Source organism: Labrus mixtus, chromosome 21 (genome assembly GCF_963584025.1).
Source record: "Labrus mixtus chromosome 21, fLabMix1.1, whole genome shotgun sequence".
NCBI classification, from domain to species: Eukaryota; Metazoa; Chordata; class Actinopteri; order Labriformes; family Labridae; genus Labrus; species Labrus mixtus.
The window spans coordinates 23,935,930-24,007,036 of NC_083632.1; the positions used below are offsets into that span (position 1 = coordinate 23,935,930).

The window sequence follows — 71,107 nt, forward strand, 5'->3', positions numbered from 1 at the left end:
AGAGAGAGAGAGAGAGAAAGAGAGAGAGAGAGAGAGAGAAAGAGAGGGAGAGTCTGTGCATGCATGTTTAGTGACCTTTCAATGAACTGGTGTGTATTAACTGTTTTTCTGCAGCAAATTTTAAGTTGTGTGTGTGTGTAAGTGTGTGTGTGTGTGTGTGTGTGTGTAAGTGTGTGTGTGTGAGTGTGTGTGTGTGTGTGTGTGTGTGTGTGTGTGTGTGTGTGTGTGTGTGTGTGTGTGTGTGTCTGTGTAAGTGTGTGTCTGTGTCTGTGTGTGTGTGAGTGTGTGTGTGTGTGTGTGTGTGTGTGTGTGTGTGTGTGTGTGTGTGTGTGTTGTGTGTGTGTGTGTGTGTGTGCGTGAGTGTGTGTACAGTATGTGTCTGTGTCCTGGCCTCATGGTGAAACTCCTTTCTCCTCCTCTCAGACTCTTGAGGATGTGTGTGTGTGTGTGTTGTGTGTGTGTGTTGTTGTGCAGATCAGTGCAGGTGGACTCACTGACCCATTTGCAGGTGTATGGTAAGCCAACCTGTACCAGTTACAGTACCACACATGTTAGCATATAGGACAGGATGGGATAGAATACACGTTTTTGTCCCCTAAGAGGAATTTTTAAATTAACAAAAATGCACTAAGAAAGGACTTAAAAAGAGCATAGGACTCTTAAAGGCCTTAAGAATGAGCAGGTTGTTTGTTGAGCAGAGCTATGGATGTTGGGAGGAAGCGCTTGAAGTGGTTACTTATATGTGTTGGTGTATCAGTGTGTGTGTGTGTGTGTGTGTGTGTGTGTGTGTGTGTGTGTGTGTGTGTGTGTGTGTGTGTGTGTGTGTGTGTGTGTTTGTTGCATAAAGAGAGGGGATTGCTGTGCACTGTTGTGGGATAAATAGAAAGAATAAAGATGGGCAGAGAGAGATCTGCACAGTAGGTGAAAGTGATAAAGTATAAATACTCTGTATTTTGAGGCTTTTGAACTTTTTTTGACTTTATGCTTTAACCAACACATGTTAAACACTGGAGAGGGCCTGGTAGTGCTAAGGTGAATGCTTCTGACTTCTGACTTCCTGTTTTAGCTAAGCAAGTCATGGACTTATCCATTATCGTCATTTATCACCTTCTTCTCCAAAACAATAGCCTGCCCAACAAAGATACATGATGGCTGCCTGTAGTGACTTGGGTAATCATGATACCAGAATTTTTATTTTTTTATTTTTATAATTGATATTTTAGAATATTACATATTGATACAATTCTTCTAGAAATTAAACAATTTTGATAGCTGTTTCAATACAACAGCAACAAAAATACAAGTCCAAGTCCAGCCTGAAAATTGCCAATGTATTTGTCCAATTTAGACAGTGCTCCCACTCTTCTACGCTGCAGTTTTTGGTTAAAATATTACTGGAGATTTGTACTTTTTTAAGGCTTCGGTTAGCTTAGTTAGTTAAAATGGATGGATGGATGGATATATCGATACCTGTTTTGATACCAGGGTAAGAAAAGTGGAAGTCAACAAATTCCACAAACAGACTAAAAACTCTCTTAGCACTTTGTTTTTGTCTATTTGTAAATAAAGATGTTAAAACTAGTGTAGGGAAATTCAGTTTGTGTCCATTTTGGTACACCATCTGGACAAAGTGGTGCCTCTAATACCCTTTACAATATTTATCTATATGTGTAAGGAGTTTTTTTTTCTACAAAATAACACATCCTGATTTTTTTAACATCCAAATGTGTCATTGTACCATGAAAAATGTAAACAAAGACTGATTTGACATCTACCATGCAGCAGCTGTTTCAAGCTTTGATAATAACAACAACAACAATAATCAGTCTGGGCGCAGAGGAGACTCTCCACACAGGACCTTTAATCCTGAAAAACTATAGTCACAAATATTTACTTTTTTCACATGAAGGCGTAAACATCCTTTAACTGTTGGGTTGGCAGGATTTTCCAAATATGACTCATAGATTTGGTGCAATAGTGAGTATTTACATGTTTGTAGGATTGATTCTGGGTCAATTATAGTAATCAGTCTGATTATAATGAAACGACACGTCAACTGGTCCAATTGTCTCTTTTAATGACGTGTTTTTAATAGTTAAAGGATGACGATGGATGTTTGTGCCGCAGAGGAATAACAAGGGCTTTGGTTTATAGATACAAAATGTGATGCAGAATTTTACCAGACTTATCCTTTACGTTAAATTTGGATGCATGTCTGGATGATATTGTACGTTTTTTTGTAGTAAAAGGGGATTGCTTTTGCCTCTTGTTCTGAATGTAATGATTAGAACATTAATGTGACAAGCCACCCCTGTGAATACCTCCCTGTGTATTACATAGTACAACAGATCCTATCTCACACTTATCAAACATGATGTCAGCGCTGTATAGCTCGACATCTTCACACTCCCTAATCCCATTGTATCCCATAAAGCTGCTTTGATACTAACAGATACTTACATGTGTGTCGAGTCAGGGAAAACACTGCAGGCCCTGTAATTTTGGGTCCAAACCCACGGCGGATGACATAGCAAGTTATAATGAGTGTTTGTGGCCCTGGGCCCAGTGTGTAAGTGCGTGTCTGTGTGTTTACACACGTACGAGTACAATCTGTAAAGCCAGGTGGGTGCGTCTTAACCCAATTCTTTTGTCACACTGTTGCTGAAAAGCTGGAGTAGCCTTAAGATTATACAACTGTGGCTTTAAAGTGAAGCCATCCACACTGAAGGGACAAATGTGTGTTTTAAAGTTCAGATTCTGAGTCAAATATGTAGAGGGGGGGAGTGGGGGTGCCATGTCAGTGCACAGCGGGGGGAGCTGGCAGAGACACAGCAATGATTTGGGTGAAGTTGATTGGGACCAGAACTCCCTGGGGAGAGAGAGAGAGAGAGAGAGAGAGAGAGAGAGAGAGAGAGAGAGACACGAGGTCAGGTAGGAGGGCTATAAAAGCCCTCCTTCCTTTACTGCAACAAGCACTTAATGTCAATCTGGGCTGAACTGCAGGTTTGGGTATGCACTTGCAACTCTGAGGCAGAAGTATGTGCGAACAAGTGTGCTGAGGTAAGTGCATTTGTTTATTTACATTATTGCTATTTCTTTGCACATCTTTTTTGTTGCATGTTCTTTATTTCACAGAAAAAGATGATGAAACAGGTATATAATCCTTATTAGATTAAGAACACACATTTTGCAACCTTTTAGCCCAAAAAGTACAAGTTTTCATTCTATTCTACTCCTGACCTTTTCACCTCATGTATTTTGAAATGTCCTCAGGGGAGACAACAAGGAGAGCTCATGCACAGCAGTCTGCTTCTTCTTTCTGCAATTTGCGTGACTGAGAGGAAAAAATGTGTGAACTGTGCTGAGGTAAATGCATGTGTGCTTGTACATTATCTGCTAAAAACACCAGATGTACTGCATTGGATTGAATGTGCATATATATGGACTACAGTATTAAAGTGTTGTTTTGTCTGATAAAATGTACAATCATTTATTATTTTCTGCACATAAAGGACTTTGAAAAACTACATTTTTGTGTTCTTTTTTCTCACACACAAGCAGGAGAAGTCTGGAAGGACATAGAGCTGGACTTGCCAAAAGATGAGAACGTTCCAGGAAAGTTTGGTCTGTTTACTCCTCCTCTGTTGCATCTGCTTGACTGAGTGTCGAGTGCTGAAGTTCGTCGTTGCTGTAAGTGTGTCATGTTTTTTTTCTCCTTCCTGTGCACATATGACTTTTTGACCATGTAGCTGTTTTTCATGAAAGCGTTCTTCCGGCTGTGTAATCGCATGCTAAGATGTTTATACATCTGGAGTATATATAACGCTGGAGTGTGAGCTTCATCCTGAAGCCACTTCACATCTCTAAAGAGTGACATTACTGTGCATTGTTGCTGATTACACTGTATTTTTTCTGCTCACTGAGCATTACTATATTTACACATATTATGTCACAAAGGATTACTCTGAGCCCAAACTCCAACAATTTTGAGCATATCTCTCTCAGACACTGCAGCTTTGTTCATAAACCTCTTTGCATATCTGTCTTGCAGTGATGGAATGAAAAAGACAGTTTGAGGATTTTAGAGAAAAGCACAAATGTTATTTTTATCAAAGGACCATTTTGTATGAATATTTAACCTTTTATAAAAACGGTGACCTGAAACACGTTTAATACATGTAGTCTTTGATATAAATGTATGTCTTGCAGTATTGCAATAATAATCTGTCTGTTGTATTTTCAGTGTACAACAGTATAGTTAAGTTTACTTCTAGCTTACAAGTAGTCTTTGTCAACTGTTTAAACAGTTTCTTTGTAATCTCTGTTATTGCAAGGTCATTTATTTGGTTTTGCATTATTTTTTGATCTGTTTTTGTCAAGTTCAGTACTTAGAAGATTTGTGCTTTTGAGGACAGTTAGTTTTAAAAAAAGAAAAAAGGAAACATCTCTAAAAGCAAAACACATCTTTGTTGGCCTGACTTTGTAGGATCGTTTGGTTTTACAGGAGTGACTCACATGTCCATAATCCTGTGAAGTTTGCCTGTGTGACGTCACTCAGGTTAATAATACACCTGAATCAGTGTATAATGTCATCGTCTAAATGACTCTTCTGTGCCTCAAATCATCACTGCACTGTCCAAGATCACAGGTTTCTATTTCTGGTTCCTGTGTCAGACTGTATTTTCCCCCCTTAAAGTACACCGTGTAATGGCTGTCACTCACAGCAGCATGGCGTCCCAACTGAATCCATGTGATATAATGTGTTTTGACTTTTAAGGTGTTCCGACACGGAGATCGATCGCCGATTGAGTCATATCCCAAAGACCCTCATGGGGAGGAAGTGTGGGCTCAGGGTTTTGGACAGCTGACTGAGGTACAGGATGTTACTATGTGTGTTTGTGTGCCAGTTCATTATTACTTTATCAAGCAGGATTTGGCTGACAAAACAAGCACAAATTAAAGACTTGGGATTTTGGCATACATAAAATCATCCATCATATTACTATTTATATCAAGTTCAAAGGAAGTTCACCAAGCTTCAAGGCGAATTCAACCACAGACTGTAAATATTAAGAATTCAACATGTTTTCATGCAGGACAATTTTGTACTGTAACTCTGTTAAAATATTTTTTTGGGACTCTGACTTATTTTTCTATTCAACAGCATCACAGTTATAAAACAACTGAGAAAAAGAAGAAACTGGACTGAGAAACTCTGTGGGGACATCAGGTCTTATAGGAATATACATATTTGACTCATTAGCTATCGTTTGACAACAGCTAATCTTTACCACATTCTCGCTCACAATTTAAGTTTAAATGTGTTATGATATATGATAGGAGAGGCGCAAATCCCTTGTGATGCTAATTGAAGTTAGCTAGGAACAGTGATAGCTAATTCATTTCATGCTAATGCTATGTTTGGGGCTTAGCTATTTGAGCCTTTTATCATAACTTCAAAGAAAAGTAACTGTGAAAATCTAAAGAGACATCAGGCCTTTGACTGACTCAGTTAGCATTAAGCTATATTCAAGCTAACGCAAGTACTCAATGGTGTTACAAGCGATGACAGAAAATACATATATTCCTAGCTAACAGTAGCATTAGTTAAGGTTAATGTTACCTTTTCTGGCTTAGCTGTCTGTTATAAATATGTTGTTATACCTTAAAGGTCCCATATTCTTCTTTTTCTGGTTTTATATGCTCTTTAGTGTGTTTTCCAAGTGTCCTGTGCATGTTTAGGCACATCTATGTGCAAAAATTCAAAGTCCTCGGAAACGCGGCTTCTCCTATGTCCTCCTGTTAGCTGTAGCATTAGCCGCATGTAACGCTCGGTTCTAGCCCCCCTCGATAAAAATTTGTCAGTCCGACGTCATTGTCAGTGTGAGATCACTGATCTAAGCCCATTGGCTCGTTGTGGCAAGCCCAGCAGCTCATGTTGCACGCCCGTTAACTTCTGTAGCACGCCCACGATATGCCGTAGCCTGCATTAGCACAGTAGTGCTAAGGTGCTAATGTTTATGCTCCCCTCGGACAGAGCCAGTGGCTGCATTCCCAATATGGTAAAAGAGGCGTGACATTTCCGAGAACCGTGCTGAGCAACTGACCAATAACGACAGAGCGGATCGGCAGACCAATCAGAGCAGACTTGGCCCACGTGGGGCTCTGCAGTGTGGGCTCAGCAGAGTGTAGCTGACGGACTCAGAGCGGAGAGGGAGCAAGGAGGAGCAGTACATGAAAACAGACACTTTTGTCGGACTTTAGCTATTGTGAACGTACAAAAGTAGGTACATAGATTAAATATACGAACCCCAAAAAGGGCATAATATGAGCTCTTTAAAATATGGCGAGGCATAAAATTAACCAATAGCTGAATCTGAGTTCCTTCCCAGAGAAAATGGAGGCTGAGAGATGGGGCTACAGGAAATGCTAATAGCTATGCTCTTTGGGCCCAATTGATTGCAAAAGCTGAAATATTAAAATGAATAGATTTTTTTTTCTTTTTTTTGCTTCATGAACTTACCTTCAGGCGCTGAATCAAGTTCTTGTTCAAATGAATTGAGACTCAAATATCTGTTAAATGCTGTTCAGGGCTTGGGTATGGTGGCCCAGAGTTTCAAAACAGTATATTCTGTATATATTAACAAAATGTAGCTTAAAGAAATTAAATTGTTTTAGAAAAAACATCAAGACCAGACCAGTATACAGTATTTCACTTGTGATGTGTAAAGCATAAAAAACATTTAAAAAATCAATTTCCGTCTTGAGATGGAAGAAAAACTTAATGCAAACTTTGAATTAAACAATGTCCTATTGTGACATTGTTCTGCTCTAAAGCAGTTAGTCAATTTACAGTGAATATATTTATTAATCCTGGTTTTATGGGTCCTTGTAGACGGGCTATTTTCTGTAAAAAAAAAAAAAATGTTGAATCTGACCTTAAATCTAACAAATCTTTAACTAAAGGTCAGATTTGACAAAAATTAACGGTGCTGCAAATTTCCTTCCAGCTGGGCATGAAACAACAGTTTGAGCTGGGCAGCTTTCTGAGGAGGCGATATGGAAACTTTCTCAGTGAAGACTACAACAACAAAGAGGTTGGTGTATTTCTACATACATATGTCTGTTTATGTCAGAGCCACCAAATGTTGTCAAGTGTGCAACGTACAAAATGTGTTTCACGTGTGGCAAAACGTCCTTCAGAATAGCTGTAACAACATACATTAAGTTAATGAGCATGACTCCTATGGGTGATATCACTGTCATGGCCTGTTTAAGACTGTTACATGTGGGCTAATGCTGCCCCTGGGCTTCGTGTACAGTGCAGTTGGCAGCATGCATGTTGGTTCAGTGTGCCCTGGGGCTGCATGCTCAGCACAGTCATTATGAAGATATGATTTAGGCTTTTATTCCCTCACTTTTTTTCCCTTTCCCTCCCTTTGGACAGTCCTCTCCCTCCTCTCTTAAATAACACCATTACCCAAAAAGTAACAACTCTCTTCACTACTTGTCATGGTTGATTTGTCGCCCAACTCTCCATCAACTTGTCCCCTACCTTTCTCTGTGCTGCCATGTTTGTTTTAATTTGACAAAAGGGCTGCAAAAAAAAGGGAAAGGGAGAAAAAAAAAGCATTCTCGGCATCACAGGAACATCCAACCTTATCAGTGTGATTTACTGTGTGCAAAAACCTGACACCGGGTGACAGAGAGATATAGACGAGCGAAGGCTGATGTCAGAAGAGATCACAGTGAGAAGGGTCTTTTATTCCTCCCTCCCTCTCTCATCTATTTGGATCTTCTTCTGACTCCCCCTCCTCTTCATGTTAAGGGAATACCTCGGTTGACTTGAGAAAAATACAGACAGCTCATGATACACTACAGCGTGCCGGCTGCATTTATTTGCATCTTTATTACAATAAAAATAGAAACAGGAGAATGTACAAGGATTCAAATGCAATCCTTATGAGTTTGAGTGCATTTGAACTTTTTATTTAAAGCCTGAGAGTCCCATCTGATATCAAACACAATCAGTCTCATGTCGCATACCTGCAAACATTTTAAACTCATGTTATGTTTGTTCTTTCACCAGTTTTACGTCCAGAGCACCGACTACGATCGTACTCTAATGAGCGCCCAGGCCTGCCTCGCAGGGATGTTCCCGCCAACCAGACGCCCGCCTCCCATCATGCCCCAGTTACTTTGGCGGCCTATTCCAGTGCACACCATCCCCAGAGCCCAGGACAAGGTGTGCTGCAGAGCCACATAAATATTTCCTCTCTCACACACACATAACACAGCAGAATATAATTTCCTCCAAGTTTACTCGAGTTTCTCTCTGCAGCTCCATGTTTTTGTTTTTGTGTGTTCACCTCCACCTTGTACCTGGCGTGCCCTCCTGTTTTAAAGTGTGAAATGGACATATAATTGTGCGCAGAAGACTTGCAGTAGCTGAAGTAAACGTGTGCTGTTTCCACTCATGTTCTGCTGTTGCTTTTTTCTATTTTTGAAGCTGCTGAGGTCTCCGGGCAAAGACTGTCCGAGGTTCAGAGCTCTGATGTCAGAGACATTTGAGAGTCAGCCCTACCAGAGGTTCCTCAGGGCTCACCAGGTGAGAAACCACAGAGGAAGTCCTCTGAATAACTCATCCTAAATGACCTGAAGGCTCTAATCACAGTTTAGCATCACTTTGTAGTGATTCATGTACCTGAAAATCACAAAAAACCTGCTTTCTTGCTCTTGTTTTTCCCAGGACAGAATTATATAATCAAAATTGCGGTGATTAATTCTCTTTTTGTAAGCCTCAGCTGTTTCTCTTTGCTTATCCATGCCCTTATTTGTAAATTAACAAACACTGTGAAAAGCACATTTCTCAGCAGAGTGAAATATATACTTCACAGTTTATGGTGCCAATGTGATCAGCACCTCCAGTGGACGTGTTAGTGACGCCGTAGACATCGTGTCCTTGCAGTGATTTTTTTTTCTCAGGCACGGTGACTCCAGTGCCTCGAAAAAGCTGCACAGTGCAATTTCTCTCACATTCTCAGAGACGCTAATTAACGCTTAGACTGAATTAGATTAAGAATTACAATGAAAACGTTTTAATTAAACTGAGTCCCATGTGTTGCCTATTAAGGTGGAGTTTGAGATCAGCACAGGGCCTCCTGCATTGAATTTTAACTCCCTCTGCTGGAGGCACATCACCTGCAAGTCACACAGGAGAACTGAGGCCTTTTTCATCAAGGATGGATTTACAACAACAAACAACCCTCCTTATCCATAAAAAAAAAACCAAATATGTCTGCAACGTCTGTTCTAACAAGTCATTTTCTATCAGTGCTTTAAAAAATAATACCTAAACCCGAAGATTTCCATTTAAAAAGATATAATAAGCTAATAAACCAATAAACTAGAATGAAGATTTGAACGCAAACTAGAAGTTTCCATCTTGTGGAGCTCTTGACCTGGTACAAAAGGGCACTGTTTGGTTTTGGCCACTTGTCATGAATCACATATTTAAGAGTCCTAAGCTGTAAAATATTGATAAAAATATTTTTTGCACAATTTCCCTTTTCCGGACCTGTTAAATATCTTACAACCCTCAAGATTTAAATATTTATATTGTGATCCAGCTTGGGAACCTTTGGTGTACAGTGGAAAAGTCAGTCCAAAAAATAAATAATTAATAGAACTACTTTTTACTCTTGAATTCAAACTATGTTTGTGTGTTTGGTGCATTAACAATCGCATAAAAGGCAAGTACAATTATTTCTGTCGCGTAAAATTGTAAATGAGGGAAACCTCAGTGTCCTTTCGAGAATAAATAAATGTTTGAAAAAAAGGTATAAAAGTGCCAGCTTAAACGCAGAACTTCAACTTTTTTTTTCAACTTCAACTTAACTTATGTATCACTGATTGCACAGCTCTGGACAGCTCCCCATGTCACTACTGTCCATTTACAACTCTGTTTCTGCACAGTTACATCTACCTCCAGCTAAGAGTGTTGTATTTAATCGTTCTTATTTAAGACTAGTAATGCTTAGTTAAGTCTTGGTTGTATATATTCTCATTATTAGTTTTGATATTTTTAGTGCTTATTTACTTTGTATTTAATATTATATTGTGTTTATTTGCTAATATTGTGTGTTTGGATAACCTGCTGCTGTAACGCCACAATTTCCCAGTTTGGGATCAGTAAAGTAATTCTATTCTATTCTATTTTTATGGGATATTTTAAAGTTACTATCTGTATACTTAAACACAATTAGGGGATGAGCTATTTGTCATGTTATTATGTTCTTCCCCTCTCTGTGCAGTACTTTGTGGAAGGACTTGCCAATCATACTGGCTACCCGGTCTCCAAACTGGTCGGCAAAAAAATATGGAGGGTCTACGACACTCTCACCTGTCAGGTATTCCTGATATTTGAACCATATTCTGTATTTGTAATGCTTCAGTTACTGATACAAACACTGAGAGCAGAACAGTTATGTCGGAGTCGAACAGAAAAAGAGAATCAGCAGAGAAATGAGGAGGGGTGCTGAAGCACAGAGAAATCTTTTTTTATACACACAGTAAGACATTGAAATAGTAATTACAGCTTTATGATTTAGGTGGATTCTAGGCCAGGTTGAATGTGCTCATTCACACTTGCAAAATGAGCATCTGTTATCTTCAGACCAGCTCTAAAAATAGGACAGGGATAATAGACAGGATAATAGAAACGATGAAATACAGCCATTTAAAGCCCTATTGTTACCATTTATATTCTGTGTAATGTGATTATTAGTGTGTTGCAGTGTAATGGATGTTATGTCTTGGTGCAGAGGATCCATAACTTGACTCTCCCACGCTGGGCCACCCAAGATATTCTGGACACCCTGAAGCGAGTGGCATCGTTCGAGGTCATGTTCAGCATCCTCAGTCACAAGCGCAAAGAGAAGGCCCGGCTCTCGGGAGGTGAGGACTCACATTAGAGGCAATTAATTTAAAAGCAGTGTTGTGAGAGGAATATTAGAAAGAGCAGACTGTTTAATGCTGTGACTGCTGGCCGAGGCTTTGTTTATGCTGGGCCGGAGTTCCCAAAAGCACATTTGCACATATGAGCTAATGGGACTAAGATGATTACAGTGCTAAGACAAGACGCTCAATAAGGTCAAAGGGATTGTGTTGGTGTGGGGAAATTTCATTTGCACTGTTGACACTGATGTGTTAATTAACCAGGGGTGCTGCTGAACGCCATCCTGAGGAATTTCTCCAGAGCTATGGAGGAAGGGAGCCCTCTCAAATTCATTATGTACTCCGCTGTAAGTTCAAAACGGTTTAAATCCATCTCACAACAGCTGCACAACATCCGCTCGCCTCCCCGTTTGTTAGCGCTGTGATGTTTGTTTCTCATTGCAGCATGACTCTACACTCATCACCCTCCAGGCGGCTCTGGACGTCTACAACGGCCTCCTTACTCCGTACGCCGCCTGTCAACTCTTTGAGTTCTACCAGGAGTATGATGGGTAATGACGTCCTGCCATCTTCACATCATGTGCATCCTTATCTCTTCATATTTAATGACACGATCTAGGTCAGAGGGCCGAATCACAACACACTTTGAATATTGCAGTTCCCTGTTCAGCAAAACCAATTTTTTCGGGAGGACTTTTCTGGTACTTTTCAATTCTTTAAAAAAATATTACCAGGTCTGCAATGGCCAATTAATCTGTAATGAATAACAGGACAGAGTGCTGTTATGATTCGGTCATATATACACAACAACAGGCAACAGGGCTATGATATCAAAACCTTGCGTATACTCGGGATAACAGCATGGCCTCAAGTGTGATATTGTTTTTAGACATCAGTAAACAATTCTAGTAAAACAGCTTTTGTTGTTATTTAATGATTTATTTAGCTCCACCAACACAACTAGTTACACTACATGACTGACAACGCACAGTGTCTTCTATTGTTGCTACTTTTACCACAGATCAGCTACTATGTTCATTTTTCTGTATGTTTCTATTTACTGTATGACCAGTAAAATAATATACTATGGATGGTAATCTAGGAAAGACATGAAAACAGTATTCAGAGCATGTGAGGCTGAGTGATAGGCTTGTCCCTGTGCTGTTATACTCTTTATTGAATAACTGACATTAAAACATAACTTTTGTATTTTAAACCGTTAACATATCACTTACAACAACTAAGAATCATCTCATGTGTTAATCCCAATGTATACACAGCTCCTATTCGCTGGAGCTGCATTACCATAATGACTCCTGGCACGACCCCCACCCAAACCCGATCCCTGGATGCAACGGTTTGAACCCTTGTCCTTTGTCTCTGTTCGATGAGCTTGTGCAGGATGTGTTTGCAGACGACTGGGAAGCTGAGTGTGGGTTTAGGACAAGATGGTCTGGTGCAGGTGAAGTTGTTTATACATACACACATATGTGCATCGTCGTGGCTTCACGTCTCTGCATGTGTACCTGTGTACACTTTCTGAAAGGATGTTGTGGATCATGTGCACTGATTGTCTGATTTAAAAATAGGAAGGCTTTTGGAAATCTACCAAATGTTCCACACTCTCATGTACCTTAACAGGATTGTTGTCCCCCTGCAGGTGTTGTGCCTGCTCTGGCAGTGGCTGTGGGTCTCCTGGCAGTGGCGCTGTTGTTAAGCATAGGAGTGATTATCCGCAGGAGGAGAGCGAGTTACTCCAGGGAGGTGTAGTGCTGACTGCTGTCACATATGTGCCAAAATACAGAGGGGCTTCTCAGCTGTAAAAAATATCTAAATATTAAAATGTGTCTTGTGTTTTTTATATTTTTGATCCTGATTAACGGTGTAAGGAGGTGTTGGTGAGCTCTTGTTTTGAAAAAAAATATATGAAGAATGTACATGAAAACATAAATATTTTAACAGAGAAATAAAATGTGACCAAAATCCTTCAGTAGGCAAGACTAAATTTTATTGGATTCACTCTTGACAGTGCATGCTTTACATACTGACATTCAGTGTTTGGTTCATATCATTTCACATTCTTTGCTGTTCGGTTTTTCACTTCTTTTCAGGATCTGGAGCAACTGTGGGAGAACAGAGCAGACGATGTGTTGGCCAAAAAGTCATGATAGCTGTTATGTTAATGACATGTTGTAATGAGAATCAATGCATCCTTTCTTTTTATCCACATAGAAACAATTCAGTTTTGTGCATCAAGATGAGATTCTGAACTACAAAATCCAAACTGACCAACCACCTGTTGTCTTAATTTGACTCATTGACTGTATATAAAGATGGATGACGCGCCTGCGTTTTCTCTCACCAGTGTTCCTCTACTTTGCTAATCCGGTGAACACAGTGTTGCAGGTCCCTTTGGTCAACAGAGCTGTCAATCATTGTGTTACACCCCCTCTGCATATGGCATCAAATAACTCTTTAAAACTGCTTGTCTCAGAAAGGTGAGAAATCAGCATGACAAGAACTGGCTTTTAGTGACAGAAACCGGGCGCCTATTTTGATTTTATAGTTTGACCCATGTCCCATCTTGTTCACATGGAGGAGGGGCGGTTTATAACCTTTTCTGCAGCCATTCAATAGGGGGGCTCCAAATATTTTGGTATGATGTTTGGGTAGCTGCCATGTTGTCCATACAGTCTTTGATTCCACTCAACAAATTACAGGGGCTCCTCCTTTCCCCTTGTCCCTCCCCAAACGTCTGCCTCCCACCTTACAAGCCCCTCCTCTCCCTCTCTTCTCACCTCTAACATCCAGCTTGCACTCCACCTCATCCGCGCCCAGGTCGTTGACAGCCTTGCAAGTGTAATTGCCTCCATCAAAGGCGCTCGGCTTGCGAATATTGAGGGTGAGCACACCCTGATGGTTCTGCATCAAGTATTTAGGATCTTCACCGAGGACCCTCTTGTTCTTCATCCAGACAATCTTTGGCTATGAAAAGTAATTTAAAAGTAAAAGTACAATGAATCGATATCTTACATTAGATAAAATAATAGTTTTGTAGTAGTCTGTTTGGCCTTTCACTACTTTGCTGTACCATACTGATCTGCAGTATCAATCAGTTTTCCTCATAACCAGCGGCACTATAAGCGTCCTCCAATGAATCACACTCCACAGTCTGCTTTTACATGCATGTTTACCCTGGGGAAGCCCTTGACGGCGCAGCTGATGGCGGTGCTGTAACCAGCCACTACGGTTCTGTCAACCAGGGGCTGAGTAAACTTGGGCACACAGGACACGTCCTTCTCTATGTATGGGTTCCTTTTGATCTCAAGGCCTAAGGAAGAAGGAAAAAGTCAGTCTACATCAACATACATCACAGCAGAAAGAAGCTACCACACTGGTATAAGAGGCACAAGCAAACACGTGCACTGTACTGAACAGTCACACACTCTGTCACACCTGTCTTGGTGATGACGGCTGTGTTCTTGCTCATGCGCGCTTCCTCGCTCAGGCCGCAGAGATTCTCGCTGAAGATACGGAACATGTACTCGTTGCCCATGATCAGATCTGACGCTGTGCAGTTAGTCCGTCTGTTGTGATCATAAACAGTGAACCATTCCTGGAGGAAGGGTCAAACAGGTGACGTGATTAAATGAAAAAAACACAAAGTGTTGTTGAGCTGCAGGTTACTGTGAGGGAGATCTCTCACCTTGGTCTTCATGTCTGCCTTCTGGATCGTGTATCCAGTAATCTCACAGTTTCCATTATCCTTGGGGGGGTCCCACTCCAGAGCAGCGTTGAAGCCCCACACTTCTGTCACCTTCACGTTCTGAGGAGGTCCGGGCAAGTCTTAATGGATGAATATAATCGTCAGTATCAAGTGTGGGTAGTAACAAAGTGGAAACACATCTTTGTTGTCCTATGGTTAAGTTTTCAGGTTTTCTATGCAACTTGAAGCTGATACGATAACACTTAAGACATTAAGATCACATTATTCACCATTTACAAGCTGCTTATTAGCATGCTAATTATTAGCATACTGGCTGCTTATTAGTCAATATTAAGCGCTTGTTAGCATCCAACAACTTCTTAACTTAATATCAATATGCAGTTATTAGGAGGGTATTGAGGGCAAACCCTTAGTTAGAGAACTATTAGCTATAGAGTAATAGAGAGAAAGGTACCCATAAGCACTCAATAATTACTATTTAGCAGCCGGTACGCTACTTATTAGCATGCTAATAAACAACTAGTTAAAGGGCAATATTGTGACCCTAATTTAAAATTTTACCAGGAAAATGTTTGCTTGTAAAACATGACGGACAAATCACAAAAATAACGACCTTTGGTGCTCTTTAAAACAAAAAAGACAAGTATGTAAAAATTAGAATGGAGAAGAGAGGTCAAACGATTGAGAGATGGCAGTAGGTCTAAAAGTTTATAAATTCAGTGAGCTAAGGAATACAAAAAATGGCTGGTAGTTACCTTAAGAGTGTTATTTCTATTTGTATACTGTGAGTACATTAAGATTCTTTACTTTACATTTACTGCAGTATAGACGTAGAATCAGCACTTCTGCTTTTGCAAGACTCTTCATTTTTAACAAGTATCTGTTTTGAAAGACTCTGATCATGTCCATGTTTGACTGCAGGGATCCTAAAAAGCTCACCGATAATCCTGATCTCAATAGAGGCTCTGTCTTCCATATTCTCAATCTTCAGCACTAACTCATATTTTCCAGAGTGCTCCCTCTCTGCCGAGCGGATGAAGAGGATGCTGTCAACATTTGAGTTACGGACACTGACCATCTTCTCGTCGAGGGGTTTACCGTCCTTGAACCAGGTCGCGATCGGGCGAGGCTTACCCTGTGAGATTAAAAAATCATGCATTGGTCAAGAGAAGAACAAACTATTTGAAGGCATTGACCGTTGGGGAAACGTGAACCATGTGGTTGATGATTACTTCTAATGTGATGACTTCTAAAATACAGTACTTAACAAAACATTATGTATGTTAAAGGCCTCTGATTCTATACAGCTGCCAGAGGGTTTCTCACACACTTAAGTTGGATGATAAGAAGACCACTCCCACAGAAAATAATAATACAAATAAAAATACAATTTATATTTTCTCTTTTAGAAAATGCTCAACTGATTAAACACTCCTACATCTTTTTAAACTAATGATAGGCAGTCATAAGAAATATCAAAATCAATGCAGTAAAAACAGATTATCTAACCACAACAGTTTAAAATAATGATACATTCTGGTTCTCTTGCATGAGATGTAAAAGTTGCTGCCTGTGGACTGCCCCCTCCCCCCTTCCCCTCCCCCACCCTACAGTTTTCATACTGGTAGTTAATATTAAAGTATATATCTCTATCTATATCTATAGTACAGTTTAACACAGCAGTTCATAGAGAATACAGGACAGATTGTTTCTAACCTGGAAGGGGATGACCAGATTGATCTTTTCTCCTACTTTCCTGATGTACTTAGTTCTCAGGTCACGTGGGAGGCGGATCTTAGGATGTTCTGAAGCGGGAAAAGACAACTTAGTTAAATATATTGTACTCACAAGAATTAGACATATAAAAAGCAGCTGAAAACTTCCATGACAGTGTATGATATGGTACATAATCCCTGATACGTTTCCATGTACAGCTGTCTGCTCATGTCTGAGTCTGGGTGGGGGGGGGGGAGAGGGTGAGACTCACCGGTGATCTCACGGATGGTGACGGGCTGACCGAGCAACGCAGGAGGACTGCGTCCAGCCATGTTTACCGCCACCACCCTAAAGTCGATCTTCTCTCCAACAGGGAGGCCACGCACCACAAATCCCTGCCTCTCACACAGTTCCTGGTTTGCCACCACCCACTCAGTGTCTGCAATAAAAGACAATTACATGCTGTAAATCACAGCCAGTGGGATTTCAATTGCTTATGATGTTTCTAAACTTTCATTACACATATTCATTGCGATTGTAAATTATCTGTTTAATACACTTATTCTCTTATTAAGTTTATGAGTGAAGCAGACTTTTTTTTTAAGCGATTAACTCCAGCAGTTAAATAAATGTCCTTTAGTTATAATTAGAATTGAAACTGTTGTTAAATGGTCCATGAATGTTGGAATTATTCTTTTTCTTATCACCTCCTTCCTTGCAGTATTCAATGACGTAGCCGTCCAGGCCTCCGGCTCCGATCCTCTCCGGAGCGAGCCACTTCAGGGTGCATGTGCTGTCTGTCACATCATGCACTGACAAACGCGTTGGCTCGCTCGTTGGGGCTAAGGGTGACAGAAAGGGACACTCAGGAGAATTACTGGGTGACTCAAGATGGGTGATGCCCAAAGGGCGGAGAAGCAGAGAGAAAAAAGAGGGAATGAAGATGGACGTTTTACATACCAAGAGGCATGAAGGGCTTGGAGCTGAGACTCGGCGGAGACATGCCGATGCTGTTGATTGCAAACACCCTCATCTCGTACATGACGCCTTCAATCATCCTCTTAGCCTCATATGTGGTCGATTCGTACACATCAAAGTTGAGCTTAGTCCACCTGGAGGAGCCTTTCTTCTTCCTCTCCATGAGGTAACCTGAAGAGAAAATTAAAGTCACATCCCACATAGAGCGGACGTTACATATAAAAAAGGTTCAGTGTGTGTGTGTGTGTGCAGATGGGAGACATGGGTGGGTTGGGAATTACGGTTATAAGGGATGGGGTGGGTTTGGGTAGGGATATGGACCACAGAACTTTTTGCACTAACTTTGGTAATTGTTGCAACACTGTATATTCCTGTGCAAAAAACAATAAAAAAAGTTTGGATTGAAAAAGGTTCAGACCAAATCCATCCATCACCTTTAAGAGGAGCACCACCATCAAACTTGGGGGGCTCCCAGACGATGGAGGCGCAGTCCTCTCCCACTGATGTGCAATGCACGTTCTCAGGGGGGTCAGGCACATCTGAAAAGGATAACAACATACATTAGAGAAGTCTTTAGAACAGTTAAAGAAGATACCTGCTGACTTTATACTTCACTTACCCACAATCTTCACAAACAGCACAGCCTTGTCCTCTCCAGCAGGGTTGGTGACACAGATGGTGTAGTTGCCCTCATCCTCCCTCTCTGTCCCCTCAATGACGAAGCAGCTCAGGTCTTTCCTGGACTCGACCCTTACACGCCCCTCAGTTTCTGTAACTGGCTAAGGAAGAGGAAATGACAGCAATAAGCACCAAGAGGGGTTACTTTGTATTAGTCATTAAAATGACCAAACATATTCACATGGCTGCCATTTTTCTGCTGACCTCTGGCCCAGGGATTGAGAAGTGTCTGGTGAAATCTGGGTGAGAATGACTAAATGGGTCAGAAACCTTACTTTGGTAGAAGCACTGTGCTTTGAACAAATTGACAAATAGGCTGATCATTTTTGTAGCGTTCCAAAATAGGATAAAAAAAAAAAAAAGATTCAGCAGCTGGATTAAGGTTTTATATCCTCAATGTTGAAGATAAGACTAGCAGCGTCTGCCTGTACTGCTCAATAAACATCGTACTTCAAATCAAGCAGAAGGCGTGCCATACATATTGAATGAGCATCATGTGACTAGTGACTCTTACTTTATCTCCTTTTGACCAAACCACGGTGGGTGCTGGCTCTCCTGAGATCTCCACGTCCAGACGCAGCTTGTTGCCAGCCACCACAATGATGGTGTTTTGGGACACCATGTTTCCAGATGTGTCCAGGTGGATCTTGGGAGGATCTGGTTCATTTGAAAGGTTGTTTTTAAGTGAGTTTGACACGTAAAAATATGCACACGACTGATTTATTATGTATAACGTGAGGCGTTTTGAGGCCCCCTACCTTGTCTTGGCACGTAGTCGATCTTAATTTCTGTTTAAGGAGACAACAAAGATTTGAGAATGTTACACAGGCTCATGATTAATGGAAGAATGATGCCACCCTTGTAATCATTCTGTCTTTTCTCACCCAAGAAGTTGAGTTTGGCAGAAAGTGACAGAGCATATCCATCAGGAACAAACGTGTAGTCTCCGGCATCCTCAGGCTTCACATTATCAATAGTCAGCCGGTGAAACCTGAAACAAGCAGCGGAGGAGAGACAATGCAGGGGAAACATCTGCCTCATGAATTAAAGAATGATGATTTATATAATGTGTGTGTTTGATCCTCGGTAATAATAATATCCTAACAAATATCCTACAAAGGGTTCTAAAGATGTTCATGTGTCCGTGTACCTGCCGATGTGAGTCATCTTGATGCGCTCGCTCGGCAGGACCTCCACTCCATCTTTGTACCACTTTCCTGTGACCTTGTCATCGGACACCTCACACTTGAACATGGCCTGATCAGTAGCCCTGACTGTCAGGTCAGCAATGTCCTGCAGGACCTCCAGTTGTTTTTCTGAGGGAGACATCAGACACCACAGAAGAAGAGTTCACAATGTCAACATTCACTACCATGAGCTGTTAGTTTGTAAAGAGGTGTTACGAGCCAGTCATTAAGATTCATCGTCAGCATGGAGGGCAAACATTTCAATGACAGAAAAACATGGCTTTCATGTAAATACTCTTACAATTGGACTCCTCTGTTTAGAATTAGATTTTTAATAAATCAATGAGAATAAAAACGGTGAATGATTTATTGGTTTGTTTATTTCCTCTAATACTGCTAACACTTTAATCAAATCGATTTGAATATGATATCTGCCAGTAGTACCTTCCACTTCCAGCTCTCCTTTAGTATGCCCCCCGTTTGTCCAAGCATGGTACATTCCAATGTCATCCAGCATGGCCTCCTGGATGATCAGTGTGTGCTTCTTTCCGTCCTTCTTGAATCGATATTTTGAGTCTTTGTCTTTGTGAAGCTCTGTTTCCTCAAAATACCTTGTTAAAAAAAAAGAAAGGATATAAATGAAGCGTTCTTAGAAAAACGCATAACAACAAACTGCAGAACCTCCAACACTGAGAATACTTTGAAACATTTTAATCTACCTCACATTTAATCATGTGAAAATGTAAAAATGATATCACTGCTTCGTTCAACAGAAGAATAGAATTATTATTTATTACACTTGACATTGTTGCATAATCTCTCGGGGGTTTTCATCTCTCCTTTTGCAATGCATTCATTACTTTTAATACGGTGGCCCTGAGAGCTCAATGCAATGTTGTTTTATTTGAAGAACTATCATTATTAGAACTATGATATTAATAAAACATCTAAGCACCATTCAGAAGTAACCGTGTCAGATGTCTGGCCTTCATGTCAACATTATATTTTTTAGCTCTTAAGATCATTGTCAATACAGTTGGGAACTATAATACTAGTGAGCTAGTATTTCTGGTTTTACTTTTCATCTAATAGATATTAAATCAACCTTATTCAGGGGAATGGGGTGGACAGACAGAGGCCAGTTTGATGACACAGAATACAGTAATAAGATGTGTTTTTTCTTGTCAGGTTTGGCCTTGCTTAACGCAGAACCCACAGATCACCAGAGTTGAGATCTGACTCAGGCCCTACTCTCATGTTTCACTTCTCTCCTTACCTCTTACAAACCTGTGTGCTAGTCCCAGTGGGAGCTTCTGTGAGGCTGCTGAGCCCAGATCCAGCTTCTCCAGCTGTAACATTCCCTGCCCATGAGTTCTTTAATGACTTTATTGTTTATCTTGCAATAAATTAAACACTGAGCTTGCTAACTAGTATAGCTTGTCAAACATCCCTCTTTGCCAAATCCACAGACAATTAAACAAATTGAAAACTGATTGATAACTAGAGGCATATTGGTGAAGTCAGCTCAGGCTTGTGAGCCTCTGCAAGCCTAACCTAACAAAAAAAAAGATTGAGAGTTATCCCTTCAATGTAATGTGCTATGGTATTTGAATTTTAAAAAGCAGAGGACACTGTGGATTTGTGTTACATTTTTTGTTTTGCAGTATTTTTTCTTAATTTTGCACATTTGTTGACATATTCAGGAGGAGGATCGTGTGACTGCCTGGGGTTTCTCTAGTTGCATGTGTGTTTACTTAAGTCAAACTATGTTTTGGGCCCTTAGAGCAATAAAGTCAATATTATTATAAACATTTCTGAATAGCTTCTGAGGGGAAATAAAGACGTGACATCATGTGAATCCATGCTTGATTGGGCTCATTTACTGACCACATGACGTGGGCGCCCTCCTCTGACACCTCAATCTCAAACTCCACTCTCTCTCCAACGACCACATGATAGTCATCCATCAGCTTGGTGATGGTCACCGGGGGTTCTGGACAGGGCAGAATCCAGCAGTGTTAAAAAAATTCATACCAATCACATTACATAATGTGAAAAACTGTCAAAATAAAGATGATGCACCTTTGACAAACACCTCTGTGAAACACTTGTCCTCCCCGACCACACACTCATACGCAGCATCGTCAGCCAGGGAAGTCCTATTGATGGTGAGTGTTCTGACATTCCCCACTGCCTCCATGACATACCTTGAAAAGTGACGGATTAAAGAGACATATTCGGGGTCAATCAGAGTGCAGAAATTTTCTTAATATGAAGCTGTTGACAATGTTGCACAATATTAGTATCAAAAAGTTTTCATTTAAAAGTCACTTGAAAGGCGCTTTTTTGGATTTCGCTGGATTTTTGTAACATAGACCAACTTTAAACATTTTCACCTGAGCCTCTGATTGTTCTCACATTCAAACTTAGAAATGTGTTTGTCTGTCCTGGAGGGGGATCTGCATATCTAACATGAGGCCTAAGATGTCCTGGCAGGCTGATTTGCCTGGCCCTCTGGGAGGCTCCATGACTGGCTTAAAATAAAATGTGTTGATGGCAGCATCGTTTCAAAGTATGACTTTGTGGCTAGGATAAATTTAGAAGGATATTTTTAAAACACTCCCCATTAAGTCCATCTACGCTTGATGGGAAGGCCCAAGACTACTTACTAATTAAGCTAATGTCCTGAATGAGGCTAATGGTGAAAAATTGACAGTAAAAACAGCCATCAAGAGGATCATATTTGGTGTGTGTTTGTGTGTGTGTGTGTGTGTGTGTGTGTGTGTGTGTGTGTGTGTGTGTGTGTGTGTGTGTGTGTGTGTGTACTTGGCTGAGGGTTTGATCTCCTGGCCATTCTTCAACCATTTGACCTGGACGTCGGGATCGAACACCTCACACCTCAGGACAATCTTCTTCCCTTTTTCCACTGAGTAGCAAGATTCGAGTTTCTTCAGGAAAGCTGCAGAGAGGGAAAAATAAGAATGCACAATTCATCAGCTGTTTTCTGTGTCCAGTGTCATTGTGAACATCTTGGTTACTTCTCCCTCCCCATTCCCCCTCCCCTATGTTAGGATCTCCCCTCCTAATACCTTTCCTACAAACTTCACATACCTCCCTACTTTTCCCCTCACTTACCCTCACTGTGCTTGGGCTCGACAACCTTCATCTTCTTCAGACGTTTCAGCATGCCCCTCAGGTCGGTGATGCCATACTCAAAAGCGATTTTCTCGTACTCGCTAGGATGAGCACTCTTAAGCAATTCCCACACGTCAATTTCCGGTTCCTGCTTTACTTTTTTTTTCCTTCAGTCGGTCAAGGAAAAAAGGTTTGTATGTAAATGGAACAAGAGAAACAAAAAGGAAAGGAAACCATTTAACTGACTGTTTAACTGGCTCATTGTCAATTCAAAAACAATCAGATTCTTACTTCTTGGTTGCTTTAAGCAGAGCGCTGAAATCCAGATCTCCTTCGTCCTCTCCTGCATCCCTGTGTGGACGGAAACAGAGATATACAGCAGTGAAATCAAGAGCAGGCATATCTGCATTGAATTTACTATACTGTCATATACCACCTGTGCGGATTACAAATAGACAATGTGCATTCCCTCTAGTGTATTAAGACGAAGGCTGCAGAGAGACTGGCTGGAACTTACGCTCTCTTGAAGGCAGACAAAATATCGGCCTGCTGCTCCTGCTGCGCAGCTGTAACGGGAGAAGGACGCACATTAGCGCTGGATCAGATCAAAACATCAGGGCAAATCTGGAATGTGTGGACATCTACGCAGGTCAGAGTATGTTTCCACTCACCCTCAACGGTAATCTCAAAGGTACAACTGTCACACTTGTCTTTAGCCGTCACCTCACACCTGAAGCCCCCAGCATCTCCAGGAACCACTTTGATGATCTTCATTTCATAAGTATAGATCTGGTGGAAGGACATGATTCATTAACCCTTTATTTATGTATTCTCCAATTCAGACTGTGTAAAAATAGTTTTTTGTTTCCATAGTGACACTAAATCTTTCTTATACTTTCAAGTCTTCTTCGACACAGGTTGATGTCTATTTTGTAAATTTGTATGCCATTAAGAGGGAAATGTACATTGAAGTAAGGTATGTTTTGAGGCGTGGCAACCTCTGATTGACATGCGGCTTCCAAGGTGCCTTGTAATAAAAAAAAAGAGAGACTAAGGTTTGTGTAGAGTCCCTGTTATCCAAAAGTGATCACTTCTGTCCAAAATAAATGAATAAATTAATTAATCACGATGGCAGAATGTGAAAACCTGAAGTCTTGTGCTTGAAAATGAAGTAATGGAAACACTTCCCTTGTAGTCAATGTGTCTATCACACACCTTAGTATTTCTGTCGTAAGTTTCTTTAAACTGCATGTGTTTTCCAGCTTTGCTGCCAAGGTCCATCCACTTCCCTTTCAGCCATTTCATGGTTGGTTTTCTAGTCAGGGTGGTTGAGTCAACCCTGGCAGTGAACGTGATATCAGATCCTTCCAATCACAAACAACAATTAGGTCCTGTAACATTATGTGATCAAGTTGCACGTTTTGGATCGCTCCATCGATTATTTCTGACCTGCAATTGCGACCACATTTTCTGGGGGCTTCTCGACGAAGAGCCCAGAGAGCTCGGTCGACCCAAGCTCTGAAAAGGAAAAGAAAAAAAATATTTACACTACCCTAACCCTTTAGGTGATTTGAGTTAAACAAACACTTACAAAAGACTGTCATGCCACTGGCAACATCCACAGGAAGCCAGAAACAAAAGTGCACAAGAAAATGCCAAGACATTTTTTCAACAACCGCGGAAAATTGAAATACATTTGCATTCACCGCCTGATACAGTGCAAACAGTGTATTCTGTTATAGTAGAATTACTTCATGATTAAGCAGCAGCCAACCAGAAAAAGGACTGAAAGTCGGAAATGGAAAAGTTTAAAGAAATATATTTCTCAAACATAAAAGGACACACATTTTTTTTTAAAAAGAAGCAAATTAGCTTTGGATTTTAAGCACATATAGATTGGATAAAGCTTTGTATCAGACTGTCCTAACTAAAAAGCAATAGATCTAAAAGAAAATGCATTGACACAAAGCTCAAATTTAATATTAGTCAAAGTGCTGTTCATTATGGATAGTGGCTGTGAGAAATTAAAACAAAAATATAAATTCCTCATATCCATGGTCATTATAAGTTTACACCCATGAACCTTGTTTTTGACTTATGTTTTCTTTTTCCATACAGTAGCCACATTATCACATCTAATGCATTAAAATGCAGAATGCCTCTTCAATACCAGAGGACAAAGTCATCTGACTGGTAAAAACACTTCATATTCTCAGCTCAAAACACATTCAAGGACAAGAGAGCGATGTGGACGCTTCATGTATCCAAACAAGCAGGAGCTCCAGGGATACATAATCACTCAACAAAGTATCATTGACAATCAGAAGGTCCAGAATGTGGTAATGAGCTCTGATAGAGCTAAGTATAAACCCTCTTGCAAGTAGCACCTGTTGACCTCCATACATCAGAATTTTCTTCCCGTATCAAATACTAGAATGTAAATAAGAAAACAATGCATATTTAACATTAACATTAGTTTCTAATGATGCTAGTTCCTCTTTAAATATAAAATCAAACCATGGGATGCTTACATCTTCATTTCCTAAAAGCACATTAGCATGCTGTAAATTGACACAGGCCCACACTGTGCCTTCAGTTTCCCTTAACCCCCCCCCCCCCCAAAGAAAAACTAAAAAATTATGTTTGGATTAACAAATGGAAGTATAACTGTTCACTGTTATACTGTGCCATAAGTCAGAGTGAACTCATGAGGTAAAACAAGGCAGAATGAATTACAGAATGATTATTGTGTTGTATTAATATTACATTAATACGCCACACCATGTAGAGCAATCAAAACAGGGTCTTATACGTGAAAGTAAGATCATGACTGTTATCAATCACAACAGAAAGTAATCAAATATGTTGATTACTGGGCTTTTAATCACCAAACCTGGAAGAAATTGAAATTATCTTGATTACTTCCTTTGGACTGATCTGCTGTTTGTCAGAAAAGACTCATTACTTTACCCCATACTAAACCTGTAAACATTGGGGGGCCTTAATAATCAATTAGGATGTGATGTTGGAATGTGTACTATTTTTTGTTTGGAGAACTGATTCAAGCAGCTACTTCTTGGTAACATTCATCAGCAATACTGGTTACTACTACGTTAATACTAAGTTCCCCAGTACAGAGTGCAGTTAGCCAACAGATGATAATCCCCCCTAAAACACTGCACACCCCCACGGGTATGGCTTTAAAGAGCCATGGTATGATAAGCTGTTCCCACACAGATATTCCACTAATAGAAACATTGATGGCAAAATCATTGGGGTGTCATTCCCACACTAGAGTTGGAGACTGGGGATCAAACAAAGACAAACATATAAAACTGAGACTAAAATCTATTGTTTCTGTGTTAAAAACTTAACAGTGTGTTGATGATTCTGCACAACTTACATCCACAAACTCTGCATAGCAACCAGGATACAATGTTTGGATCTTTTTACATTTTGGAAGACATTTATTATTATTATTATTATTATTATTATTATTATTTTTTTTTACCCTATATTTAACCAATTTCACACAGTCATTAATCATTTGATTGCTAGATTTATTTTTTTATTCTCTTCTCAAATAATGCCTAGCAATAAATGCCAGTTAGGACGTTCTATAAACCAGTTCCCATGGCTAAAGTTGGATACATATTACATGTCATATGAACTTTGCTTTACCCCTAAACTATACTCAGCTGCTGCCATTGGATTAGCATTACTTGCTATCAATGCTACCATGCTTAAAGGTGCCAAGGTGTAAAATTAGTGTTTTGCTTGGAGAGAAAACAAGCTCAGTAACAGTAACAATCATGAGACGTTCCTATTGACCATATTCAAGCCATTTTCCTCTAAAGATGCTCATGTTATGTTGTACTGCTGTGTTACTGCTTTGCAACTCCTACACGCTTACTACTTATAATTTCCCGATCTCTCGTTTGATTAACAACCCAAGACAATAGAAAGAGCAAAATCTGGAGTGACAATGGGTAATTTTTTCAAGATAAAACAGCACATTTAAAAAACTCATAGCATTCAATAACTTCTTAGCTAACAACACTGACTGACAGTGTTCCAAGATATCACAGAAAAAGAAAATGAAATTTAAACTTATTTTTAATTATCTAGCTTAATTGTAAACATAGTCTACCTTGTTCATAAGCTAACATCCCAACACTGCAGTAGCTGAGAGTAATGTTAGCTAAAAATGTATGCAATTCCTGTGGTATCCTATGACACTATCAAGCAGATGCTATCGTTGGCTGATTTCTTAGTGCATTTACACAATCTATTGTGTGTCCTTCAACACATATATTTAGGCTTAGAAATATTAGATGCTAACATTAACAGACTTTAAAAAGTAAGTACATTTCTTTCTTTCGCTTAAAATATACCCCCCCCCCCCCCCCCATCCCTTTGGATATTCACTACCGATTATCATTTAAGTTAGATACTCTATCTAGAAGTAGAAAAATCATAACTATTCTTATTTATTTGTGTTTTGACAAGAAACCTGAAACACAGCTGTATGACATTTTTACAGAATTTATCATTCCATCTTGAGCATGATGTCAGAGTAAAATAGCCATCACATGAATGTGGTCAATTGTATAGGGTTCACACTTGTTGAGTGGGATTGTTGTGCTTTGCCACTGGGCTTGCATTGTCTTCCAACATATGGGAAAGACCTCAGTCTGACCCCCGACTGGGACATCTACACATCATTAACTGGGACACTCTTGACAAGCAACAGAGATGATTTAATGTGCTCATAAATGGTAGAAAGAGATAAATGGACAACAGGAAGCGTTGATACAGGACCAGCATCACAGGACCCATTCCCAAAGGAATTTATGGAGATGACATGTAACTAAACTTAACATTTAATAAGCTCACCCTGGATGCTTGAGTCATAACTGAGCAGGCCAGATTTCAGGGCAAAGTTTCCGCTCAGCAGTTGGCCTACCCAAGATAGAAACCATATTGTGAGAAGAAAAAGTAGCCATGTCATCTAGAGGGGTCCGAGGCTGAACACTTCTCTGCGAACCCCTGGTCCAAAAGCCTGGAAAAGAAGCAGCCATAATGGATAATTTGGCCATCTGCCATGCCTCCTGGTTATGTCATGACTATCTCCTCCACAAGTGAAGATTACGGCCTTCTCACTTCAACCAGGTGTACAAGTGGAAAAAGAGCTATATGTCAGAGTCCATCCTTGAGCATAGTAGCTACAGGACAATTTACATACAGTACATGTCAAGGGCACCGCAGGCATTAGCTGCCTTTCAATCCCTGAAGTCTTGGCACTTCCACAACCCTTCTTCATCCAATCTACTCCTAATCAGTCCAGACAGGGTGGGTGTCCAATGTATCGCTGTGGGAGCTGTGCCCTTGAAAGACCATGGCAGACAGTGACTGGCTGGAAACATGAGTCACATCTCTTGAATTTCACTCGTTAAACTTGAGTTGTGGTGCAACCCCAACATTTTCAGACAAATGATTTATGAATCACACTGTTTTTGTGGACATATAACCATATAACGTTTGCAAACCATCAACAGGATTTTTTATTTTATTGTTTTTAGCCTTTATTTTACCAAGAAAGAAGCTTGAGATTAAAAGAGTTCAGCTGTGATGAAGAATAAGACATTACGCAGAATTTGTTCCAATTGGAGGCATTGATGTGTTGACTATAATATCTTGGATGACTTCGCTGCACCTCTAGCATTATGAAGTAAAGGAACAACAATGAAAGGGACATCACATCAGATGACACTTGGCATGTGAGCAGCAACAGCTGCCATTTTTCTAAGATGACTGTTTAACATGAACCACAGCTGTGTTTCCATGCTTATTGTTCAAATTGCCAAAGGGACAGAGGCAGAAAGGAGTTGGTATCATAAGTAACAGATGGGATGGGCAGCACTCCTCATGTAGGGAAACACATTCTGTATTGCTGGTAGTCATAACCAGAAAAATTTGTCAGCAACCTCTCTGTAGTATTAACAGATACTAGCAGTTCTAAACTTCAGTTGAGACCCCTTTGGTCAGATCTTTGTTTTCTCTCAACAACCTTTTGTGTTGAAGTCTTAAGATGTTGCATATGCCAAGAGAAGCTGCTTTAAAGTTCTAAAATGTTTCAAGCTCCTTTCAGCAGCAATCTTCATGTGATCTCACAGATACAATCATGTAGCAAGCAACGACGTCATTCATACTTACTGGTATTGGTATCAGCCTCTGATACAATTTTAAATACATTACAGGGCATTGGCGAGTATGCAAACCAATGTACCAATCCAATACCATAACAAATAAGACCCCAAAATGAATTTTTTAAGTATATTATTGTGTGACAATAATATATTGTGTGACAATAGCAAACAACAATAAGTGTGGTGCTAGCAGAGAGTGTAATATAAGTCAAAGATGGAACACATTCAGTGTACTTTCCACCCTTTATATTATGTTTATTTTTTAATAGCAGTGGTTTTTTATGGGCACTTGGTATCGGGGTGACTCATGTCTAGATGTCTTAATAGGTATCAGGAAATAAAATGGTACCAGAACATCTGTAATTGAACAATAAAGATTTATATAATGCAGTTTCAGTCCAAATTGAAGTATTCAGAAAATGTTCAAATATGGACCAAGGTCCACTAAACACTTTGTATATTATGTGACATCTGGTCTACCACATAATACCTAGACTCAAATGATACTTTTGAAGGAACAAAAGTAAATGATCGTCAGACACGTCAACATAAATGTTGCTCTTTTTCTTACCATCCCCATCACCTTCTGAATCTGTTGCAGACAAGGAAGCAAACTTGACTGAAAAAGCAGCTTGGATGCAATACTTTTTACACAAGAAATGACGTAGAGTTGCAACAAAGACCACTAAACAAACATGAATCAGAGGCACGATGCAACATCCCGTTTCCTATAAAGTCAATTCATTTTGCATAACCCAGTGGAAATGTTCTAGCATATTTTATGTTACTGCATGCCAAAAATAAGGAAACATGAGGATAAACAAAAAATGTAAAAATACACGCAACAAATCCAGGAGAAAACTCAAAAACAGAACTTGAATTAGAGTTTGTGCTGTATGTACTAGACAAGACACCAGTAATCTCTAAAAACTGACCATTGTGAACATACCGTTGAACCAAACCAAAGTTTGATTCATTTGGGAACTTTTGTGAAATCATTGTGCAGTCAAAGAATGAGTGCAACTTCACACACTTAAATCAAAACACATATTTAATAGCAAAACTATCGACACTGGGATCCATAAATGTTTAATTTCAAAGTTAAATTAATTTTGGATGAAAAAAAAACACAAATAAAAGCCAGTCTCAAAATGTTTTTGATTTCCAAATGTTTTACTTTTGATTATTGCTATTGTTAATCTATTGCTAATGCTGCCAGGAATAAAGTCAAGGTGTCACTGTGATCGGAACAGGCCAACAGACTTGTTTCTTACATCTTCAGCATAAGCCCCTCCCCATAAAAAACAGGTCAACATCAAGAAAAGTTTGTGACACACTGCTCTTGCTCTGGAGAGCACACTTGACAAAAGAAGTGTTGTGTTATTTTACAATTTTCTAATAAGATTTTTTTTTTTTAAGTAAATGCTGAGCAAGAGCAGTCTGCAGAATCTAATCACACCTACTTCATGACTCAGTTGAATGTGCAAACACAAAAACAAATAAACATGAGTAATTTATTAAATATGTTGGATTTCAGTATTTAACCCCTAATTATTTGAATTGCATTGTGTATAGTTTTGCTTTTAAAAGTATTTTTTATATTGCATAATGAAGTCACAAAAGTATCCCAGTGAGTTCATGCATTGCACATACTTAATAGTACATGTTCAGTACTGAAGTTACAACATATCATGATTTAATAATCTTTAGAATATTTAGAATTATATATTATAATTAGGTAAAAACATTCCTTGAAATATCAATTCATGTATTTTTGGGATGTACAAAAATACATGAATCGTTATACAGGTCACCTGAAAACAACCTGTAAGAGCTTAAAAATGCAATGAGAGTTGAGCGTAATTTTCACACAGTGTTGCTCATGTATGCACGTATATGTGAATACATATGTTGGATTACATAGACTATTGCACCCACTTCAATGTACAGAATTTTGTCTTACCTCCGTCGGCTGAGGGTAATTCTATGGGAAATGAACGACAATTAGCTTTGGTTCCAATATTAACTGTAAGAATCACTTTATTCAGTATAATGAGTCACAACTCAAGAAAGATGAGGAGAAAGTCAAATGAAAAATGTGTATTCATTGGCTGACACTAAGAGGGGCCTACCAGCTTGCTCTGGCTGTGGTTTAGCTGTGCGAATAAAAATCAAGATTAAATTATTGAAATAATTAAGATAATGAGACCTGGACAACGTTTAAACTGGGAGCAACGCACAGACCAATCAACTTCAGAAAATCCCAACCAAAACCGCACACACAGAGAACATTTGACACTTCATTATTCTCACATTTCACATGCCTGCAGTAAAACATGACCCAACGGTCACCAAGGGTTTACAGGTGTATAAAATGCATCCTGCTGCAGTCACTTGGTGTGCAATAAAATTCACAGAGACGGCTTTTCCTGCTTGCATTACACACTCGGATTCATTTTCTACAATCCAAAGGTCCAACATGCTAAAAGAACACCTCAAAGTCTACTTAGGGAAACAATTCAATTAAATCTGTTACTACACACTGGAGAAATGTGACGCATGCTGTAGGCTAGCTAAGAAATGCTCAATCATATGTACTAATTGTATTATCCCCCTTCAGCAGCGTTATGTTGTCTGGTATCATATGAATCACTTATAGGCCTATCTTCTTGACTCAATAATTGCTTTACTTAATATCCAAGACAACACCACTTGTTATGTATTATTCAGATAATTACCCTGACTGATTAGTTCAAATGCATTTCTCCAACACTCAAGTCCAGCTCAGAGCCACTTCACGTCACATCTTATCACTGTGTGAATGCACTGGATCATTCAAAGTCACAAAAAAAGTGTCCCTCACCCTCCTCTGCTGGCTCTTCAGGGGCTAAAATGAGTGGACTTTTGTTAGAAATAGCAAGTGTAAGTAATCCCACAGTAGCTCCATTGGAATATATATATATATATATATATATATATGTATATATATATATATATATATATATGGAGCGCTACAACAGCTGAGCTAATAGAGTTTATCAGTGTGTAAAACATACAACTCAGACCAGTATAACATGACCACACACTTGTAAAAAACACAAAGCATATTTCCCATTCTGAGTTTTTTTTGTTAAACCTTTCCGGACAGTTGAGTAAACAGCTTTGGTCATCTGATCTACAGTTGACATATTTTCAGTGTAAATGCTTTGTAGCCTATATGTACAGCATACTGGCATAACAGAATAAAAATCCTGATAAAAGAATGAAGTTCAGAAATCAAAAATTGGTGCATGTTGGTTTAACAGACTTATAGTCAGAGGCAGTATTTTCTTGACACGAGCACTTGAATAGATATGTGGGCATGAGTGAAAATGTGAGAGCTGTAATCAAGTCACTGTGTGATAATGTAAGGCACACAAAAGGTCAATAGGCAAATGCTGTAGAGCAGCTGACTTACCCTCCCCCTCCGGTTTAGCTGAGAAATAAACACAGAACAAGGAGACAATTAGAGACATTGATCACGACTTCATCATAAGACATATCAATAACATATTGTTACATATTACACATTACATATGAACATATTACACTGTTACCAGTTTCACCATCAAGTCAACAACCTCTGAGGTGAAAAATTAAGCCAACAGGATCACGTTAGCTACATGTTCTTCTGATAGTCTGTGGTCGAAGTTCAAGTTAAAATGTATGTTATATAAAACCCCACAGGATAAAATAAATAATAGATAACATATTTTAGGGTCACTTGTATCTTAAACTCCGAGTGTTGACGGATCTTAAACCAAATGTTCCGTTTAAATTACACCCAGTTCTAGATATTTATCAGGATATTTGTTTATTCAGGATTTATATAAATTGATCGATTAAAGCGTTTTGAGATGTGAGATTTAGACTTCATGTACGATCATCTTAAACTCTATTCATGAGGTAAATGGATTTTCTAGTCTATGAAATGTCAACCTTACAAGTTTCCTGTCAGCTGTGCAACACCTGGCTCTAATATGTGAAACTGATACTATTGAAATTTAACACACCATCTTTTACTTATTGGCAAGATGTTTCCTTTGGTCAAATGGAAGCTTTGAACGATGACAGACAGTCAATTTGTGGTGTGTGAAGAGCTTGGGGTGTTATTGTTGAGGCCTAAATCTGGTAAAAGGAAAATTCCCTTCAGAAATAGAGGCGGCTAATATAACTCCTTGAGAGACTGTCTCTTGGGGAGGGGGTCAATGCCGTAGCTGGTAAAGGCCAGGGTCGGTGTCTTGTGACCTTCCTGAAGTCGAGCCACATTCTCCTAAGATGAATACAGTCTCCTTGAATAGTCAGTCGGACTTGACCTCAGTTACTTTACATTTCAGTTGAGGCTTGTCAAACTTAGAGCTTAAAGTGGTGTAATAAGGCTGGTCAGTCAATGATGTAATGATAAATATTAAGATGCTTTGCTCTGTAAATCAGCTCATGTCTTCATGCTCTCACATTCTGTATACTAAGCTGACCCAAATGCATTAAATGCTACAGACGCATTTTGTTATAACTTTGTTTACCCAATATGGCTTTTTACACAAAAGCTAAATATGTAGCTGAGCTCTACAAACAGAGGAGCACAGCTTGTTCCTTTGTCAGTATGAAAAGACATTTGTAAATGGTACTCAATACATCCTCTAACACTGGTGTAGGTGCTGTCTGCGCCCAGTGAGAGGGTTTAACACCTGCATTGAGAGTAAATCTGCATCAGCATCTGCTAAGTCAACCCCCTCAGGGTGAGAATCTTGATCATTTTCAAGTTTGTGATGAAGCTAGGTAATGAACTTCTTAACAGCTGTTCCTCTCAGTTTAAATGTCCTCCACAGACACTTTCTGGAGCTTCAGAGATTTGCAAACTTGTCAGAATTGTTGTCAATGGATAATTAATAGCGATGCTTCTTGAAGTTTTTTTTTTGTGTTGAATTTATTTTATTTTCCTTCTTATTTAAGACTATTGTACATATTTGCCTCCTGTTATCTTCAGTTTGTTTTAAGAAGTATAATGAGTTATGATTAAGGATTGGTGGTCACAGTTTTCTGGTGGTAGGTTAAGGTATTGCAGGTTTTCACCTCCGTGTTTGTGTTTACCTCCATGTCTCAAACTGACAGCTTGATTTATGGTCGTCTATAATTACTCAGACGTAAACAAAGATATTGGATGGCCTGGTCTTATCAAAACTGTTGGGAACTTCTGGGTGTCCCTTCACGGCATGCAACCAAGTTTATGAAGATATCACAGTCATATCATTTCATACCTTTTGGATCTGTTTTAAGCAAACACAAGTATAAATGTAATTCCTATCACATTACAGTAATTGGCATTGGGTTAATCTAAACAAGGTGGAATTTGAGCCATATGGGACATGGTGTGCCAGATACTTTAAGCAATAAAACAATGTTGAAAAGCAATTAAATGCCTTGATTTATTAGTTTAGAACTCCTAATATCCACCCCATAGCTCCCAATGCTAAAAACCATGTAAAACACTACTACATTACTCCAAGAGCTATTGACAAAAACGATTTGTCCGTACATAATATTTGTCTGGAAAAGATGTAAAAATGTCTTAGGGTTTAAAGTTTAAGTTTCATAGCGAGCTGCTGATATAAGATGAAGACATTACCATAGTGTGATTCATTCAATCTTATATGTTTATGCACGTCTCGTTATGGGATAAAGAAGCTGTGGGCAAAATGAACAGAAACTAATTAGGCACTAATGTAATGTGGCCTCACGCTAATTAGAATTTCTCTCTTCATTTATTATTTTTATCTGTTTGTTTCTTCATTTGTTTTTTAGTGCTGCTATTTTTATGTTTAGCTCTTTGTGCATATTATGTCCAAAAAACTATATATCATTGCATCATTTCAGTCTACACTTTTTGTATTTGTCAGTAGATGTCTTGGTGTGCCATGCTAGTGTTTCATCTGGTCACAATAATAAAAGTTAGAACAAACTAATAATAACCATAAATGAAAGCATCACTTCCAACCACTGAGTTGGAAACGGTGACGATGTGCTTGATTGACTACTTTGGATCATTGGGCCTTCTGAGGCATTAGGGAACGTTCTGGATGGAAGTGACAGATTACATAATGATTTATCTAAACTTGGACTGCAGAAGGGCTGCAGCAGAGAACCTGATATGCTGCCGTGTGTGAAACCCTATGATCTAATGAAGGAAAAAGAGGAAAGTGGAAAAGGTCAGGGGTTATTGCAGAGTATTTTTAGCTACTTGCTGTGGGCAGGATCGGGCTGCTTGGTAAAGCAGCACTGAGACAGTTTCAACTCATGTTGGGTGTAAATACAAGAGTCATTAAGGAAGTGGGAAAATAAGGGTGCTATATTGTAACTATAGGCTTTTGTTTCATATTAATGTAGGAAGACACTAATCAAATCAACTTGTTTCATTGAAATATCACTGAGTATTGCTAAGAAACATCAAGTAGTGTTTAAATTTAAACATTGGCTGGTTATCTGACCCTCATACTCAAAGCTTTGCAGCTTGTAGCTTGGAATAAAAAGAGCAGTGGAGTGGTGCAGACACGTATCAAGCCAGGATAATTCGTCTCCATATAAGATTAAATCAGTAGCTGTGATTAAAAGTAGAGCCTGCTTAGGTTTCTTGGATCATAAATAAACAGGTCCTTGCTTAGATTTGTATAAAAGATTAACACAGGAACAGGTGCGGAGAGAAAAAATCAAATAGTGTAACGGAGAATTAGGAGTTATGTGCTAACAAGTCCAACAAAGCCGATAAGGTTTACTTTCACCACGAGGGGTGTATAGAGTCTAACGGATTGGTTTGAAAGGCTCAACACTTTTCCTACAGTTTGGCATAAAAACTCAACTTGTCTAGCTTGAACTATCCACTAAGACAGTCTGTTATCTAAGGTTCCAGTACCATCATTGATTTACAGCCACTCAGGGTTAAAGGAGAGGATGGATGGCTCCTGGAAGTTTAAGGACAGCAGACATTGGTTTATGATAAAGTAGCATTAACTAGAGGAAGTCCAAACTACTTTTATGCACTAAAAAGGTGCTTACAGCAAGATTTCTATTTCGTCTTCTACCAAAAAACTAAAAACTACTGATGGTATCAGAGACCCTATTTAGCAGTTTGTAGTCAAATATAATGTAGCAGTACAAATCTCAGTATTATTTAAGTTTTACACATTGGACTTATGGGGATAACTGCATTATCCTATAGTTACAGTAGCTAGCATGAAACCTAAGACAGCCTCCCATAATGCTAGGAGCAAGAACACAATTAGCTGCAGCAGTATTTACTTATTTATTTGCTTTCTGGCTGAGTGCCAGTTAAGTCAACAATATTTTGCTCTCTGAACCGGGATCATTAACATACTGACCCCGATGACATCACTGCAGCGCTCTCTATGGGATTATTTATGACCTTATATATTAATATTAATATTAATATTAATATATTGTTAATATTTTCTGCGGACAGGTGACAACAAGGAGGCAAAGAGGCACAATGATTGTCTCTATGACATGTTAAGTTACTGTAATTGAAATGTTATAAGAGAACTCTTTTAAGTAAGTAAATTGCTTCAGAAGATTCTGATTCTTATAAGATCATACTACAAAGCATTTGGTTTGTGATGTCTTGTTTCTTTTATTTAATAAATTACCTAATGTTTTGTCGAGCAACAACAAATGTTATAATAACATTTTACATGATAGCAATGCTCTTGTCTATGATTGCCTCATCATACTGTATCCAGAATGTTCAGAGTGTACAGTGTGCCAGGAGCACATCAAAAGTGCTTTGCTTGCACATTTAAGTTACAGTGCACGATGAGGTCATCTGATATTTATGCTTTCTTCAGTTGCAGTAAACAACTATTTTGAGTCATATGGGGTTAAGCTAACCCCTAAACCCTAACCATAACCCCACCCAAACCAACCCACCCCACCATAGCCAATTGAACTTTTATCTAAAATTATTTTATCTCAAATAGAGTTCGACATTTATTAATCTCATCCTATAACAGCAGCCACATGCACATACAAATCCAGTATACAGTATGTTTCCGTTTTTTTTATTTTTGAACACTTTTCCTAATATAATTATATATATCTCGAATCTGATCTTAGGTACGGACGAAAACACGATCATTCTTTTAAAATCAAAAAATTGCCTTGTATACAATCCATCAGTTCTTGCAGCATCCTCAGATATGAAGTAAATCTTTAAAGTTTATATACATCACTTAAAATATCAACCAAACCAGGCTCCTAAAACTTCAGCATCAGCATTGCCCCTGTCTCCAGTCTAATTACAATGAATTCTACTCGCGAAAAAAGTATGTGCATACCTGCAGGGACCGGCTCAGGCATGGTTATTCCTGTGTCTTCTCTCTACTGCTGTAGGACTGAGGGGCTTGTAGTGCTTATTCCTTTTATTTCTCCCCTCTCTGATATTCAAAGCTCTCCTGGAACTCAAGTCACCCACACCCTCCAGTGAGCGAGGAGAGCAGGAGACGCTGACGACACCCTTAAGGAGTTCAAGGGGAGAGGCATTCAGAGCGGGAGCGTGATAAGGTGAAGAGACAAGAGGGTGAAGTGGTGGTGAAAGAGGTCTTACACATTTATGATGAGATTAATGGACTGTCTAAACCTTTTGAGCTCGAATGTTCACAGAGAAATATAAAAATACACAGAGATGAAACACCAACGGACCCGTTTTTTTACACTTCATCTGATGTCAAACTAATCTTACACTCCTCACCTATTATAACCCGCATTAAGAGCAGGATCAACAAGTATTAAATAGATTTAGTGGTTTCTTACCTCACCCGATACTTCTAGATGTGCTGCTTTTACTGTAGTGAATCCAAACACCAACTCAGAATATTATTTACATACTTTTCTTTTCTTTAAAAATGATGTTTGATCATGTTATACGTTTTCTTATATCAGACTGAATACAGTAATGTCCACTATTAAATGTGTAAACTATTGGTTATGTTTATGATTCTGTGAGACACTGGATAGCAATGACTTATCGGAAAAAATCTATTTTTTGTGGCTAACAACTAAAAGAGAAGACATACAGTATATCAATCTTTAATGTTTGGAATATTAAGCAGCAGCCAGTAGATGGTAATCTTAGCTTAGCATTAGTGCTGAGAGCGGGGGCACAGCTAGCCTTACTATGTCCAAAGCTAACATAAACCTATACTGTAAGTATCGCTCATGTTTGTTAAATCTGTAGAAAGTTTAATTCTAACTGTGTCTATTCAGCATTTTATAGGGGATTCTTTCTTAATTTATACTATTTAGTAACCCTAGATTTTGACAAACTCCTGTCCAATGTCTGTTATTTTTTTAGTTTGGAAGGTAATTAATTCTATTCAGGAAAAAACATAGACTGAAAATAATGAAAAACAAAGCCTGAGTAACGTCATTCATCTGTTACTGCAGGGAGCTTTGGAGTCCCATCGATGCTGGAAATGCTGTCTCAACCTAACTTTGAGTCAACCTAACGACAGGTTAAGAGCTGGAGCTGAGGCGGGTTTTAAGCCTCTTGACAAACCATTACATTGTGATTGTCTGTCAGTCAGGTCAGCCACGGTATTATTGTGAATAACGCTTATCCTTCATAAAATCGAAATGATGAGTTTTCAAAAAATGTCCCCGTGCAGTGTGTGCCGATCGAGACAATGAGCTAATCAGACCTGGTTCCTTTTTTCAACCAGGCTGTCAACATGTTAGTTTCCGTTGTAAAAACAGGCTATTTTTTAATGGGATGTGTATTTGACTTCTAGTACTTCTGCAGCGAGCCTCAAGCGGACACTCGACAAACTGCAGGATTTTACACTTCTGCATTAGCTTAATTTTTCAACATCAGAGGTTGAGAAAAACATCCTGGTCAATGAATGCAGAACTTACCCTGAACACCAAAAATTCAAGACCTGCAAAAAATCTAATTTAATGTTGATTTAACATTTTAGCCCAAAACCTTGATATTGTTTTCAAACCTAATTAGATACTTTTCTGATGCCTAAACCAAAACAATGGTTTCATTAAGATTCTACATCTCGTGGCTAAATGCTGAGAAATAGATGCACTTGTGTTAAGTTTAGGCACACATACAACTTAGTAAGGTTTAGGATAGGATCAAGGTTTGGGCTACTGTATTTAAAAAAAACATTTAATTTGAGTTTCAAGAAGGACATGAACTGCTGTCCCGGGAGAGAAAGAGCAAAAATCTGGGGTTACCAAACAGATACATCCCCATCAATCCAAGCTTGATATGGTCCGATCGCCTGGCAGCAGGTCGCGGTCACATTGTGAAAAGTGGGTAGGGTCTTTACAGCACTATTTCACACACGCCAGCCTTCTGTTTTTAAAAGAAGCCAGTTAGCATGTCTTGGAGTGGTTTGATTCAATGCCTACAGCTAAGAGGAAGAGGACAGTGACAGATGAAGCTGAGAAGAAAAAGAAAGTAGAGACCAAGAAAGAAGCAGAGTGTATCCCCCTGCAGATATTATTCATAACAGATTGCGACATAACCTCAAGCTATATTCTTATCAGTGTTATCGTGGTCTCGTGTTTATAGGCTTTACCGGGTGCAGAAAGTCATTGGACCCAATTTATGTCTCAGGTTTGCTTACAAATAAATAAATATATCCCCCTTATGCCAAAAAGTTGTCTCTTTCCTTGTCGATCGTCAGCATGAGCTTAGTACTTTTTGAACCTTACAAACCTACTTAACTACCTAAGCTACCTACCTACCTAACTTTGAACCACTCTGATCTTCCAACAGACATGTGTGCCTGTTTCCACTATGTTCCAGAAAATGTCCTAGCTTTTTCAGACTTAATGGTCAGCTACAACCACAAATAGTCTCCTTATGTGGTAAACACTGTGGTTAACTATCTTATTAGGAAGCAAATGAATTAGCCACAGGAACACACTGGATAGCTTTGATAAATTGGCCTTCATCTTCTCATCTAAATATATTCACATCCAAGATGTCAAATTCGAGGGTTCAAAAATCCTTAATGCATTGAGTGATTACAAGTACTGCTTGGTTTCCCAAATGCTGCTCCTAAGATCCTATTTGTAGCACAATGGGGAAAGCCAGATGGTCAGCTGACCACAGTCAGTAACATTGTACTTTTATGATGCAGCAAAGGCTTCCTCCTATTTACGGTAATCTCGCCGTGAAGATTCAATTCTTGGGCATGTCTTCATTACCTGTCATCATCTCTTGCAGCATCTTTCAGAAATGTGCAAGCGTCAACAGCCGGAGTCACTGTGGAAACAGGTCCCCTGCTGGTCAATGTGTGAACCTGTGAACGGGGTAAGGAATGTCAGTCTACAGGGACCACCAGACGGGTGTAACTATAGCTGAGGAGGTTGAAATGTCTCCAGGAAAAAAGAAGATTGATGGCGAAAGAGAGGGTGGGTGGGCGGGGCTCTAGGGCCAATGCTCATAAGGTGACAAACAGGCTGTTAGCTTAATCATGCAGAAGGATCATCGCAAGTCACATGAAAACCTCAAGCTAACAATGCTGTTCAAAGTTACCAAGTAGTTAATTTGCTCTCAGGCTTGTGCTATAGAGCTCTAATACTTGAATACAATCCCTGCACTGTTTTCTTGTACTTGTAATTTTGGCCAACAATCTCCCATTCCCCCACGGGCGTCGAAATGAGCTTAACCAAATTCAATATTTTAATATTTAAAATATTGATCTTTTTCCTTCTGCGATGTTGTATAAGCGTCAGTATGGTTAACAATGTCTTTATTACCTTTAAAACACTGCATGCTGAGGACTTCCTTTTTTCACACAGCTGTGTTATTCTAAGAAGAGCTCTTTGCTGTGTGATGTGACCTAATTCATCTGAACTGCACAGTCTTATCCATAATATCAAATCCAATAGTCAATGTCTTTTTGTGATTATTGATCCTTGTTGAAAACTGTTAGCCATACACTTAACCACTATTAACCAATCAGAAGCTGTGTTCCAAACCAGCACTGTTACAAATATCAGTCAGGGCTAAGCGCAAACATCGTTTGTTCAGTAAGAGGGCAATCCCTGCCTGTTATCAGCGGTTTTTAAATCAATTTTTTAGAATGTTTTATGTAGTGTTGCACATGATATAAAGACGAGTGTGACTCTAATCAATAAGAAGCAGATTATTCTTTTCACATTTTGATAACAATGTAACGAGGAGACATGACATGGCAGTTTATTTCAGTTCTACTCTATTTTGCAGAGGTTTTTTTTATGTCATCTTGACACAGGAATTGATCAGATGTGATGTCAGAACATAGACAGTTTGTACAACTAAAATATGTCTTTTTTTTTTAAATCTGAAGTTGATCAACAGTTTTAAAAAGTTCCCTTTTTGACGCTTACCGTCCACGATAAATTTCAGGTTTAAATCTTTTTGACCTTTTCAAACTACAGAATGAACTTGTGAGGTGAGGTGCATTTATTTGCACAGTGATAGTGAAAAAGCAATGAAGTGGTGAACAGTAAACCGCATAAATGCTAAATAAGGAGAGTAATTTAAAATGGCTCTGATGCAGAAAATGCAATCACAAAAAAAGTTTAGTGCATGGAAATGACTCTGTGTGTGTGTGTGTGTGTGTGTGTGTGTGTATGTGTGTGTATCTGGCAAAGGAATAGAAGCAGATGGAGAAGGGCAGTGTATATATTAAGTTTCTCAGAGAATCCTTTGAGCAGTTCTAAATGGTGATGATATGAAGCCTCATTGGCAACATGAGAATAACTCTTCCTCAGTCAGCATCCTGTGTTTGTGATGTGATTAGTCAGTGATTAGTCCAGATCCTGTGAATCCAGTTCAATGGCATTTGTGTGTGTAAGTACAAATTGAAATTGAATGTTTGCTTTGTGTTGAAAGGATTTTAGCTGACGTCGTTTTTTTCCCCCCTGAAAGAAATGCTGAGATGTTCATTTTCGGCGTGTAGAGTTAAAACAGCTGAAAACCTGACAAAACTGAGATTCTGGCAGTAGTCCAGTATGAAAACTGCATTAAGAGCCTGGGGATGTTCACTTACATTGCTTCTAATTAGTCCTCTTAAGTTTTCTTCACTTTGTTATCATGAATTTTTCTCTTTGACTCAAGGATTTACCAGACTGTCAGCTTCCTTGGGGATAATATAAGTGAAAACTTTTGGTGCTGAGAGTCGCTTTTAAATCTGCAGTCTGTCTCTCTTGGGCTGTTCACATTCTTTACCTAAAGTAATCTAACCGATTGTTTTCTATGTCTGCCACAACAAAGGATTAGATCATATTTCATAAGGAGATTCTTGCAATTTAAGTATCTTCAGGGAGGAGACTTGATAATGCAAATTTGTAAAATTTAAAAGGAAGTTTAAAAAGTTTACAGCCTGACTTTACAAACTGAAAGAGGAATTGTATTCAGTTAGAATAATGGTATTCAAGGGCAACTACAAATATCTGAGGACTTTTACTGAGAGCAGTTTTCATGTACAGTCACAGGTATTATTTTCATTCAGGCACAGTAGTTTTGGTTGTCCCTGCAGAAAACTTTTTTTTTTTTGAACATGTGTTAAAATGATGACCTTGTTTTTCCACATTGCATTGCCTCAGCTCTGCAGACTGCAGTTGTTGACGAGGGGCTTTGTGAGCAGCCTCAGTATGGTTACTGCTCTGAGCTACACACAAATAACCCAAATCTGCGAGAGTCATGTGCCGCAAGACGAACATCATTCTTGACTTACGGAGGAACTGATACTTCCTGGCTGCTCCTTCGCATAAACTTCAGAGCACTGGGAGCAAAGGGTCTGTTTATTTTTTATTCCATCTGCAAGTACATGGCTTGATTTAAACATGAAATTCAGCATAGCCTGAATACCGCAACAGATTGGTTATTTATAATAAAAACTGACCAATTAATGCAATGTCTGGTGGGCAGTGCATGCAAATGCTGATGATTTATGTAGGACAGTGACATCATATAAACTTATACTTGATTTGATTTGTTTTAGCATTGATTGCATTATTTGTTATTTTATGCATAGCTTATTATAAATGTTTTCTGACATCCATATTTCCCTTATGGAAAGAATACATAATCTATAATGATTTATTGTAAGTGCAATTTAATTCCACCACAATTTAAGAAGTTAACTCTATATACTGTTTTTAATTGATCAGTCAGTCATACAGAGTTTAAGTTTTAAAGTAATATTAAAAGTAAATAACTCCAACTGCATTTATTATCCGTTTTGATGCCTCGAACAAGAATATATATTTACATGATATAAAACAAATAAATGCTGATTTTCAGCTTTATTCCTGGCTGTAGCCCTCAGCACATTTTTCATAAATTGGTGGCTCCATCTTGTGGCCATAAGGAGAAGTTCTACTTACTTAATAAAGTTAAGAAAGAAGAAAACGACATGAGGTTGATGTGTACATAACATAAATAATATTCACAATAATTAACACCATAGAGTTGTGGTAGCATGGCATAGGTAAAGGTTCCTTTCTTTCAGTGCACAGATACAAGTACACACTAAAAGAAACAATAAGTGCCAAGGCAATACTTGAGACTTCCAAATGATAATTATTTTGACATGAAGTTTTATAAGGTAAAGGAGTATAATTCATTCATCTTTTCTGAAATAAATGGAAGGTAACAGGCTCACCATTACCTTGTGACCTTTTGGAATTTATTAAGAAGTCATCTTCATTTGATGAATGCTGCCTGACGCACTCCTGTCCATCATCTGTCATTTGGTCAAGGTAAAACCTCACATGGTCCAAACCTGTACAGTGATACACAGACCACATGGGTTAGGGTATGACATGTAGGGAGAATGGTCATCGGCACACACTCAGGATCTTCTAACAAGTACACATTTTACTCAGCACAAGATATTGACGTGGGAAAGTAATGAATAATTGAACGAGTCCAAGAGAAGAAGAAAATGCCCATTTATAGTTATATTTTGATGTGTACATACACAGCTAATGACATCAATCCTTTCTGTCAAAGCCATCTTGTACTCTAAGAAATTGCTGTAAATTACGAGGAGATTTCAACAGTATGATCCTGTTATGTTTGAATACAGGACATTACTGTATTATAACGGTTTATAACAATATTTAACTGTATTATTGCTTGAAGGAAACAAAACGGTAATTTACCGTAGTTTTGCAATGCATTTTGGGAAACAGAAGTTGAGACCACATGGTTGAAAGGACAGTGGAGTTGGCTTTGTCAGATTGTCATCCATCTCCATCCTGTCTATTAAGAGGTGAGTGCCTTACTGCTTTGGTAGTTAGAATAGGCAAAAACCATCACTTACTAAATTTGAAGTCATTTGTGGGATTAACGTTAGCTAGATTTGGAAATTACACAGAAACACTGCAGGCAGACACACACGCAGTGAGTGAATTATTTGCCAGCTAACATTAGCTTGAAATACAGATCTTAACAGTTGCTAAATGGGAAAAAAGCAAAACATTTTCTTGTAATGTGGTTAACTAAGTGGGCTATAATGAAGTTGACTTGCTTGCCTGGTGGTACTAGAATGGTAAGGTTAGCTAACATCAACAGTCACTTTTTCTTTGTTTCAGCTTCAGCTTCAACTGACACTGACTATTGATTAAATATTGAATTAGAAATGATGATTAGCTGGGCCTACTAGGCAATATGGCCATAGTATAAATGGTATAATATACAGTATTTGAAAATGTATAAAAGGAAACTTTAGTGAGACTGTCAGAATGGGCCTGAAGCATGTTTTTTGTTTTTTTTACTATTTTAACACATAAAGCTGCTGCCATACATCCTGAATTCATGGACTTCCAGGACTTATTTTTATTCATACTAGTTCTACTTCATACTTTTACTTTACTTCTTTGTATATGGAGAATATTTAGAAAGGATTGTCCAGCTGGAGCTGCTTTTGTTCTAATTTTATTCTTTCCCTTTAAAGAATCCTTGTCGCAGTTTCAGTCTGGAAGGAGAAATCAGAGGGAGGTCCAGGGACCCAGTTTCCCTCAGAGGACAGGTTGTTTATTCAGTTTTGAAACTATAACAGAATTTTTTTCACTTCTCTGTTTAAAATGTATCTACCAAAACTATTTTATGCACTTTTTATACATTGGAAATGGCTTTTGCTAAACTTCTTAATGTAAATATTTTCAAAGCCTTCTGGCTTTAAATGACGTTTTTGCGCTCAATGAGAGTTCGCAGTCGGACTCAAAGTATGAGATGTTGAAGGTCTCCTCATGTAATGTTGTTAGAAGGAGATTGTTGATTGTTTTACTGTTGCTCATATCTGGAAATGTGCAACCAAACCCGGGCCCTGATCAGCACTGTGTTCAGACACCTTCTGATTTTAAATCACTGTCTGGTCTAAAAATGATTCATCTCAATGTGCGCAGCTTGCTATTAAAATGGATATGGTTAAGATATGGGTGAAATCAACGGATGCTGACATTGTTGTAATATCTGAAACATGGCTAACAAAATCAGTTACTGATGAAGATATTAACATTAATGGATACAATGTTTATCGTGCCGACAGACAGTGGTGTTGCCATTTTTGTTAAATCAAAATTTCATGCTCGGGTAACTCTGTCTGAATCGATTCCCAAACAACTGGAATCTCGGGCAGTGAGTTTAGAAATGTCTAAGGATTTCAGTCTAACTGTTGTTGGTTGTTATGGGCCTCCATCTGCCGTGATTGATGTGTTGCAGTCTTTGATGCAACTTATATCAAGATTAAACTATAATGAAATTGTTTTAACAGGCGATCTGAACTGGGATTGGCTCAAGCCAGTATCTGATGATTTTAAATCTTTTTGTGACTCTGTCAACCTGACCCAGTTGATTAATTCACCAACTCGCCCAAATCATAAAAACCCTGAGAGATCAACCCTCATTGATTTGATCTTGACTAATGTTCCTCAGAAATTTTCAGCTGTTGGTGTTTTTTGCAATGATTTGAGTGACTATTGTGTTGTTGCTGCAAACAGAAACACTAAAATCCCTAAATCAAAACCCTGTATACTTTTAAAGAGGGATCTAAAACATTTTAATTAACAGGGGTTTAATCATGATTTGTTTCGTTTGAACTGGAGTAGAATAGAACAGATCCCTGATGTTGAGATGGCATGGACTCTTTTTAATGATGGCTTTATGCACATTTTAAATAGACATGCACCTTTCAGGAGAAACAGAGTTAAGGGGCGTGATAACCCCTGGTTTTCTCATGAACTCGCAGAAACTACTCATGCACGAAACCTGGCCTGGGCAAAGGCAAGGGCAACAGGTTCTACTACTGATTGGATTACTTTTAGAGAACTAAGAAACAATTGTTCCTCTTTTATCAAGAAAACCAAATCTGAGTATTATTCGTCTGTCACTACAAAAAATTTAAATGACCCGAGGAGATTCTGGAAAGTTATAAAATCTCTTTTCTGTCAGCAACAACTCTCCAGCTTTACCCACTTTTGTTATGAATGATTCTGTTGCTATTCATCACAAAATGATATTAATTAATTGTTTTAACAAGCACTTTGTTTCTTCTGGATCCCTGTTTGAGTCAGCTCGCTCTACATCTGTGAAGACCAGTACTGATGTGTCAGTGTATACTGGTCAGTCTTTCAATTTTGTGCCCTTCTCTGTGCAGGATGTTCATAAGGCCTTAAAAAAGCTAGATCCTAGAAAAACTTCAGGACCAGACTTGTTGGATCCTTATTTCTTGAAGCTAGCAGCTGATTCTGTAGCAGAGCCGCTTGCATATCTTTTTAACCTGACAGTGATTTATAAGGAAATTCCAAGGATATGGAAGTCTGCTGTCCTCCTACTTGTCCTCCCTTTATTGAAAGGGGGTGACCCAAGTATTTTGAACAACTATAGGCCTATATCAAATTTAACAGTACTGGTTAAAATCCTTGAATCTCTCATGAGTGATCAGCTAAAGGAGTTTTTATACACCAATGATATTTTATCACCTTATCAATCAGGTTTCAGAATAAGGCATAGCACTGTCACAGCTGCGCTGAAAGTGGTGAACAACTTTTCTGTAGCACTTGACAAGAAACAACACTGTGCTGCATTTTTTATTGATTTGTCTAAAGCTTTTGACACAGTCGACCATGACTTCTGAGCTCAGGACTCTCAGAAGAAGCTGTTGCTTGGTTCTCTAACTATCTTAGCAGTCGGTCGCAGTGCATTAGATATGATGGTGTATGCTCAGATATTATAGCTGTCCAGGGTGTGCCGCAGGGCTCTGTATTAGGTCCACTTTTATTTACCATTTATGTGAATAATCTCGGTCAAAATATGTCAAATGCTACATCACATGTTTATGCTGATGACACTATTGTGTACTGCTGTGCTGCATCTCTTGCACAAGCTGTTTGCAAAATGCCTTTGTTGTCCTTCAAAATACACTGCTTGTTTTAAACGCAGATAAGACCAAGCTTCTGTTTTTTATCAGATCAAAGACCAGGTCACAAAATGTTCCTGTGCTTTCTACAGTTGATGGAAAGGAAATTGAGGTTGTACACTGTTACAAATACCTGGGTATTTTGATTGATGACTCCCTTAATTTTAAACCACATGAATTGTGTCGTGTGAAAAAGCTGAGGCTAAAATTTGATTTTTATTTTAGAAACAAGTTGTGTTTTTCTTTGAATGTAAAAATGTTGAAACTTTTTTACCTGTTTTAGATTATGGTGATCTTTTGTACATGCACGCCTCTGTTCAGTGTCTCCATATGGTTGATACTGCCTACCATGCATCCTTGAGGTTCATTACAAATTGTAGAGCTCTGACTCACCATTGTGAGTTATACTCTCGGGTTGGATGGCCCGCTTTGGAGACCCGTAGGCTCATACACTGGTACACCTTGATACATAAGGCAATTCTTGGTCTGCTTCCTCCCTATGCGTTTTTATAATGCAGAGAAGTACCGGACAGTATTCTTTGCGTTCTCAGGACCTCTTTATGCTCTCTGTCCCAAAAGCTTGGACAGAAATTGGGAAAAGGGCTTTTGGGTATTCTGCACCCTCAGCCTGGAATCTGTTGCAGAATGACTTAAAGCTCAAGGAGCTGGTGTCCTTGAATGTTTTTAAATCTAAAATGAAAGACATGGAAGCAGATTCTATAGGATGTCGATGTTTTAGCTCGGCTGTTTGAACAACTGATTCCAAGATATGACTCATAGATGGTTCTATTTTAATCCAAAATGTTGTGCTTTGTAAATTGTACCTTGCCTCTCTTTGTATTTCCTTCTGTAACTTTGTGTTTTTGCTGCTGCCTGTCTTGGCCAGGTCTCCCTTGAAAAAGAGGTTTTTAATCACAATGGGACCAACCTGGTTAAATAAAGGCTAAATAAAAAAATAAAATAAATAAAACAAACTGAATGACATTCAACAGCCGTTAAAACTCAGAGGGACACTACAGTTTTTCTGTTTTGGTTAACCTGAATAAATCCTGGGAAAGAAACAGCTGAAATAGAAAACTGCAAATACAGTTGATGTGACCCAATGATGAAATCCCCTAAATAACTGGACAGTGGGTGGTCTAACAAGTGAGGAAGTCCTCAGGGTATTTCTAGCGAGGCACATGTTGGCTCAACTTGTTGTTATACTGGTGTGAGCCAGTGGGGGGAGCCAAAGACAAAGTTTTCCTTGCATAGAGGATGAGGGGGTGGCTTCTCAACAGAAAAATAAAAACCCTTTACTGAAGTGTCTCTTAACATGAAAATGCAGTCTTGCACAAGGAAGAGAGAATTAAATAAATATTTCTAATCGTTATGAAAGGAATCATGGGATTGGGGTATTTATTCATCATTACAAACTGTATTGAAAAGTCTAAACTTTTTTTCTGAAATTTAAAATTATTCAAAGCTCAGAGCAGCAAATGCTTTGCCATAAGTGCGCCACTGCACACATGCAGTACTTTAACAACAAGGTCAACCATGAAAGTTGTATTTTGTGGAGCTAGATATTTTTGTTGTAAGGATTGTGATTGCTACATGATGTCTCCTGTCTCATATTGAACAAATACAACCCTGCACTATTTTACTTTTGCTTTAGTGTCTTGGTTATAAAAAGATGTAAAATGATGTCCATTTCTTTAGTTTCTCTGAGTAGTGTATCACACATTCTGTTGCAAAAATCATTAGTGTATGTGATGTAAATACGGCCTTCTGTTACCTCAATCATACATACAATATTTTTTTTGGATGTATAATTATTCACTGCTATTTTCTTTGTCACATGTTCAGTTGTGTCTGCAGGTTGTGGAAAACTCATTTCTGAGCTTGTCAGTCCAATATTGTAAAAAGCCCACAAAAAAACAAATTCCAATTGAACTTGTTTTGTTCTACATCATCTGTCTTGCATGACATCAGCGCTCCTCCATTGATACGCCCTCATTTAGCCTGTATGTGAGCTTACATGGGATCCTGTTTATTAAGGATCTGCTTTCATGCCTCCAGTGTAATCCTGTGGCTCACCGGCTCAGTGTTAACAGGGGAAGGTGAAGAATGAAAGATCCAGAGCAGCTGAAGGTAAAGTACATTTTGAATGCTTCACATAACGTTGATGGATAAACGTTGCTATGCTGTAAGCTTGTATTTATAAATCATGACTTATCGCCCCAGCATAATGCAAAGCGACGCAGGAGTCCAAAACCAAGTCCTGTTTGTCCTCTCTTCAAAATATTTTCCAGAGCTATCTGGAAAGTGTGAAATTCAATAAAAAACTGTCACAGTTGGTTTCGAAAATATTTGGATGTTGCATCAACTTTAGCACTGCTACAATCCTAGAGAATCTGTAGATGTTGTGGCTGACCTTTTAGTTGCTTCAGCTGATTTGTCTGCATGTTTGTGGATAACATTTCAAAATGAGTGACACTGATAGCAATAAGATTCCATGGACTACCCGTGTAATGTTCATTAAATCATAAATTAAGTAACATATTAATGTGACTACATAAAGGAGGTACCTATATAATAAAAGACAATTCACACTTTTACACTCATGTTGTATGTGGAATTACAACTTTATTTCATTTAAATGAAGAAAAACAGAATACTGACTTAAAAATGAAAGAACATAACTTTTCTTACAGAAAATACAACACACTATGTTACAAGATTTATGACACCAATAAACATGATTTTACTGTACATTGAGTTTTGGTAAAATAACATGTTAATGATACACAAATGATTCGACTAATAGCAGCATCTTCATTTTTCTATATACAAAGATTTTTATCCATGCATTTTTCTAAAATATGATAATCTGCAGATTTGACATGTTTCAGTTTTTATTTTATTGTAAACGAGATTCAAATGGAAATGTAATATAATGGTTAAAGGAAATCTGACTCATTTTATACTACTCCTCATGCTTGACTAAGACACATGATGACTTTTGTCCGACCCAGATACCCGCCATCATCCTACCCTTAAAGGAGCATTTTATCTGCTGCAGCAGCCTGATCTCCTGTGTGCCTCCGCTCTCTTCTCCCTCCATCACATCATTGACTGCGTAAAACTTGATTACACCAGCTGGATGGTCAAGGTACACCCCGATGGTGAAGCACTGGGGTACAGCCCAGATTTCTGTGCTGACGCCATTAGACCACACTTGGTAGTGGGATCCACCCCAGCCTAGACCCCAGGACTGTTCATTTTCTCCTAGCCCGCATGGTCCGTCACTCCCCCTCCTTCCTGCCCCCTCGTAGGCTACTCCGACCACCACCCATCCTGAATATTTCACCTCCCAGTAAGCTCGGAAGCCTTGGATACCTTCCTTGCAGAGAACCTTAAAGAAAGAAAAGGAGTAATTAAGTCATTTAAGGATGAAAAAAGGAATGTAATGTCTGAATTTGGTACTTAAAACCAACCTGGGGGGCGTGTTCATATCTCTCAGGTCTATCCAGGACGGGACAAGTGACATCATCAGTCTTTCGCGACACCTTGGTTCCACCCTCTGTGATCCACAACATCTTATTGGCTGTCTTGTCATCAAAAGACAGCTTGATCCAATCTGGTAGATGTGGAAGATTTGACAATCAGAAAGAAAAGCTAATTCTCACATCATGAGTGAGGAAAAAAGTTTGTAGGCTTTTTTGTTTTGTTTTTCTTACATTTTAGAAGATCAGCTCTGCATGTGGGCTCAGGGATGTTAGGATCATACTCTGGGATATTTTCTGCTTGAAGAGAGTGACAGCATTATACAGCGACATGGAGAAGCAGTGGCTTTTAGGTAGTTCTTTTACTTTTTACTATTTAAAACCTGAACTGAAAAATACAAAACAATAAAGTTAAACAGTTATTCTGTGTTAATTTGATACTTTGGTTTTGATTTATAGACATTTTATACTTTCAGTATTCAAACCTGCTTTTAAAAGAAGTGTCAGTTTCTTTGATTAAAAACAGTTCAAGCTGTCAAAGTTAACCTCACTGATTTAATTCTTAAGTATATAAAACCTTCACTAGTATGCATTATGGCTCAAGAAAACTCATTGAAAAACATTCCATCAAACTACCACAAGTTTGTAATTCTGCAGTAATCTAAAGAGCATGCAGACATGTATAATCTGCTGATAGTTAATAAAAGAATTGATCACTCACCAGGTCTGCCAGTGGCAGGCAGGATTCTTTTATCAGGAGCACTGGTTGTCATCTTTATCGCTCAGTGTCGTGTCCGGGTTCCCTAAATGTTAGCGTCTAGCAGCAGCATTCTGCCGCAGTGATGCAAATGCCTTCTTTATATACACCCAGGAAAAGGGGGTATTAAAGGTTTTGGAGGCCCCTTTGGGATCTCTCAGAGAACTTTTGGTAAGGTATGTAGAGATAATGAGCTCAGTAATGGGCGTGCCACGGAGCTTGCCGGATGTGCTGGGCAGCACCGCCCCACCGCCCCTGACCCGCTGACCCATGTTTATCTGAGGAGATCTGAATTTACTTCAACAATTATCCTGTAGTCTCTTTGGAGTCAAACACTCATATTTGGAGATACCTTTTTCAGGAATGTGGTGATCCTTTAAAGAATAAAGGGTTATGTAAGATTGTAAAGACAATGCCTTTTATGGATGTGATGGAGAGATAAGATGGTTAATTAGGTGTTAGAAGTTCATCTCTTGTTATACACTAAGAGTTGCTTGATTTGACCTCTCGATTGTAATTGTAATTTTCATTGTTTTTCCTCTCTTTAAAGCTTCTGTGGAGTTTTAAGTGGTTTGGAAAAAAACTTGAATGAATACTGATGCCTCTTTATTACCTAGAAATGCAATTAACATCATCAGCTAGGGGTCTGCAATATGGCCCTGAAAGTATATCACAATATTTCTTTGTGGTTTTGAGATAAATGACTGAAAAATATATAGAAAATATTAATTTTGTATTTATTAATTTTAATAGCATATCATTTAAGCACATTGTTATTGTGCTCCTTTGAGTGCTCAGGCTAGAGGTGGTGAAGTAAGTTTGATGGGTTTGTTGTTACAGCCTTCTTGCACTTCTTACATATTACTGTGGTTTGTTGTACGTCTGAGCTGTTGTAATCAAACCGATTCCACACTACTGAAGTCACGCCCATTTTTGGAACTAACTCATCCACCGTGGAGCCGCTTCTTTCACTTTCTGCCATGCTTGTTGTACGCGTAACAATTTGGATTCACTACAATATTATCAGGATATTCTTAGATTTTTATCATATAAAAAATATATCAGTATTATCGTGAACGATATGATACGGAACAACTCTATCATAAGCAGAAAGTCTGTTACACCTACTGCCACAGGGTGAAAGTGATTCACTGCACACTGCCAAACTGTTTTTTAAATTTCCACAGCAGAGGTCCTCAATCAATCACACATTTGACTGTTCTGTTCGACAAAATATCTCATCTTGCTTTATTATTAACAAACAAAAACTTCTGACGCCCAGCCACCAACTTTGGACTGTGTCGTCCCCACAACCACAGCCATACTCATTCATGCACGGCCTGCTCCGACCTCCACCTCAGCGGCAAGGAAGGGTGGACAACAGGATCTCCCCCTATCCCTTTTGATAAGAGTCTCGAGTTAACACCTGTTGTGGATTGGCGCTGTACAAATAATGATTGAAGAAAAAGCACTACTTAGAAATGTACAAGACATAACAAGTAAAGACACAAAAGGTTCACTTGTTCACATGTAACTATGTCTTATATCCTTCATGCAAAAGTAAAATGGGATTTTCTTTCCTTTTTTCATTAAGTAAAAAAAAAACATTCTTAACAAACATTTTCTTATTTATAGACTTTCTTAAAGGTAAAGAATGTTTGTCATGGCCTTGAACGTCCAGATCAACAAGCCAAAAGGATCACAGCTCGGCCTTTTTGCAGGGATTACTCAACTGTCAGCCGTGTTTTAAAACTGCTGAGAGGAGGTTTGGAAGAACTGAAATGCAAACTCTGTCTCACTATATCCTTGTGTAATCCCAGTGGTCAGTCTAGGACAGTTCTGACATTAAAGTCCTCTGGTATCTTTAGTAGGTGTTTCCCTGTAATCAGCGCTGCAGTCATCTGCTTGTGCTGGCAGGAACCTGAGGAGGCCTTCTCAGCAGGAGGTTTTGGCACGGGGCCGGCGCAGTAAACACCTCAGGAGAGAGGAGAGCGTATCACAAGAAAGGGTTTACGACCAGCGACATGCTCTTTCTTTTAACCTGTGCCATGTTCATTCAAGTATTTGTGAATGTAAATGATTGATGGGATAATGCAGGTCAAGAGCGTAGCTAAGCCTGTTATGATGAACCGAGGAACCCTCAGTCAAGTGGCACAAAGTTGTGACATTATTGAGGTTACTGGGCTGCAGGGGCGGACTGGGATAATAATTCAGGCTGGGAGTTTGACCCCATCCCAGGCCTCTCAGTCCCCATGAGCCAATGATTGTGGATTAAGGCTGGTGGTGTTTGTTTACTGTCTCCTGGCACTGTTCGTTTACTCATTTTTTACTTAAGTCATGCAGGCAGCTACGCTATCTTAGCTTGTTGTGATAGTAGTAGTCTGCCCTACTAGACTGGATGACATGCAGTGAATGTGTGTGGACTCTATCCAGTATGGCACTCATTATGCAACCGTAATTTTGCACATTGTTAAAACAACAATTAGGATGTTATCTTAAACGATATCAATCACAAACTTATTGTCGGGAAACTCTGGCAACTCGCTGACCACAACAGAACCAACCAGAGTTGCACTTGCATGATGCTTGCATTCTATTCACCCACTCTCAGTGTTCACATTGACTGCTCACTGCAGGCCAAATAGACCCTCAGGCCACTGGGAAATGTCCCAATGGATTTTCAATATGCATTTCATATTGTGCAATGTGCGTCAGTTACAAAAGAAAAAAACATTCATTCAGAAGTAGCTTGGTTAAGAACTCACAACTGCTTGCATTCAAGTCGGAGGCTCTGCACTGTCAGCCACCAACATTTCCAGAAAGACCTTCTCCTGTCAGGGACTAAGTAGCTACGTCAGCTCCAAAGGGTCTATATGCCTAGGTAGTCATTGCTGTACTCATGTTGGGAATGCTTTAAAATCTCTCTACCATGTCTTGAACCTTCTTGTTAATATCACAGAGTAGCAGCATAAGCCCAACACCGCTGCGGCAGAAGGCGGTACAACAGGAGTCTGGTTCTGCTTGGGATTTATGCCTCTTAAAAGCAGTTTTTCCTTACCACTGTTTATGCTGTAGTGCTGTACTGATGGTGAATTAATGGGGAGCTCTCTGTAAAAAAATCAATAAAGAGTACAGTCTTTTGGTAAAGTGTGTCTTAGATAACATTTGTAATGAATCAGGGCTAATCAAATAAGATTGACTGATTACAACTCATAATTGATTCAACTCATAAAGGGCCTTTTTTTTAACATTTTTGTATGGAAAAATCGAATGGGTTGGAACTAAGTCTGGAGAAATCGCACTACAATCATCATTTTTTTTCCACTCTGTCAATGCCTAAATGTAAAAATGATCAAACCATCAAATTGTCAGGAAAACTATTGTATTTAATGTTATAAATGTATTTAAGGCGGATGAAAAATGGTTGAAAATATGTCTTGGATTGACAGACCCAGTTTCACACTTTCTTTAAAAAAACAAAAAACTAATTTCAATGTTGGAATCCAAGCTAGAGCTCAGTGGGTCGTAACTAGCTTTGGTGTAATCTGACTGCATGGAAATTATATGAAAGAAGCCACTATACACAGGTCTTCATCCAATTGGTAAAATGTTCACATACTGTCCTGCCAATTCTAAATTATAAAAATAATTGGTCTTATTTATTGGGATCAATCAAAACTTTTATGATGTGTTTATTGTGAATGTTCCTACTGAGTTTAAAACCAAATTGTGATTGAGTGTGCAACCCAAGTTTAAAATATGATTTGGTAGTGAATACTCAATAAATGACCAAATCCACAGTTTTATTTTGTATTATTCTGATGCAATAGTGAACTCAACTTTGTGCTATTTTTCTTAATGTAATGTTACTATTTTCACCTGAACCCTTGACATTACATGGATGGATCCACTAGAAGGGCTTTCAATGTTTTTAATCCTGCCTTGTTTTTAAAGGAGCCATATGGACAAATTTGATGTAACCAAGGAGACCGGCCTATTCTTTTTCGCATATCTTTTTATTTTTTCTCATTGCTGGTTGTTGCCTTGGGACACACTGGATGGACCCACCCATCTGGAAATTGCTAAATTGTAAGACTGCCAGTCCAGGCCTGGCAATCTTCTAGTGTTCAAAGCTTCCACAACCGGGCTCCTCTGACAGACAGTCAATAGATACCCAGTAGTGATTGGTCTGACCTGAATCAGGTCAGAGGGAAATCTGTCTGGAACTGGATAGGAACAGGAAGCATGTGCCAGGGCAATTAAAATTGAGCCTGCAGATTTATCTGGTTCCAAGTCTAGTAAATACTTTAAAAGTATTTATTTAGCAGTTTATTGATGACTGAAGGTTGCCATGGGATTTTGTGAAAAGTACAAATTAATATTAAACAAGTTATTAAGATATTTAGATATTTTTTCTTAGAAACTTTCTATAAAATTGAGTTGGACAGAGAGATTTGTATACATATTGAAATTCATTTGTAAATCACATTATCTCAGGATATGACTACAGTTTAATAAATGAAGGCTTGATTAATGAAATGAACATGAATGAATGTTTAATGAAAGAATTGAGGAAGATAACGATGTTTAATTAATTACCCTGCAGGAGATTCTTAAATACGTTATGTCATCATATAGATAATTCCTCTAAAATAAAGAATGAAATTAATTTTTGTTTCAAAAATGTTTTTAAAAAGTTACATAATCGTACTTTAACATTATGACATGCCTTTGTTCATGTTAAACAACATACTGCTTAGCGGTTGACAGCAGGAACTCTCCAATGAAGATTGAAATCTTTGCAGCTGCATTCTCAGTGTGTGTGTGTGTGTGTGTGTGTGTGTGTGTGTGTGTGTGTGTGTGTGTGTGTGTGTGTGTGTGTGTGTGTGTGTGTGTGTTTGTGTGTTTGAATACATCAACTATATCCACCATCAATGCATCATTGCTGTCACTGTGCAATGTGGGAAGATCAGTGGTAGAGATGTATGGTGCAAGTGGGTGGGGTTTTCCTGGTAACAGGGAGTCACCCACAGACAAATCGAAGCATCCATCCAACCTTTTTAAGGAAAATTGTATACACACACAGGTCCAGTTACAAGCCACTCACCTTAACCCCTCCTTACTTTAATCTCACGTTCACTTCCACGCCACCTGCATCCTTCCCCTATGTCCTAAATTAAAGCTATATAAGAGTGCCACCAAGGGATCTCCCAGAGGAGCCTCCAGGGACGCCTCATTCATCAGACAGCCTAACTGGAAAAGCTTAAAGAGACATTATCAACATGCCCACCCCCACCATGATCATATCTGACACTCGGACATCAGAAAAAGGTGACATTTATTTTCTTTTTTTTTCACAATTCATCCATGCTGGAATTTTATCCTACGATTTTTTTTTTTGTTTTTCTATTGATTTTGCGAGAGCATATCCATTCCAAATGTTTCATAATTGAATCTCAATCTTTTTTCTGTCAAATTTAACCTTTACTTGTTATTGCAGTAGGGATATAAATTGATGGTTGTAATGCAGATATTATTATTTATACAGCAAAGCTTTAAAATGACTGATTTAATAACCTCAGCCTGTGTCTGCTGCGTTTTGTGTAAGTGTCTATACAGATGTCTGTGTGCAAAGCTCCATATTTCATTGGCTGAATTTCATGCTTGTCATAATGAAGGGCATGTCATGGTTTTACTGCATGGGAGAGCGGCTCTTACAGTGTCAACATTATCTGCATTTTTAAAAATTTCACAATGTCTATATATTTAAGCTGTGTGTATACTATGATTCAGACTGTGTCTTCAGTAAGCATTCGCTGCAATAATACATATCATCTAGTATTAATTCAAGGACTTAAAACTGTTATTATAACATGACATGGAGTATAGACGTCTCACAGCTACTTTATTGTCATTTAAAATAGAGTTGACTTTAGTTTTATTTTATATGTACTATACTGTGTTAGTAGCTTTAAATGATAGGAATCAAGTTCAAAAACAACTTTGATGCAATTCTTCTCACTCACTTTAATCTAAAAATACAATGAGTGCATGTAATAACCCATTATCAAAATATTTATTCAAATCCCTTCTTAACTTGACTAACACGCCCTATGCAGGTCGGCACCGTTGGGGTTTGAGGCAGCTTTAAAGCTTTAATGTTTTGTATTGTATCAAGCTGTAATGAAGCCAAACAGGGCAGTTCCTTCCATCACCTTGTGCTAAATCCAGACAGGTGGTTTAACATTCCTACATGCCGTCTGTCAACCTCCAGTCAACATAGAGATAAATATTAGCTCACTGGGATCTGACATGCATACTGAGTGGCGTAAAAATAGGTGTTTGGTTTGAAAAAATGGGCGAAATTATGACATTTAGATTTACTTGTTCTTGTCGAGTGCAGCCTCACCTTGAACTCTTACATCTACAGAACCTACAAAAACATTCCTACGGTTTATTTCCGTCAAAGTCAGGAACTTTGTAGTTTTCCCTGCCTGCCAAGGCTCACCCTTTCAGAGATGATGCTGATGTGCGAACAAAACAGGTCATTTATTTTGGATGTGATGGTGTCTTGTTGGTATAAATAAAACACACACGTTATGTTAGTCGATGTTGACATCTTAATGCTGACAGGATTAGGTGTCTATTCTTTTTGATCTCCATCTGGAGACTGCAGACTTACACATGATACCAAAGATTCAGTTACTCAATTGGCACAAGGGCTTAAGATTGTTATGCAACTGTAATAAATCAATTACTTTATAGGAAAAGTCAATCAATCTTTATTTCTAGGAATGCACAAGGAAGCCATTAGCTAAGCTTAATTTGAAAAGTTAATGCTAATAGACTAATTATTCATCGCTCCTTTAATTATCTATATTTTTATGTTTATGGATGAATAAGTTGCTTATGTTGCAGCTTAAGTTCAATACACTTTAAAGTAACTCTTATTTTAGCCTTTTCAAGCACGTTATTTGTAAACTTTGCTGACTCTATGCTCCCTTGTTGTTTTAAACGCCAATGGAAACATGTTGGATATATCTGAACTTATCTGGCCTTAGCTAGCACATCATCCCGCTCTTCTTACCTGATTAACTACCTCTGGGCTTCACACTCTGTACTCCAGGGTGACCGCACTCGACCCCTGCAGCATGAGAGGTGTCCAGATCTTCCTCGCTGCCTGGCATGAATCAACCGATGGCTCCACAAAAGCATGAACTTGCTGATGTGATGATGTGACAGAGGCAGATGGTTTTCTAAATATAACCACAAGTTTTCTAAGTGTCTCACTTCATCAGAAGTTGAGACACACCTGACACATACCGCTGTCTGTACTGTAGGATTTATAACAGCCAAGTATGTGGCCTTGAATATAGGTTACTGTTGCAAAAACAAATTTTTGTCTCCATTTTTTTCCCTTTATGTAGGAAAAAAATCCAAAACTGGAAACAAACCCACAGGTAATACAGCAACCTTTGTACATGTTAAAAGTTAAAAGGATAGACACAATTCTCTTTTATTCAGAGTTTTCCTGACCTTGTCTGACATTTCACTGTTGTTGTTCTGACATGATCTTCTCAGAGAAGATACCATCATATGAGCCAAATATTCCTGAACCGACATGCAGAGCTGATCTCATCAAACGTAAGATTCTTACAATCTTACCCATCTTGTTCTTTGGTCTGAACACATTATTTTCTCTAAATCATTGTGTGTTTCTATGTTTTCAGACTGGTTTAACCTTTCCCTGGATGACAAAACAGCAAATAAGATGCTTTGGATCACAGAGGGCGGGACAAAGGTGGCCCGAATGACGGATGAGGTCACTTGTCCTGTCTTGGATAGACCAGAGCGATACGAGTACGCACCACAGGTAAAATATGAAGATATGAATAAAGTATGAATTTAAAAAAAAAAAGAAGAAGTTTTTCATGTGCCAAGAACTTGCCATCACCGCCAGAGCTGGAGGAGTTTTACAAGATTGTGAAACCCAGGCAACAGTTTTATGGACCTAAGCCCAACCCCCCCCCCCCCCAGTGTTTATTTAAATCTGGAGGCAACTGGTTTGGCATTGCAACGCGGAGAAAGCGAAGCTGCTCTAAATTCTCCGAAGTGGCAGCTACAATAAATCACACTTTATGTTAGATTACCTCACCTCTGATTCATGCAGTCCTTCTCATCCCTTTTCCAAAAGGTTCTCTGCAACGAAGGCATCCTGGGCTTCAGAGGCTACTGGGAGGCCGAGTACACAGGATGGGTGGTGATTGGGGTGGCGTACGAGCGAGCAGGGAGGAGGAACAGCCAAGGAGCCTGCGGCCTGGGTGAAAACGAGGAGTCCTGGGGTCTGGGCTGGAGCGGCTCGAGCTATTATGCCTGGCATAACAGCCAGAGTGTAGAGATCCCAGATGTTTCAAAGTCCTCCACAATTGGTGTTTACCTTGACCAGCCTACTGGTGTCCTAAATTTCTACGCTGTGGAGGAGGTGAAGGAGGGAGAGGAGAGCACAGGGGGGAAGGAGGTTAAACTTTTGCAGCAGATTAAGAGCACCTTTAAGGAGAAGATGATACCAGGTTTCTGGGTGGGGACACAGTCACACTGTTTGATTGTAAAGCAGGAGGAATAAATTCTGACTATACTTATATTTTCATATTATAAGGTGAAACTATCTGTTTCTATATTATTAAAGCTATCATTGAGGCAGCAACATGGTAAGGTTAACTTTGTCTTCCATGCCATTAAAACAATAACCAGCATGATTTAGGCTGCATAAATCCTTTGCACACAGCATTATCTTTAAAACATATGTAGGTGTGTTTTGATTAAAGAACAATCAAGGATGAGATAAGTTGGGACTCAACCCTCTACTGTTTTTAGACTTTCCTTAACCCACTGGACCACTCAAAGCTATATGTATGTATTTGTATTCCTTCATTGTTATTGTTTGATAACACTGTGTAAGGTTATCTAGTTTGGTATAGATGTATAAAGAATGTTACATTTGCAAAAGTGTGAATAATAAGTAAAACAATGACTTAAGAGCAACACACATTTTGTCTTGGTTTGGTATTAGCAGATTACTTTGAGACATTTTATCATGTTAACAAAGTGGATTGCCATATTGATATTTTGTCCCAACACTAATTGCAGCTGTATTTTTTTAAGCACATAAACATACTTAAAGGAGCAATATGTAAGATATCAACTAAATTCATTCATAAAATGACCCTTACTATATGATCGGACATTAAGGAAACATGCAATGTTGAAGTGCTGGCTTCTCTGACAACAAAGCAGCAGCCAGTATGTCCTCCTTCTAACTTTAGATTCCGGTCCGAAATTATCTGTTTTTGTTTGGAACAGACAAGTTCGGCGTTTTTAAGGCAGTCCCACACAGCCGTTTTGGACGCCACTCAGTTTGCCAGATATCAATCAATCAATCAACTTTTATTTGTATAGCGTCAACTCATAACAAGTGTTATCTCGAGACACTTTACAAGAAGCAGGTAAAAGACCTTACTCATTGTCTGTTAACATTACAAAAGAGCAGGTAAAAAGACCTTACTCATTGTTATGTTACAAAAAGCAGGTAAAAGACCTTACTTATTGCTATGTTACAAAGATCCGGCCTATCCATCATGAGCACTTTAGCAAAGCAGCAAAAGTTACAGTGGTAAGAAAAAACTGCCTTATTAAAAGGCAGAAATCTTCGGCCGGATCCCCGGCTCATGACGAAACAGTCTTCACAGGCCTAGACTGCGCTGGGCTTGGAAAGGGATAGAGGGAGAGATGGGATAAGATGCAGGAAGAGGGATAGAGAGCAAGGGGGTGGGGGGAGGTAGACCGTCCATCAGCAATCCGGTGGGGAGGGGAGGGGGTGTGGGGGGTTGTTCTGGCAGGCCGCCAACCCACGATCCGGTGGGGAGGGGGTAGTGGTGGGGTGGGGGTTGTTCTGGCAAGCCGTCAACCGACGATCTTGAGGAGCCTAGGAGAGCTCAAGAGCTCCCAGGAAAGTAGGTGGTTAGTGACTGAGATTTATAGATAGATACATGCAGTAATGTGATGTACTGTATATGCAGAGAGAGAGAGAGAGAGAGAGAGAGAGAGAGAGAGAGAGAGGAGCTCAAGGTGCCAGTTCCCCCGGTAGTCTAAGCCTATAGCAGCATAACTAAGAGCTGGTCTACACCAGCACCAGCCCTAACTATAAGATTTATCAAAAAGGAAAGTTTTAAGTCTAATCTTAAAAATACAGACTGTGTCTGCCTCCCGGACCCCGGCTGGAAGGCGGTTCCAGAGGAGAGGAGCCCGATAACTGAAGGCTTTACCCCCCATAGTACACTTGGAGACTGTAGGTACCACCAGCAGACCTGCACTCCGGGACCGCAACGCTCTCAAGGGACAGTACGGCACTAGTAGCTCCTTAAGATAAGATGGTGCCTGGCCATTTAGAGCTTTGTAGGTGAGAAGAAGGATCTTGAATTCTATTCTAGACTGTATAGGGAGCCAGTGCAGAGAAGCCAGGACAGGAGTAATGTGGTCCCATTTCCTGGTTCTGGTCAGTACACGAGCTGCAGCATTCTGGACCCGTTGAAGAGTCTTTAGAGATTTGCCAGAGCACCCTGACAAAAGAGAGTTACAATAATCCAGTCTGGAGGTAACAAATGCATGAACTAGTTTTTCTGCATCACTTTGCGACAGGATATTCCTGATCTTGGATATATTACGAAGGTGAAAGTAGGCTGTTCTTGAAACTTGACTGATGTGAGAGCTAAAAGACATATCTTGATCAAAAATAACTCCTAGATTCCTAACAGTGGTGCTAGATGCCAGGCTGATGTCATTAAGGACAGTCACATCACTAGAAAAAGTCTCTCTGAGGTTCTTAGGGCCTAGCACAATAACTTCAGTCTTGTCTGAGTTAAGTAGCAAAAAATTTCTGGTCATCCAGGTCCTAACGTCCTTAAGGCATGTTTCTAGCTGACATAACTGACTGGTACCATCGGGCTTCATTGATACATAAAGCTGAGTATCATCTGCATAACAATGAAACTGTATGGAGTGTTTCCTCATAATATTTCCCAGAGGAAGCATATATAATGTAAAAAGAATTGGTCCAAGCACTGAACCTTGTGGGACTCCATGGCAAACTTTAGTGTGCATAGAGGACTCATCATTAACATGTACAAACTGAGATCGGTCTGATAAGTAGGATTCAAACCAACTTAAAGCAGTCCCTGTAATTCCAAGCAAATGCTCTAGTCTGTACAACAGGATCCGATGGTCAATGGTGTCAAAAGCAGCACTAAGATCTAACAAGACGAGCACAGACAGAAGTCCCCTGTCTGAGGCTAGAAGTAGATCGTTTGTAACTCTAACTAGTGCAGTCTCGGTGCTATGGTGGACTCTAAATCCTGACTGGAACTCTTCAAATAAACTGTTGTCATGGAGAAAGTCACACAGCTGTTTAGCTACCACCTTCTCCAGGATCTTCGAGATAAAAGGAAGGTTGGATATAGGTCTGTAGTTAGCCAGAGTTCCTGAGTCCAGAGTAGGCTTTTTAAGTAGAGGTTTGATTACCGCTACTTTAAATGTCTGTGGTACATAGCCTGCCAGTAAAGACATATTGATCATATCTAATATGGAGTTGCTAACTAAGGGAAAGACTTCCTTAAACAGCTTGGTTGGGATTGGGTCTAAAAGACAGGTTGACGGTTTCGATGCAGAAATAATGGAATATAACTCAGAAAGGTTGATTGGAGAAAAACAGTCGAGACTAATATCTGGTCCTGGAACTGTCTCTGCCGTATCAGACGTATCTGCACCAGGTAAGGGCAGGAGGTTACCAATTTTGTCTCTGATGTCTAGAACTTTGTTGTTGAAAAAGCTAAGGAAATCATTACTGCTGAGGGCTAGAGGAATACAAGGCTCAATGGAGCCATGACTCTCTGTCAGCCTGGCTACAGTGCTGAAAAGGTATCTAGGATTGCCTTTGTTTTCCTCGATTAGAGAGGAGTAGTAGGCAGCTCGGGCGTGACGTAGAGCCTTCATATATCTTCTATGACTATCCTGCCAGAAAAAACGAGATTCTACCGTTTTGGTCGAACGCCATATTCTTTCAAAATTCCGTGATGATTGTTTCAGAGTACGGGTTTCTGAGTTGAACCATGGAGCCACTCTCCGCCGCTTGACAACCTTCTGTTTCAGGGGAGCAATCGAATCCAGAGTAACTCTCAGCGAATCCACTGCACTATCAACAAACTGATCTAGCTGAGAGGGACTAAAGCTATCGTAAGAGTTTCCAACTGGGTTGAAACACGGTACTGAATCAAAAACAGCTGAAATAGCTTCCTTAAATCTAGCCACAGCACTATCCGACAAACTTCTAGAAAGCACACCTCTTCCAGGCAGAGGTAATTCTAGTAGGACAAAATCAAATGTAATAAAAAAATGGTCTGATAGCAGAGGATTTTCTAGGAAAACTGTAAGGTTATGGATTTCAATTCCATAAGCTAAAACAAGATCCAGGGTGTGGTTAAAATGATGAGTAGGTTCGTTTACACCCTGGGTGAAACCAATAGAGTCTAATAGTGACATGAAAGCTGTGCTCAGGCTATCATTTTCAACATCCACATGGATATTGAAGTCACCTACAACAATTATTCTATCACTGCTAAGGACTAAATCTGATAAAAATTCTGCAAACTCAGATAAAAACTCAGAATATGGGCCAGGAGGACGGTAAACTACAGCAACTAGAACTGGCTGAAAGGTTCTTGAGACTGGATGTGGAAGACTAAGAACAAGGCTTTCAAAAGAAGAAAAATTCAGCTTTGGTCGAGGGTTAACTAAAAGACTGGAATTAAAAATAGCTGCTACTCCACCACCTCGTCCGGTGTCTCGAGGTATATGAGTATTAAAATGACTGGGAGGAGTGGATTCATTCAAACTAACATATTCATCTCGACACAGCCAGGTTTCAGTCAACAAAAGTAAATCAATGTGCTGATCTGATATCAGATCATTCACTAAAAGAGACTTGGATGCTAAGGACCTAATGTTCAAAAGTCCGCAGTGAATCCTCCGATCTTGTAGCAAAATCGTATTCGTAGTTTTGATTCTAATCAGATTCTGATGATTCACGCCGTTTGGATGACTTATAAAAACGGGTCTGGGCCGGGGGACAGACACAGTACCTATAGTATAACTACAGTTCGATTCAGAATTACAGCTATAGTGACTGGGAGACAGATCTAAGGGAGGCGCAGAGAAGTGTGTAAGACTGCAGCTCTGCCTCCTGGTCTGAACTCTGAGTTGTTGTCAAGGTTTTGGACTAATAACCTCTGCTATGTTTCTAGATAATAGAGCTGCACCGTCCAAAGTGGGATGGATGCCGTCTCTAGCTAGCAGAGCAGGTTTTCCCCAAAAAGACTGCCAGTTATCTATGAAGCCCACATCGTGTGCTGGACACCACCTCGACAGCCAGCGGTTGAGTGATGACATGCGGCTATACATGTCATCACTGGTCTGATTTGGCAGGGGTCCAGAGAACACTACGGAGTCCGACATCGTCTTAGCAAAAGTACACACCGACTCCACATTAACCTTAGTGACTTCCGACTGGCGTAGTCGGGAGTCATTTGTGCCGACATGAATTACGATTGTATCAAATCTACCTTTAGTCTTTGTCAGCAACTTTAAATGAGATGCGATGTCGCCCGCTCTGGCCCCGGGTATACACCTAACTATGCCCGCTGACTTCGCTATCTTCACGTTTCGGACTATGGAGTCTCCAATAATCAGAGTTTTATTCTCAGCGGGTGTGTCGCTGAGTGGGGAAAATTTGTTTGAAACGTGAAGTGGTTGGTGGGGAACCGTGTGCTTCGATTTTCGACTATGCTTCCCTCGGACAGTAACCCAGCCACTGCCTCCCGGCTGCTCGGGAGTTACCGGGGGGGAAGCCAAGCTATGTCGGCCCGCACCGGCTACAGGTGGCTGGCTAACTACTGCTGCATACGATGACTCCGACTCAATGGTGCGGAGCCGTCTCTCTAACTCAGACACCCTCGCCTCCAAAGCTAAAAATAAACTACATTTCTTACAAGTATCATTATCACTAAAGGAGGACGAGGAATAACTTAACATCTGACACGTAGAGCAAGAGAGAGCAGGAGAGGGAGAGACAGAAAAAGAAGCCATTGTAAAGCTAACTGCTAGGCTAAGCTAAGAGTAGGTACACAGTAACACAGTGCAGAGGAGAACAGAACAAGCAATTATGCAATACGCTCACCGTAGTACGCTGCTCTGCTCAGGTGCTGCTCAGGTGCTGCTCGCTGCTCTGCTCAGGTGCTGCTCGCTGCTCTGCTCAGGTGCTGCTCTCAGATATGAGAGCAGTTATCACGGCCAACCAACAAGTTGCATCGATGGAAGAGGGAAAGTGAACTGGTTCAGGTATTACTGAATCAAAATGACCTACAAGGCCTTGGCGTTGTCTAAAAAGCTCCATGATCAGAATTGTGGAAAAAGACGGATACATATTGGAGAAGCTTTTGAAAAAATGAAGAGAGGTAAGAACGCAGAAAGGTTTCAAAACCAAGACCAGCTAGCTAAACACTGAAGCTTCACTGTTGGCAACATGGCAAGGAAGGAGGGGGCGGGACACTGGAGAGACAGCTCTCTCCAGTGTTTTGAATTTTGACTGCAGTACCAATTGAAACTGTATAGGGTTATCTAGTATATGAATAATGAAACACTACGTGACAGAGTTGCATATGGGAACTTTAAGCCCAGTTTTGCACATATGTGGCTACTATGCATCTACAAAATGAAGCTTATTCTTAGACAACCTTTGCTTTTTTGCAGGTGTCTTATTATGGATCCAGTAGTAATCTAGCAGAAAATGTACAGAACTTGTGCCCAGGTGCAGGTTGGTCTGATAACTAGGAGTGTAGCAGGCAGTGCATTAATATCTTGAGACAACAGAAAGCCACACCACTGTACAACAAAAACCTGGTCTAAAGTCACTGCTTATTATACAGTCAGTGACATGATGAAGAGACAATGAGCTTCTGTCTCCCTGTGTCTACTGACATCATTTTGCTGCTTTATGATTTATGAGGCAATTCTGGAGATGCCAGAAGACAAGGTGGTTACATCCACTTCATCTTACGGAGATTCTTGCTCCAGCCCTGCACAGGCCAAAACTTCAGCCGGAGGCCAACACAAGCTCTCCCTCTGGCCAACAGTCTCTTACACACTCAAGCAGCTATTAATATAACTAAAAATAATGTAGTTTGTTCTTTTTCTGGTTGGATCGCTCGCACAAGCAAATGTAACTACAATTCACACATCACCGTATTTTATACAGGGGTATGTGCGTGTTCTGTGTATATTGTTTCAGGAGAAGAGAGGTTAAAGGAGTCCTAACCCATCAATCTAAAATTGGCAATTAAATCTGATTGGATTGGTTCATTATTATTACGCCTAAAACAATACTGGGAATAAGCAATGGAGTTAATAAAACCACTTAGTGAGTGTTCTTAACTTTGTGACAAAAATGTGCACTGTTGAACTTTTACATGTGGTTGCTGCTGCACCATGCTGTTTTGACAATGCACCACAGATTGTTTGACCAGAGTCCAAAGACTGAAACACAATATGTCAAGTGGTCATCTATCATCATTTGTCACATAGTTTGACAAGGTTTTCACAGTCTGACTGAGGTGTCTTTAAAAAAAATAAATGGGGCGGCTTCCGTTCGTACTGCTCGTGCTGACAACACTGACAAGGTCAGTTTCTGAATCTCATTTACAGTCATGTGTGCAACCTTCTTCTTGCTTTTCTGACCACACTCCTAAAGTTTCAGGGGTGTCAGCTTCCTGCTCTAGCCTCATTTCATACACGTCGTCAAAGTCAAGTACATTCACCCCTTGGATCCCCTGCTGGGAATTTGCTCCACTGACCTCCAACACCTCCCCTAGATACTCCTCTAGCCCCCCTGTCTCTTCCCCGCGGAGGCTATAAAAGTCAAGTGGAAGACTTTGCACCTTAACATAAGAACAGAAGAATTAAAGTAATTGGAAGCATGTGGATTTCGATTATAAGCAAGATGCCAGCTAGATGCAATTCTGCAGTAATCCTGAGAGAGACCAACAAACCAGGTACAGAAACTTTGACACAATGTAAAACTCTTCTTTTAGGACTTGCATTTAAAAGACATCTTTTATACAACGGCCCTTTTGAAATTATTCGATCGTTTCATTTCTGGGTTTCCTTTGATTATAACTTAGAATGTGTCTAAACAGGGAAGGATAATCTCACTTAGTGAAATAGCCGAGGGATATGCGTCAAACCAAAGTGAGACAAAAGCCAAACAAGGCAGTACATGGTGTGCCTTTTAAATGGAATTGTTTTCTGGACTTGAAACCATATTTTGCCAAGACAACCATCTTTATAATGTTTGAAAACCTCAAAGATTATAGAGGGGAACTTCTAAATGCATTTTAATGAAGGTTTGAGATTTCATAATATGACACTGACACTTAAATCATTTGGAAAGGCATGATACAGTTTGTGGTTCTCCTCAGGCCATTTAACAGAAAATATCCACTGCGTAGTGTGATGTGTTTGGGTGGAACAGGAAACAACTCTCAACATTTTTACAATTTAACCTTTGACCTTTACTTTTTTTTAGGGAAAAATGAAATCCAACAAGAATGAGAAAACCAATCAAGGTAATGGACTTGCATAAGCTTCTTTTTACTCTTTCTATAACTAGTGAGGGTGTTTTAAAGGTAATGTCTTATTTTACAGAAAAGAGGCAGCGGCGTTGGCGTTGGTGGTGGAGGCGGCGTTGGCGGAGGAGAAGGGAACCGGAACCGGGACCGAGACGGGGCCGGTGACGTCTCCCAGGCCCCGCTGGGGTGAGCAAGAGGAAGAGGTGTCAGATATGTCCACCTAAAAAGGACAGCAAAACGCACACAGTGTGCCGCGGCTGCGACAGATACGTGTGCAGAGGCTGCGCGCTCGCATACTGCCCAACGTGCGCCGGTCGTTGACCTGGGACAGAGTTGTTGTTGTTGTTGTTGTTGTCATTAAAGTTTACTAGCACACGTAAAACATTGTGTGTGTGTGTGTGTGTGTGTGTGTGTGTGTGCGCACACTCTGGCTGCAGTCAGAGAGCAGAGAGCAGAGAGCAGAGAGGAGAGAGGAGAGAGCAGAGAGGAGAGAGGAGAGAGCAGAGAGGAGAGAGCAGAGAGGAGAGAGGAGAGAGCAGAGAGGAGAGAGCAGAGAGGAGAGAGCAGAGAGGAGAGAGCAGAGAGCAGAGAGGAGAGAGCAGAGAGGAGAGAGGAGAGAGGAGAGAGGAGAGAGCAGAGAGCAGAGAGGAGAGAGCAGAGAGGAGAGAGGAGAGAGCAGAGAGGAGAGAGCAGAGAGGAGAGAGCAGAGAGGAGAGAGGAGAGAGCAGAGAGGAGAGAGGAGAGAGCAGAGAGGAGAGAGGAGAGAGCAGAGAGCAGAGAGGAGAGAGGAGAGAGCAGAGAGGAGAGAGGAGAGAGCAGAGAGGAGAGAGCAGAGAGGAGAGAGGAGAGAGCAGAGAGGAGAGAGCAGAGAGGAGAGAGGAGAGAGCAGAGAGGAGAGAGGAGAGAGCAGAGAGCAGAGAGCAGAGAGCAGAGAGGAGAGAGCAGAGAGGAGAGAGGAGAGAGCAGAGAGCAGAGAGGAGAGAGCAGAGAGCAGAGAGGAGAGGAGAGAGGAGAGGAGACCCGCACACACTCTGTGTCCGCTCTGCAACGAAGCCGCTGCTGTTCCCGCCCCAGGCTTACGGAGGCCTACGTGTAAATGTTTCTTCACTTTCACACAATGTATAAAACCATACATTTGACTCGCACTGTCTTTTGATTAAAGTTGATATTCTTTATAGATTTAACGATCCAGGACAAACGTGACTTATGTAAAGTGGGGTCTCAAGCAATACAGTCATGAAACCAGAAACGGAAAAATTGTAGTTGGTATTTGGCAATTGTAGTTCAATTATGCAAATTAGGCGATGACGTCATTTGTGTGTGTGTGTGTGTGTGTGTGTGTGTGTGTGTGTGTGTGTGTGTGTGTGTGTGCGGGAGGCTCGAAAGCGGGTCAGAATGACCCCCGGGAGGCCGCGGGGAGTCACCATGATCAAAATGACCCAGAGGGCAGCTTGAGGGTTAATGGAGAATCTACTCGCTGAGGTCAGCCGTATAAGTACAACTCTAACTGCAGTCGCCACGGATGTAACAACAATAAAAGAAACTACAACAGAGCTGAGAAACTCCGTTAACGCCATTCAAGAAAGGCTGACCGAAGCCGAGAGTCGCATCTCCGATGTAGAAGACACGACCAAGCAGCTAGTAGATGCTAATGAGCATAATGAAAGACGCGTGGAGATGCTGTGGAACTGGGTCAAAGACCTCGAGAATAGGAGCTGGCGCAATAACGTTATACTGATAGGCCTAAAGGAAGGAGCAGAAGCGGGTGGCCTGATCAAATGTATTCAAAGCATTATGTCTGACGGTTTTGACTCGAGCTGGATGAGGAGATGGAGATTGAGAGAGCGCACAGAGCCCCGACTACTAGACCCACTGAGGACAGACCCCCCAGGTTGGTGCTGATACGCTTCCTGCGCTCCTCGGCACGAGAGAAGGTGCTACAAGCGGCCAAGGCCAAAAGAAGAGTGATGTGGAGCGGATGTTAAGTTTCTACATGTCAAGAGAACTGGCTGAGAAGCGACGGGCTGTTTACCAAGGCAAGCATGTTGCAAAAAATAAACATGAGATACACGCTCGCGTTTCCAGCCATCCTACCCTTGACATGGAAAGAGAAAAATAAATCCTTTTCCGACAGCACGGAAGCTGAAAAGTTCATAATGGAACGTTGTGGGGAAGAAGCGGTGCGGTGAACAGACATGACAGGACTGCAACAACAGGTGGAGATAATTTTTCAGGTATGTGAGGGTGAAAACGGAGCAGGATAGCCTAATGACTGTAGGTGTGCAGCCAGGTATGTCAGGCGGCATAGCACGGACCTTAATATTGGCCTTTTCTTTTGGAGAAAGATTGGAGAAAGTATTACCTTCTATAATTAATGCTGATCAGGTGGGGTTCATTAAAGGAAGGTCCTCAACTGATAATTTAAGGAGGTTGTTACATTTAATCTGTCTGAATTCTCAGAGTAGAGTCCCCGTTACTGCAATCTCCCTGGACGCCGAAAAAGCATTTGACAGGGTAGAGTGGAAATTCCTAAAAACGGCTCTGTTTTCTTTTGGCTTCGGCTCGATTTTTAAGTCATGGATCAGTATAGTTTATAGCTGTCCCAAGGCTGGAAGGGAACATAAACTGATGCTTTATGCGGATGACATTTTATTATTGATAGGTGACCCTTCCAGCTCTCTGCCACATCTGATGAGTACTATACAACTGTACTCTGAGCTATCTGGATAGAAAATTAACTGCAACAAATCTGAGGCTACGCCTCTATCAAATACATGTAATACTAACACAATATCTCACTCTGGAACAACCCTAAATTACGCATCGGAAAGAAAACAGTATACTGGAAGGAGTGGCAATCCAAGGGAATAAACACAATAGGCGATTTATATGAAAAGGGGGTATTAATGTCATATCAGGACCTTCAAAAGAAATACAAGCTTACAAATAAAGGAAACTTCTGGAGATATTTACAGATGAGGCACTGTCTTGGTTGCATATATAAGAATGGAGAGCTGTTACTTAATCACTTGATTCAGTTTTTCAAGTCTCAAACTGGTATGGCAGAAGG

The 71,107-nt window shown here is 39.7% G+C and overlaps 4 protein-coding genes across 6 annotated transcripts; 2 read left to right on the forward strand and 2 right to left on the reverse strand.

Moving 5' to 3' along the window:
• The first annotated feature begins 2,875 nt into the window (after positions 1-2,875).
• LOC132955006 (testicular acid phosphatase homolog) lies at positions 2,876-12,947 on the forward strand. Of its 3 annotated transcripts, XM_061027606.1 has the most exons (13): positions 2,881-3,060; positions 3,274-3,376; positions 3,583-3,690; positions 4,778-4,873; positions 7,011-7,097; positions 8,090-8,245; positions 8,510-8,608; positions 10,314-10,409; positions 10,824-10,956; positions 11,221-11,303; positions 11,401-11,507; positions 12,237-12,418; positions 12,617-12,947. In XM_061027606.1, exons 2-13 carry the CDS (start codon positions 3,371-3,373, stop codon positions 12,724-12,726), a joined length of 1,263 nt encoding a protein of 420 aa, XP_060883589.1. In that variant the 5' UTR covers positions 2,881-3,060; positions 3,274-3,370; the 3' UTR covers positions 12,727-12,947. The 3 variants fall into 3 exon arrangements, with proteins under 3 accessions (XP_060883588.1, XP_060883590.1, XP_060883589.1); XM_061027605.1 differs by having other exon boundaries at positions 2,876-3,060; positions 12,237-12,947; XM_061027607.1 differs by having other exon boundaries at positions 2,878-3,060; positions 3,274-3,366; positions 3,576-3,690; positions 12,237-12,947.
• On the reverse strand, positions 12,943-37,089 carry LOC132955005 (myosin-binding protein C, fast-type-like). Its single transcript, XM_061027603.1, has 28 exons — positions 36,971-37,089; positions 32,044-32,061; positions 23,827-23,895; positions 23,593-23,741; positions 23,049-23,166; positions 22,895-22,943; positions 22,669-22,728; positions 22,378-22,544; positions 22,069-22,201; positions 21,325-21,449; positions 21,130-21,235; positions 19,687-19,853; positions 19,206-19,371; positions 18,940-19,046; positions 18,814-18,843; positions 18,570-18,712; positions 17,997-18,156; positions 17,812-17,916; positions 17,360-17,548; positions 17,107-17,241; positions 16,671-16,838; positions 16,400-16,488; positions 15,623-15,818; positions 14,663-14,802; positions 14,413-14,572; positions 14,151-14,287; positions 13,755-13,941; positions 12,943-13,079 (listed from the first exon to the last, which is right to left on the reverse strand). Exons 1-28 carry the CDS (start codon positions 36,990-36,992, stop codon positions 13,054-13,056), a joined length of 3,321 nt encoding a protein of 1,106 aa, XP_060883586.1. The 5' UTR covers positions 36,993-37,089; the 3' UTR covers positions 12,943-13,053.
• Positions 37,090-49,881: 12,792 nt separating this feature from the next.
• LOC132955273 (tripartite motif-containing protein 16-like protein) lies at positions 49,882-52,314 on the reverse strand. The gene is made up of 4 exons (XM_061028058.1): positions 51,272-52,314; positions 50,785-50,847; positions 50,542-50,684; positions 49,882-50,459 (listed from the first exon to the last, which is right to left on the reverse strand). The coding sequence occupies exons 1-4, from the start codon at positions 51,321-51,323 to the stop codon at positions 50,031-50,033; spliced, it is 687 nt and encodes a 228-aa protein (XP_060884041.1). The 5' UTR covers positions 51,324-52,314; the 3' UTR covers positions 49,882-50,030.
• A 4,142-nt stretch (positions 52,315-56,456) lies between these two features.
• On the forward strand, positions 56,457-60,004 carry LOC132955008 (stonustoxin subunit beta-like). Its single transcript, XM_061027608.1, has 5 exons — positions 56,457-56,638; positions 58,735-58,767; positions 58,889-58,951; positions 59,038-59,180; positions 59,502-60,004. Exons 1-5 carry the CDS (start codon positions 56,590-56,592, stop codon positions 59,928-59,930), a joined length of 717 nt encoding a protein of 238 aa, XP_060883591.1. The 5' UTR covers positions 56,457-56,589; the 3' UTR covers positions 59,931-60,004.
• Positions 60,005-71,107: the final 11,103 nt, after the last annotated feature.

What these genes read in the sequence shown, in the direction of transcription:
- LOC132955006 (XM_061027605.1), top strand. An exon ending in TGCTGAAGTTCGTCGTTGCT is followed by an intron (nt 3,691 to 4,777) that starts GTAAGTGTGTCA and finishes TTGACTTTTAAG; the next exon opens with GTGTTCCGACACGGAGATCG. An exon ending in ACGACACTCTCACCTGTCAG is followed by an intron (nt 10,410 to 10,823) that starts GTATTCCTGATA and finishes GTCTTGGTGCAG; the next exon opens with AGGATCCATAACTTGACTCT.
- LOC132955005 (XM_061027603.1), bottom strand. Translation starts at nt 36,992, where the DNA reads ATGCCTGAGCCGGTCCCTGCAG. An exon ending in GAGATCAAACCCTCAGCCAA is followed by an intron (nt 21,450 to 22,068) that starts GTACACACACAC and finishes TCACTTTTCAAG; the next exon opens with GTATGTCATGGAGGCAGTGG. An exon ending in TGAATACTGCAAGGAAGGAG is followed by an intron (nt 16,839 to 17,106) that starts GTGATAAGAAAA and finishes CTTTTATTGCAG; the next exon opens with ACACTGAGTGGGTGGTGGCA.
- LOC132955273 (XM_061028058.1), bottom strand. Translation starts at nt 51,323, where the DNA reads ATGACAACCAGTGCTCCTGATAAAAGAATCCTGCCTGCCACTGGCAGA. An exon ending in GCCTGCCACTGGCAGACCTG is followed by an intron (nt 50,848 to 51,271) that starts GTGAGTGATCAA and finishes CTCTTCAAGCAG; the next exon opens with AAAATATCCCAGAGTATGAT. An exon ending in CAGAGCTGATCTTCTAAAAT is followed by an intron (nt 50,685 to 50,784) that starts GTAAGAAAAACA and finishes CACATCTACCAG; the next exon opens with ATTGGATCAAGCTGTCTTTT.
- LOC132955008 (XM_061027608.1), top strand. Translation starts at nt 56,590, where the DNA reads ATGCCCACCCCCACCATGATCATATCTGACACTCGGACATCAGAAAAA. An exon ending in CACTCGGACATCAGAAAAAG is followed by an intron (nt 56,639 to 58,734) that starts GTGACATTTATT and finishes CCCTTTATGTAG; the next exon opens with GAAAAAAATCCAAAACTGGA. An exon ending in GATACGAGTACGCACCACAG is followed by an intron (nt 59,181 to 59,501) that starts GTAAAATATGAA and finishes CTTTTCCAAAAG; the next exon opens with GTTCTCTGCAACGAAGGCAT.